At 37.3% G+C, this 72089-nt stretch overlaps 1 protein-coding gene across 1 annotated transcript; it reads right to left on the bottom strand.

Moving 5' to 3' along the window:
* Positions 1-13565: 13565 nt before the first annotated feature.
* Positions 13566-62052, bottom strand: LOC131154103 (phosphoenolpyruvate carboxylase 4). The gene is made up of 20 exons (XM_058106620.1): positions 61814-62052; positions 61232-61395; positions 54440-54554; positions 54203-54280; positions 54033-54101; positions 53866-53944; positions 53713-53789; positions 53510-53605; positions 44784-44925; positions 43728-43859; positions 23569-23642; positions 23159-23440; positions 19221-19346; positions 19030-19131; positions 18813-18959; positions 17509-17607; positions 17264-17352; positions 16291-16417; positions 16000-16206; positions 13566-14674 (listed from the first exon to the last, which is right to left on the bottom strand). The coding sequence occupies exons 1-20, from the start codon at positions 61967-61969 to the stop codon at positions 13853-13855; spliced, it is 3183 nt and encodes a 1060-aa protein (XP_057962603.1). The 5' UTR covers positions 61970-62052; the 3' UTR covers positions 13566-13852.
* Between the last annotated feature and the right edge of the window lie 10037 nt (positions 62053-72089).

The following is a 72089-nucleotide window of genomic DNA, read 5'->3' as shown; positions in this document are numbered from 1 at the left end:
TATCATTACATGGTTTGTGGTAAGATGGTGGATATACTTGGAATATGACAAAGGTCAACTTAGGATCATCATTTGGGCCTTTCAAGCTAACCCTTTCCATCATAGACCCCTAGTAGCCAACTTTGGGCCAATAAACACATGTAGCTTTTTCTTTTCATATGCCCACATCATCCATGCCTCTCCACATTGGAGTATAGCTTATACACTGATTTTTCTACCTTTTTTTAAATTTCCAAGTGTATACTAAGTGTGGAATTTGCATTTTCTTTCTTTTGTGTTGGGATTCAAAAAAAATGGAAGAAGAAGCAAAAGAATTATTATTTGATGATCTGAAAAGTTGGGTAGCAATGGCAAGAATACCAAAGTGGTGTGTGTTTGTTAATCAAATTGTTGGAAAAAAAAAAAAAAGAAGAGGAAGAAGAACAAAAAGCATTATTATTCGATGATCTAAAAGTTGGAGAGTACATCAAGTGAGAAGTGTGGTCTACTGAGATATTTAATAAGATTCCCTTTGTATATACTTGGAAGTTTTTGAATCCTTTTCATTTTTTTATTTTTTATTTTTCATATAGCCCTGAACCCAACCCACGTTACAACCTTTTGTGTTGACCGTTCTAATCCTAAGTAAGCTTTTGGAAAGAGTGGTGAAAGTTTCATTTGTTAGTGTTCTTATCATAAGATCAATGTTTTCTTGTTGCTTGTACAAAATTGCCTAATTCCCCATGAGAGTGTGTGCACGCCCCTTGTCAACTCCATAGAGACAATCCTCACATTAAACACTTTTATACGCATGAGTTATGAAGTTGAACCTTTCACTTGAGATGTTCTTGATGTCGCATGTGTCAGGATTTCTAGTTAGATGGATATAGTTTGGAACACACACGCACTCTGTGGATTGCTTTAGGTGGATTTCTTGTGATAGGGTTATTGAATTCCTAAGATTGTTTTGATATGTGAATCTGGAAAATGTGAATTAATGGGCTATTTTATTATTTTCTTAGTCTCTTTCATCTCTTTTGCATGGATATTGCTAGGGACTAGCAATAAGCAAGTTGAGGGGTTTGATGAGTGTACAAAAGTGCTCTCTAAAATATCATTGGACTAAAATGCTAAAATATGAATAGAAATCATTGGAATTAATGTGTATTCTTGAATTGAGTTTCTATTTACTTTGGGATACTCCTAAGAAAATTTGTATGCTTAATTTCAGAGTTTATAAAAGAGCAAGTCAAAGCCCAGTCAAATTCAAAGGAGGACTCTCATGGGCTTTGAGAGCAATTTGGATCAAGAAAAAAAAAATCACAAAAGGAAATTGCAAGAAGTCCAAGTTTGAAATTCGCTAGGAGACAGCCTAGACATATTTCTGTATTTTAATCACAACTCTCTCACCTAATATCGGATTGGCATGATTCAAGTGGTGTTGGAAATCTTTACGGAGATAGTATTTCTCTACTTCGGACGTTTACTCGGTCAAAATTGGGCCGGAATCCAAATCCGGAAACCAAAGGATATTTTCCAGCATTTTTTTATATTATTCCATTTTTAGGGTTCTGTGGAGGGACAAATGTAACAACCTGCTTATTTTACCCAAAAAAAAAATTGTAATAATAATATCCAATATAATAATCCTTGCAAATCATAATCATCCCAATTAATCATAACCCACATAGACCCATGGGTACCAGGGGTATACCTAAAACGTAAAATCGTATACATATCAAATTACCAATCAACACAATACCAGAGTTTACTACAACCGTCATATGAATACACACAACCCAAAATACCCAAAAAGAGTCCTAAGGTCGTCACCAAAAAATATGTCTAACCCTAGCAAAAGACTTACCCTTCAAATAGGGTAGATTAGCTGATCCTAACGCTGAGGAGCTCTATCCGCTCTTCTATCTGGGGCTCCTAAAATGTTTATATAGCTGGGGAGAGACACATCTCAGTAAGGGAAATAAACTAATATCAGTGTGTGGCAGCATGAGTATTTTCATGTTATACATATAATAGTACATAAATCATACTTGATAAAACTATATGTATCGTAACTGGGAAAAACATATTTAATCATGACATGGTATAACATACTAAATTTTTATGCATATAAATCATCTCATATAACTGTACATGGAAAATACCCTAGATTGATAACTGGCTAGTGTCATGTCTTACCCCCACATGACTGGGTTGTGCAGCCCGAAGGCGGGACCTAGCAATGGTTGGCCGACCACGCTAGATCAACATAAGTCTATAAGTACGATGGGTCTGCCCCTCCTGGTCTAGACACCAGAGGGACGCCTGCGCTACAATAAACCACATCAACTACCGATCTCCCACTACCCCTTACGGCAAGCAGTAGCACTAACATAAACATGATCGTGATCATATAGCTACGGTATCGTGCTTCGTGAAAGCCTAAATCAAACAAACCAGGTTCTAATAACATATAATATATTTCCAAATAATGATACATGGTTATTTCATAATAATATATGTCATGTTAATATCTTCATAAAACTTTGCATAACATATCATATAAAATTTACGGCTCTTATGCCGGCATTTTGTATCTTGTAAATCACGGCCCTTACGCCAGTAATAACATATCATAAAAACCTTTGGCCCTTACGCTGGTATATCATATAGAATCCTCGGCCCTTACGTTGGCATATCATATCAAATCCTTAGTTTGAAAAATTCCTGTATCATTTTAAAATTTTTCTAAAAGCAGTGATAACATACTTATTTTGTAAACATAATATTACATCATCATAATTTCCATGGTAAATATTACTCATGCCACACAAAAGAGATATTAATCTTATTTATGATATATTATACATGAAATTCATATTTCTGATTAATAGCATTAGTTCCAACATAATTCTACAATATACATATTTATATGAAATTAAATGCTATAAAATAATAAATACATTTTCATGAAATCCTGACCTAGTTTATCCCCTTACTTGAATTCTGAAGAGCCCCTAAAATGATCAGTCCTGCACCTGCAAGGTTCCCTGTTCAACAGCATGTAAACAACATCGCCCCGAACAAAATTTCAGTATTTCTTCAAGTGCTACCTATTCTACAATTGTAGGAAAGCCTAATACTCAACATAAAGCCTTGCCCTGAATTTGGGATGGAGTCCGAGTTAGCCCCACCAACGATCTACTCCAACAGACTTGGAGAGAACTTTCGCAAGAGTAATGTGGCGGCTTTGGATCATTGATCTGGTGAAGAATGGACCCAAAATCTTAGAGAGAAGGTTGAGGGGACGAACAAGAGAGAGAGAGAGTGAGAGTGAGAATGAGAGTGAGAGAGAGAGAGAGAGAGAGAGAGAGAGAGGGAGGTTCCTCGCTTAATTTCTGCAGAGAAAATCAAGTTTAGGCCTTTTATAAACCTACACTCGTCGACGAGCCACGTCACTTCGTTAACGAGGCCACGAAGGAAGTTCATCGACGGATGCTTATTCCTCGTCAACGAAATTCAGAGCTGAAAATGGCCCCCTGATAACTTCTTGTCGACAAGACGCGTGTCCTCGTCAATGATCCCATCAAGCGTGTTCATCAACAAATGCGACGAGACCCCTGTTGAATTCCAAATTCAATTTATTTCTCTCTCCTTCTATTATTTAATTAATATAATTCACCGAATCTCTACAACATATATAACCTAAACTTTGTGTGAGGAAGGGGGGAGACTAGAGACTTGAAGGTTTTCTCTAAAATTTATGTCTTTCATCTTAGTATGGGGAACTAAATTATCAAGTAGGACTAGGGATGAACTTGCACACTAGATGGTATTTTCAATTTATTTTAAATTTATGTATTTAATTTTCAATTACTAAACGCCTTTATTTTATCATTCTTAATCCATTGTTGATGTTTTCTTCTCTGAATAATCATAGAATTTATTCTATTTATGGATTTAGTCATGCTTTTTCTATTGAATGGATTAGTTCTTTGATTATGTTTGGATCAATTATTAATCTATATTGATTTACTTCTTTGCTGCAATATCGCTCCCTGAGTATATTGTCGTCGTTGGATTTTCTCAATAGGGATAATAATTTACGTATTCTAAAAGTGGAGAATGATTTTTCAAAGGGTTACATTTGGTTTAATTTTGGTTTATAAATCTATACCTTCCAATTGGTAATTTTGGGAATAGAGTCCCCAATTGAGTTATTCAATGAATTAAGAATAATTAAAATACCGAATTTGTGCAAGGGATTCCCAACGCTTTACTATTCGCCAAATTTGGGTACTTTTTCTGTTGGTCACTTTGCTTCACTTTAATTTTCATTTAAAATTAATCTTTGTTCACTATTAATCATTTAATATTTTTCTTTAGTTTCTTTGTTCCTTCTGTTATTCTTTTAATTTGTCTCTCTGTGGAATCAACACCCCAAAGTTGTGCTACAACTACCACGTTATTCTTTGGGCATAATCAACCATCCTCAAGACTCCTCAAATAGACTCCTCAAATAGATGCATCAATCGTACTCACACCTCCTATAGCCAATACGGATCATGTATGAGTCAAACGATTTGTACCACAGCCTCGAAGACTACTTCAGCCCGTAAAGTAACGTCTTCAGTTTACAAGCCAAGTGCTCATGTCCTGGTTGGAAAAACCCTTCTCGATGTGTCATGTAAATCAATTCGTCCAAATCACCATGGAGAAATGTTGTCTTTGCGTTCATCTACTCCAAATGCATGTCATAATGTGCCACCAACCCTAACACTACCTTAATGGAAGTGTGTCTGACCACAAGGAAGAAGATTTCATCATAATGAACTCCTTTCCTCTACGAGTATCCCTTTGCTACCAACCGAGCCTTGAACTTCTCTCTTCTTTTTTTTCCAAAACTGCTTCTTTCTTCCTGTACACCCACTTGCATCCTATCGCCCTCTTCAGTACTGGAACCTTCACTAACTCCCACATCTGGTTCTTATGCAAAGATTTCATTCCCTCCACTATTGCACCCATCCATCTACTTTTCTCTTGACTGTGCACCGCCTCTTGAAAAGTAGTAGGATCCTTGCTAGTGGTAATGAGAGCATAAGACACCAGATCGTCAAATCCGTACCTAGGAGGTGGCCTGACAATGCATATGGGTATGTCTACAGCTATACTGTGATGTTGCTAGTCTCCTAAGCTAGAGCTCCCTGCATTTTGAACATCATCATCTCTGCCCTAAGTCTCCAACTCCACCCGCATCGCCTGCTGATCTCTTGAGCTAGAACTCCCTACATTTTTTCCCTAAGTCTCCAGCTCTACCTATACCATTTGCTCGTTGCTGTTGCAGTTTTCTAGCACTTATTCTCTTCTTCTTCCTAAGTACGCTGCAACTTGGCTTTCTCATCGAAAACCACGTCTCTACAAATCACCACTTAGTTTGCCGCCGGATCCCACAACTTGAAACCTTTCACCCCTTTCTGATATCCTAGGAAGATGCAACATCTAAACTTCGCCTGAAACTTTGATCTCTCCTCACAAGGAATGTGCACATAGGCCGAACACCCAAATACTCTCAACCTAGAGTAGTCTGCCTTGTTACCCATCCACACCTCCTCAGCAACTTTCTTATATTGTGATGTTTTTGGTGATCTATTAACTAAGAAACAAGCCATACTCACCACCTCAGCCTAGAAATTCTTAGCAAGCCCAGCATTCAACTTAAGATACCGAGCCCTTTTAGCTAGGGTTCAATTCATCCTTTTCACCACACCATTTTATTGTGGTGTCTTGCAAACTGTAAAATGTTTCCTTATGCCATGCTGCTCGCACAACTCTCTGTGCCATTGTATGACCTGAGGCACTTAATCTTTCTCCCGATCTAGTTTTCCACCTCAACTTTTCACAATTTAAACTTAGCAAGTGTCTCTGACTTCTATCGCATGAAACACACTCAGACCCTTCATGAGTAATCATCAATGAAACTCACAAAGTACATATGTCCTCCTCATGATGCTACTTTCACTGACCCCCAAACATCCAATTGAATGTAGTCGAGTATACCCTCCGTCTTATGCGTCATTGCCATGAGATGAACCCTATTCTGGTTCCTAAGCACATAGTACTTGTAGAAATCCATCTTGCATGATTTGAGATCCTTAAATAGATTTCTCTTGTGAAGCTCCTTCATTCCACTCTCACCCATATGCCCTAATCGCATATGCCACAAAACAGTACTGTTCGACTCAGACTCTGTAGTTACAGCTCCACCTACAACTATAGTACCTAGCAATGTATGATATTCCCTGGTACTTTCAACCCCTTCATCATAGTCAGAACACCCTTGCTCACCTTCATTACCTAACTTTCAGACTTGTAACTAAACCCATTAGAGTCTAAAGTGTCCAATGAAATCAAATTCTTTCTCAACTCTGGTATGTGCCTAACATCACATAACGTCCTCACCACATCATCGTACATCTTGATTTTGGTGTTCCTCATTCCTATTAGAACAGAACTAGAATTCACCCATCTGTAAGTGGTCAACCAATCTTTTTTGGGCATCATATGATAAGAGCACGCAAAATTTAAGATCCAAGAATCCGATGAATCGGATGAAATCGAGAGCATATCACCATCACCGCTCCCAGAGTCTTCTTCTTCCACTATATTCACTGTGTTTGATGAACCTCTTTTTTTTCAGCATTCCCTTTCTTCTTATCCGGACAATCCAATTTTATATGCCCCTTTTTCTTACACTTAAAAAATCGTACATCTTTCCTCTTCCTAGAATTGGACTAAGCATTATTGTTATTTGGTTTACCCCGAAACTTGCTTCTCCCACGATCCTAATTACCTTTCACCACAAGCCCTTCACCTTGAGAATTCTCGTCGCTGACCTTCTTCCTATGATGGAAACTCAACAGGGTACTCATGATATCCTCCAACTCCAAAGTCTCTTTCCCCCATGTCAGAGTCATAACCAGATTCTCACACATAGGATACGTAGGTAAGGAATTCAACAACATCAACACTTTGTCTTCATTCTCGAACTTCACATCAACCCACTTCAAATCGCTGATGTTCTAATTGAATACATTAATGTGTTGATTCAAATCCAACCCTCTGGCACCTTAAGTCCATAGAGTTTTTGCTTAAGATACAACTTGTTCATCAATGACTTGGACATGTATCGGCTCTCCAGTTTCAACCAAACTACTGCCAGAGATTCCTCATCCATGACGATATATCAAGTCATCAGCCAGATAAAGTCTGATAATAGCCACAGCATTCTCTTCCAACTCCTTCCAACACAAGTCATCCATGCCTTTCGGTTGTTTTTCGTATAGTGTCTTCACCATACCTTGTTGCACCAACAAGTCCCTACCCTCCTTTACCAAAGTCTGAAATTTCCCATTCCATTGAACTTGACAATATCAAACTTTTCAGAAGAAATCCCAGCCATTGCAACCTAGCTCTTATACCAATTTGTTGTGCGAAGTATACACCAATGCGCAACGAAAACACAAATTGAATCGGAACGTGTAACGCAACAATCAACGATGAACAACATGTAAATAAACAATCACAAAGGGAATAAAGGAAAGCAATAAACCACATGACACAAAGAATATACATGGTTCGGAAATGTGCCCATGTCCATGGGAGCAAGTGCCTGATTTTTACTATCATTCGTCAAAAGGTACAATCAAGGGTTACAAATATTGTTTATATATTAACCCTATATGTACAGAAGGCTTAGAAACTATCTAAAATACTCATGTAGTAATTCCTGGAGGAAAATCCTCCAAATCCCCCAATTTACTGTCAATCAATATTTTCGACAATTTTACCACAACCGTCGATGGTTTAATACTGAGGCTAAATCTATAGACTAAAATCATCGACAGTTTCAGGGAAACCGTTGATGACTATCTCCCAAGTGTAAACCGTTGATCATATCGTCAGCCAAATAGTCTATAGTTTCTTCCTAGTTCCTACAGCCTACTTCCTTGTTCTTTGCTTCGCCAGGCTTTCCCGGTGCATGTGTTCCATTCAATATGACCCACATATCCAACATTCTTAAATCGCACCTTATTCCACATTTTCTTTTTTTAAAAAATTAATATTTATTTATTTATTTTAAGGCGTTAATAAAGACCACTAGATTCAGTTTAGGGATAATTCATGATTAATTAGATACTGTTTGTAGAATGGGTATGCAGGAGGTGCTAGTACCTTCCTCTTACATAACTAAACTCCTGATCCCAACTCTTGTAATGCAAACCAAAACTGCTGGTTCATTGGCTTAGGATTAGTCTACAAACCAATCAATATGTAGTAAATAGGTGAGCTGATCGCACCTAAGTAAATAATAGATTAGTGGCGACCCCATCAAACTTATAATATTATTATCCCTCACCATTCCGAGTCATTCTCCAAGACGTTGCAACAATTGGTTTTGAGCTTTTTACGTAAAAAAAAAAAAAGAAATTACTAGATTTTATGATTTTCAATTATTTTGGCAAAATGTTGTGAAAAACTTTTATATCCAAAAATAGTTATTTTTTAAGATTAAATCATTCATTTTATACTCGCTTTTTAACTAAACTAAAATAAAATGATCATAGGAATTTGAATATAATTAAAAAATATATACATAAATTTCAATATATATATATATATATATATATATATAAGCTAATTACAAAATATTTTTACTATTTTTGAGTTGTCATGTAGAATAAGATTGTTATTGTAAAGTAAAATTAGAAATATTGCAATTAAATAAAATAATTATAATAATTTTATTTTTATTATAGTATTTTTAAATTTTTTTTAAATTTTTAATTTTATTATTTTAATCATATTTTGTTGGCCCTAGAGTCATGTCTAGAGGAGGGTGTAAAACCTAGGATGTAGTCCCAAGAGAGGGGATGAATTGGATTATTTAAAATTCCTTAGAGTCATTTTAAGAGTTCTTGACTTTTTACAATCTTTTAAAGATTTCTTTTATTCTTGTTGATTAGGCAATCCACACAAGCACTAACTTCTTCTATTCAATCCTCAACCATAACATACACAACCAATTAATTAACTGTTCAAGGCAAACAAACACTATACAAGTAATTAATATTAGCTTTGCAATATTTAGCAGCCCTGTATATGAATGTGCAAGTCCTGTAGTTGGCCTTTGAACTGAAGATTAAAATAGCATCCAATCCCTTTTCCAAAATCAGAATTTAAATAAACCTTCAGCTAATAGGTTTTGGGTTGTTTAACCAATCAACATACTCTCTTACGGTTTCCGCAAAAGAATGAGTAACCAATGTACTCCCTTTCGATTTCCGCAAGCCCAACAACAAATTAGGTTTTGGTTTATTTAACTTCCAATATGTGTTGTTTCTATGATTGAAATAATTACAACATCCACGCAGTTTATAGTTTGCTGGAATTTAAAGAGAGTAAAGGAAAGAAAATGACACCGCTACTATTACGAGGTTCAGCTTACCCCAGCCTACGTCCTCACCTTAGGTCAACCACCTAAGGATTTATCTATACCTTGTTCCTTCTGGGTGGAACAAAAACCTTTACAACAACCAACCTCTTTTTCAGGAAAAGAAACCTCTCCAAGCAACAACCTATGCTTGGTCCAACGATCCAACAATACCTTAAACCGTCGAAGATCAAGTAGAAATGAATGGATATCTGCGTACAAAAACACTCTCAAACATAGAGCAAGTTGTACAAGTTAAATCTCTAACATACTTCAAAACCAAAACTAAATAGAAAATATGAAGCTCAAGGTTTAGAAGTCACTAATGGTTCTTTCTTAAAGATGTAGATGCAACTCGTAACCAAACCCTTATTTTGAATCCAACAATTTTGTAGAGTTTCCCCCCAGCAAAGGTGTGAGCAAGAATAAGTTTTAGGAGAGTTTTAGCATAGAAATCGTGTATTGCTTAAAATATTCTTTTCATTAAGCAATGGAAGTATTTATAGACCTTTTTAAGGAAAAGTTTCCTTCTTTAGCATGGAACATTTAGGTAACTTTCCAAAAAATATTAAATTATAGAATCAATTTTGAAAATCCTCTCATAAGTTTGAAATTCAAAAATTCCTCGCAAAGTCAGTCGGCTGATCCACTCGACTGGGTCATTTTTTGCACTAGCTAGTTGGCTGGACAAGCAGCAGACACCATTCTGTTTCTTAAAAAATAATTTTGATAAATTGTTAGTCAGCTGACTGAACCACATTCAAAATAGTCAGTCGGATTGGCATAGTCAGTCGGATGGGCATTGTCAGTCAGCTGGGCGTCTTCAGTTCATTTAGTTAGTTGGCTGGATAGTTAACTTTGCTGAAGGTTTCCTGTCAGTCAGCTAACTGAACACATTCAAAAATGGTCAGTCGGCTAGGTACTTTTAGTTCATCGATTCAGTCGGCTAGGCAGTTCTCTCTTTTCAAATATTTTCTATTCTTGATTTCTTTAAAATCTAGTTTACTTGAAAAACTTAATTAGAACTTTTCAAAAACATTTTCAGGAGTTTTTCAAATGTTGATCTCTAAGTCTTTGTATCTTAAGGAGTTTCACATATCTAAATAGTGATGACTTGGAGTACTTACAAATATCCTTCTAAACATGATCTCCTTAATCACTAAGTCTTGCAGCCTCTTGAGGTTCAGTCTTTACTTCAAGATTTGTTTGGCCTTTAAGCTCTTCATTTGTTGTTCATTGCTTTAATATACTAAGAAACTTTCACATGATTGACATTGATCTCCAGCTTACTTCCATGATTAACCGTGAGTGGTTTTTTACTTAGACCTGAAATAAAGTCACTCAACAACACATGTTAAACCATCTTTCATTTTGTTATCATCAAAACAAGATTGAAAAGCCCAGTTAGGCCAACAGGGTGAATAGACTTTTTTGCATATTTTAGCTTTTCTCTACAAAATAACAATCTTGGCAAGATACAAATGATTATATCACAATATATAGAACATAAACCATGCACAAGATATAAATTAAAGAGTATAGGGAAGAAAAGCTTGATAAATTATATTAACGTAGTCTAGCCCCTTACTTGCGTCCAGGCCTTAAGACACACTCAAGGATTCTTAATCCACTATCACAATCTCCTTCATCGACAAAGAAGTCTTTACACCACAAGGGAACCAATCCCCTTACGCTCACCCAGAGCCTTTCAGTAAGGTTCGCCAAGAACCCTTGCAATTCGGTTCACCAAGAACCTTCATGTGGGAACAAATTTTTTTTGCTCACACCGAGCCCAAACAAAAGAACCAATCTCATTAACACTTGGTTCACAAAGAACCCTAATAAGATGAATATGAATTACAACAACAATGCTCCTTAAATGAGCTGATATTTGATACAATGAAAACCTCACACAACTCTCTCAGTAATGAATCACAACAAGACTGAAGAACAAGAGAGATGTCTTGGAAATAATATGTAAATACTAAATCAATGTTTAAACAAGTCTTTGGACTTGTATTTATAGGTAAATTAAACTACTAGTCGTTTTATGGTTGTTCGCTTTATAAAATAATTAAATACTTTGAACTAGTCATTTATAGTATTTGGGTTTAGAATCCCGATACAAACTGTCGATGGACCCAAACCGTTGATGGTTTCCCCCCAACTTGTCGATGATTTCCCCCAAACCATCAATGGTTTGCTCAAACCATGGACGGTTTCATTCAGGCCAAATTTCATTTAACTCTCTACCCGAAACCATCGATGCACCTAGGCCAAATCGTCGACGATTTGCCCTATTTCTTTATTAACTTGATTTTTAGGTACATAAATGAGATTTTAACCCAACTGGGAGCAAGTCTATAAAAGATTACCACACTAAGATGATTTAAAATTTGTCCCATATAAAAATATATTTTGAGTATAGGATATTTTTATCAAACTCTTTGTTGTCTTTGAAAACCATGAGTATTAAACTTATGATTTAGTGAAATCCTATATACTCTTATGAACTAGTATGCACAAGCAATTTGCTCAAACACTCCTATCTCAAACACTCCCCATTACATTATGACTTTACATTTGCTTTATTGGATATGCTTGAGTTCTTCTAAGTGTTTGTCCACTTTGATCTTTCCTACTTGAATGCCCACTCGATCTTTGCTTATGAGAGTCGCTTGATCTTTGCACTAAAACCTGTATCTGTGTGATTTCGTCACTTATACCTATCACAACTTAGTATGCAAAGATTAGTTTAACTTAAAATCACTAATGGGTTGTTATCATCAAAATACGACAATTAGGATCATATAGTCACTCAGGCTAATATATTTTTATAATATTATTTGATTTAAATACAAAAATAAGAATTTTTTTAACTAAATTTTTAATTTGTTATAACTTTACAAATATGAGTCAAATAGGTCGTTGATTTTGATTTTTAGTTTCTGTTTTTTATTTGTTTTTCATTTTGGCTTGTAGTTTTGTAATTTTTGACAGTGATACCAAATAGCCACTCACTTTTTCATGTTTGTTATGAAGGAAATTAAGATATATATATATCTGTGTGTGTGTGTGTATTTAATAAATTAATAAAATAAAATTTTTGATTTTACACGATTAGCATTTTATTTTTTAAATTTTTTTATATATTACTTTTGATGGGAAAATAATATATATATTCAATTTAACATGATTTAACATTTGCTTTTATAAAAAAAATTATTATTATACTATAAGAATTTTGATTTTTTTTCATAATATTTTGGCATAGAAAGAAAATACAATAAAAAGTAATTTTTTTTACTTCTCTTTTTTCCAAAAAATAAAAAAAAATCGATCTAAATGTAGACTCAATATTCATAGAACTTTGAGAAATTATTGAAACATTAAGATAAACGCCTCTTGATAAAACCTCTTTCGTCTTTATGGATTGAAGGCCAAGCCTAAGGCAAAATAATGGGGTGAATATGAAATCTCCAATTCTCATACTCTGACCACAAGGGTGTCAAAAGCTCAGAAGGTTTGTCGTTAGTCAAAAATAAAAATAATAATAAAGGAGGAGGTTTCCAAGGGAAAGGGAATCTCATGGGATTAGGAAATGAAATATGCTATATAGACGAGGTAATCTTGGATTTTCAAAAATACAACCGACACTTTGTTGATTCATGCTGCATTGGGAATCAGAAACTCGCACATTTAAATTGGAATAAACCATAAACCAATCATAAGAACGAAGCTGATGATGATTCCGCAAACCAAGCATCATAATATATAGCTGGGGTTGCAAAAGAAAAAGAACAGTTCTAGATACACACCATTTCTACAGCCTGTATCAAAGGAATTTGCCAGTCAGGGACGAGCAAAAGATAGTGCCTCCGAATGATTATATGCTTGGTGGTTAGGAGGACAACCCATGAACAAGAAAATACGAATCCATTTTTTCAAAAAAATAATTTCCAGCAGCATAACTTGAAATGGCAGAAGTCTAATCCCATTTTCAGTCGGTTAATCATTACCTTCGTGCCAAACACCACGACTCAAAATTCAAAAGCACGCACATTTTCTGTTGACAGCACTACCTAAGAATCAGCCATTGTACAACGTAAACTTATCCCATTAAAGATCATGCCAAGAATTCATGAACAGAGAAACATCATTACAATAACCCAAATGTTTCCACCATGGCAGTGACCGAAATCCCACTCAGTATATGTCATCGGTAGTATGTTTATCAACAAAACCTGATACTAAATACAGGCAGCACTAACCTATAATTGACCATCAAATGGTGGCCTCTTTAAAGAACCTATAAGGAAAAAAAAATGCAACTTGTAGTTCGATGAGTTGTTCCTCTTAATCAACCTCCAAATATTTTTTCACTTAACCAGTGTTCCTCATCCCAGCAGCTATTCCATTTATGCTGATAAGCAAAGCATCTCTAAGTTTATGATTATCATCATCGCGTCTCAACCTCCGCAGTATTTCCACCTGCAACATGTTAATTGGATTGAGATACGGGAGCCTGCTCTCAATCAGTCTTCTCAGGCTTCGATTGTTTGCTGATAATTTCTCATGTCCACTAACCACCAATACATATTTCTCAGTTGTCAAGAGCTCCCTTCTTAGTTCTGCACCAAGCTCTCGCCTACTCTCTGAGACGAGCACTTCATCGTAATGCTTGGCTATGGGGATGTCTGCCTTACCCAAAACCATCTCTATGAGATCAATGGTAGACTGAAAGAAAGGCCACTCTTTATACATTGCTTGCAAGTCTTCCTTATGTCCCTCACAAACACCCTTCAAACCTGCTCCCACTCCAAGCCAAGCTGGAAGAACAAATCTGGTTTGGGTCCATGCAAAAACCCATGGAATTGCCCGAAGATGTCCAATTCCAGTTGAGCTCTTTCTTCTAGTGGGGCGACTTCCAATATTGAGGAAGCCAAGCTCAGCCTGTGGGGTAGCTTCATGGAAGTAGGCAAGAAATTCTGGGTTTTCATAGACAGTGCTGCGGTAATTGTTGCAACTGATTTTCGAGATCTCCTCCATCAGATTACGCCATTTTTCTTCTCTAGGAGGTAGTGGAGGGCGTAGGGTTGCAAGCAGCACAGCTGTTGTATATATTTCTAGCTGCCTAATTGCTGTCTGTGGCAGCCCGAACTTGGCCTGCACCATCTCTCCTTGCTCAGTTGACCGGAGGGTACCCTGGTGATCCAAAAATGAAAATCCATGGTCATTATAAAATGCTAGCTAAAAAAGATCATTGCCAACCATGTTACAAACGGCTATTTAGCTGTTACGCAAAGGCCCCTCTTAGCAAAAAACCTTATACCAACAAATACCAAAACTCATGTATAACATTTTTTTGTTTTGGAAAAAATTGCTCAAGCCTAAGGAACTTACAAACATCATATAAACTAATTAACTCAAAAAGAACTGTAAAGGAGACATGGGGATTTTTTTTTGAAATTTGTGATATTTGGTTCTATATTCAAAAGTACTTACATTTTCATGTTTTTAATTAATTGAATAGATGGGCAATTTATTGAATTTTTTTATTATTGGTCTATTTTATTTTATTTTTGACACTAATTGCATTTAGTTATGTTATAGAAGTATTAGAACCTTCAATACTTGCACAAAATTATTTACTTCTATTCTATTGATAATCTAGGGGATTGGTAATTCTTTATTTTTTTTCCTTTTTACATTAACTTTTTGTATGACAAACTAATATATAATTATTTGCTATTCTATTTTCTTTTTTGATGGATAACTACTTATGGTCCATTAAAAAAAAATTAGTAGGTACAAGACATGTCACAAATAGACTTTTCCACCACATGCACATGGAAAATATATATATATATAAATCATAATCTTTCTTAAGCTTGCAAAATGCAATTTTGTCCAAAAATTTAATAATCATATACATCCTATGCACATGATGTTAATCCATAAGATATAATGGTTTTCGTTAGTAGAAGGGGTCTTTTTCTACTAAATAGATAGTTTAGGAGTTTTAGTTTGAAGTATGCTGCAGTTGCCCATAACAAAAAAGCAAGGGTATAAACTTTGGGGTAGCTTAAACTTAAAGTCACCTGGAATGAATGGATGGTAGAGGACAAAGAAAACTTAAAAACCTAATAATGAACATTGTTTGGCTTAAATGTCCAGTCTTCAACAACTTAGGAAACAGAAATGAATTCATTGAAGTTGACAAAGGTGATGTGAGATCAAAACTTAAATTATACGGTCGTGAAAAATCTTATTTTGCACACAATTTCCAGTCCAAAGATCATGGGCCATACAATTTTTCATCAAAGAAAAATAAACTGACCTGCGTACCTTTAAAGTAGCCAAGGGATGAGAAGTTTACAAGAAAAAATTATCAGAAAAATGAGGATAGACTACAAATTGTTATTTTTTTCATTCACAAAGACAATCAAGATATCCCTAACTGTGATATTGATGATAAAACACATGAACTTGTTCAAAGTATCGAGAATAGAAAGAAATAGGTAACTCACCATCACAGAACCAGGTGGCTGGGACTGAATGGCGAGATATGTAGGACCACCACCACGACCAATACTCCCTCCACGTCCATGGAATAGAGTAACCTTAATGCCATACTCATTGCATGCAGCTACAACATCCTCTTGGGCTTTGTATAGTTCCCAAGCAGCAGTAAAGCGGCCCGCATCCTTACCAGAGTCGGAATATCCAACCATAACCTGTCCATAGTACTCCATAAGCTCCACAAGCCTCACAAAATCCATAATAAATTGATATAGAAATGCATTTTTCCCAATAAATACCTCTTGGTGCCCATTATGGTTCTTTATGACATGCTCTCGGTACCAATCAATTGATAATAATTTTCTGATTACTGCACCAGCTCCCCTCAAATCCTTCACTGTTTCAAACAAGGGAACCACTCGCAGCCTATTCCAAGAGAAATGTAAATCTAGTGAGAATGCAAGCAACTTAAACATGTGTGGGTTTCATGGTCATCCAAAATTTTAACTCAGATATACCATGAAAAAGATCAACTTTATACAGTGCTTCATTCGATAAATTTGACAGATTATTGTGGCACAAAATGATAGATTCCAAGTTGAGTGAGTTCTTTATCACAACAAATTGCTTTCCAATAGACAGTCATTATTATCCAGAGCACAAAGAGGTGGAAGCATTAATCACCATGCAATCCCAATCAACCATTTAATGCACAAAAACAGACGGTACAAACCAACAATTGAATGCAATGCAGCAGTAATCATAAAAAAAAATTACAGTGCAGTCATTAAAAGAAATTGAGTGCTGTTAGGGTACCATAGAGAAATTAAATGTGACATTTTTCTATTAATAACATTTGAGTGCATACCTTCATCCTTGAGAACAGAGCCTCTGACCATTTTGTCTTTCATAGAATTTGAAGAAATAGGGCCATTAAACAATACAAGAATGCACAATTGGATACACAAATTTGTGCATTCATGTATGAATGTTTATTTGGATGGACTAAATGAAAATCACCAAAAAATCATAATAAAAATAAACATGGCATAATCCCCTTGTCTGAAATAATGATCAAAATATATCACACACACTCTACAAGTCACACCCATTTCAAATGCTATGAAAATCAAAATTATTCATTTTGATTTCCAGTTTTGGGAAAATGGATTGATTTGTTTTTCCATGTTTCATCACTATTCCACAGAAAAAAAATTAAACAGTTAGCGTTGACCGTGATAGAGTCATATGTAGAGAAGGGAGCACAATTACGTTCCACCAGGACATGGCCTGCCTAGTTCCCCACTGACAGCAAGTCGAGCATCTTTCTGTAAAAGCTCCACAGCAAGGACATCACTTGCCTGCCGATTAGCAAGGAAAGGGCAATGTTATCATTGAGACACACTAGTAGATAAAACATATCAGCTGCCCTAAAAAATACAACCGCACAAACTAAACTTTTAATAGCACAGGTTTAGTAAGAAAATATGTAAGTCTATATTTATGAAAAATCATACATTTGAGGCCATAGAAATCACATATGCTCCAAGTGAATCACTCCCCAGCTCAGCAGCAACACGAAAAGTGTCCAATACTTCTTTAACATCAGGCGCAACCTAAAATATGCCCAGTTAAGGAGAGACAAAAATTCAGTGAACAGATTAAGAGAACAAATTAAATTCATAATATGTCAACCACCGTTTGTCACACTATTTAGTCAAGCATTTCCAGGATAAACTAGGGTATTTTCACTCTAAAAATTCATAAAAATGCAGCTAAACAGCTCATCTATTCACTGCTCAATGTATAAAATATTTTCTTAATAATTAGTAGATAGCATAGCTATATTAGCACTCGTAAAAAAATTCCCTAAAACCTCATATCAAAGTAAAATCTATATGACCACCATTCCCACAACCACCAAGCCTATGTCCTACTTGATGAGGTCAGCCATATGAACCTTTTTCCAGCACTCTACATGATCCCCGGCAATATAGTTAGAGAGTTTGAGTATAGTCAAATCTTTAGTCACTACAACAGTCCAAATTATTCTAAGTCTCTCATAGCATCCACAAAATTACCAAGGAAAGATTATGAAGCATCAAAAGCGGGTGTAACATTAAATTACCAGAGAAATCAGAGAAGAATGCCCAAGCATCACTGCGCAATTTTAACACAATGTGAAAGGAGACCATACAGTGGATTTACACATAATTATTTTGGGCCAAGAGAGAGAGAGAGATTGCAATGAATTGCAACTCATCTTCCATGGATAATAAATTGTATATTCTTATTCTTATGTAACAGTAGCCTATGTTTTTCACACACATCGCTCACGCGAAACTTCAAAGGAAAATATATATACTAAACCATCTTCCAAAAGAAGTATTATTAAGGTGAGACAGAAACAACACGAAGGTGTGAGATAAAAAAGATATTCAGTGAGGAAAGGCATATGCTTCAAGGTCTGCAGCACAAATATTGGAAACTTTTCAATTTAATTATGTTTTCTCTATAAGAGAGAGAGAGAGAGAGAGAGAGAGAGAGAGAGAGTACATATGTGCAAATAAAATAGAGAGAAACATGGCATCGCTTAATTTGCAGTGAAATAACATGTAAAACCTCAAAATGCAAAAATTAATATCGATCTTATAAGAAAGTTGTAAAAGTATCAATTCCAATATTCTACCACCACTATCATAAAGTTCATTTCAAAAAGGGGCAAATTAAATAAATGGTCCTTTAGTGTAAAAAATTTACAGAGCTGAATTCCCAAATTGAGGGTGAGTTATATGCAGTCAAATGACTCAAAGCACCTCACCTCTATAGTTGGAGGAACTAGAGGCCTCTTTCCCTTGAGTTCTCTTGTAAGAAATTCTAATCTCTTCTCTTCATCCCACTCACTGTAAATGCCCATATCCAAGTATCTAGTGATGGCATCCAGTGCTTCGGCATGTCTACAGGACTCCTGGTACATTGCAAAAGTAGTCAGAATAAATCATCTGAGCAAGTTGCAGCTTATTAAAAGCAAACTATACCTGACGCAAGTCAAGCTTCATCAATACCATCCCAAAGGTGGCTACTCTTCGGATCAGGTCAGCTAGCCGACCATCAGCTAGAACTCCAGATCCACATGATTGCTGCAAGCATTTGAAACTCGTATATCAGAACAAACGAAATCAACATGAGAACTTACATGTGAGAGATGGGATTGAAGATAAATAAATACCAGAGATTCATAGCATAAAAGCAGTGGTTCCAGAAGCTCATCCGATGTTTCATAATAATCCCAAGGATCATGATCACAAGGAAGATCCTCAAGAAGGAGCTCTAGTCGTCTTCTTGTCTTCATAAGCTGAAAGTGACAGGATACAAACAGACATGTACTCTTTCATAATGATTATACAGTTCTACTAATTCAAACAGAAGCTTTCTCCAGTGTAGAAGCACTAACAGCTACAACCGCAAAGCCAAGGAAATTAAGGCATTGGAAATGAATTCCAATATTCACAAAGTGGCAACTAAATCACGTTTTAAAAAATTAAATGTATCCTAGCACACTTCAGATCCTGTTCCCAGTACAGAGTGGCTACTATCTAAATACCATTGTACATTTGCAGATAAGGCCACAATAGTGAGCCCTTGTTCTTGATGCTTCACTAACTTCTTATCTATTTGAATAAAGTTTAGATGCGTTACTAATTTATCACCTATTCATATTCTTCAGATATGATAAAGGTTTAAAAATGTCTTTCTCTGATCTCTGTTGCCCAATATTATGCTCAAATATAGCGTTGGCACCAAAATACGTATATATATATATACCAAAGACAACAGTCCATAATTGCTATAGCTTCCTAGTTCCTATACATGGGCTAGTCAATGGAAGGCCTTACTAAGAAAGGATGAACTTCAATAGTTGGCAATGAGTGGATGCTGGGCTGCTAAAACCTTTCTTGGAAGACAATGCTGTAGTTGCCAAAAGGAGCGTAGGCAGAAACAAAGCTCCTAGCCTCCTAGTCCAGACAGTTCTACAATGGATTTCTTTCTGGAGAACAGGGAGCTTGTGAAAGCAGATGCAATGAAGATTTTTGAGTTACATGAAGTGGGAAGAGATCGTCAAAAGCTGAAGTTCTAGCATTGCAGTATTTATTCCTAGGAAGAGTGGAGTTAAAAACATCGAAAATTCCAGACCCAATGGGTACAGTGGAAGCATCAATAGACTTATTTCTAAAGCATTAGCTCAAAGGTTGAAGACAGTCGTTGACCAAGTTGTGGGGCCATATCAGAACACTCATGCTGGAGGGAAGACATACCCTGGATGCTGTCCTGATCATTAATGACATTGTGGATCATAACATTAAAGAGCAGAGATCAGGACCAACACATAAACTACGCATGAAGAAGGCTTAAAGTAAACATGGTCTTAATCCAACTAAGTGGGAAGTTAGATGGAGTGTTTGTGCTATTCATGGCAGTCCTTGGAATTTGTCTTCACGTATCACGCTTACTTTTTTCCTCTTACTTGCTACAAGGTTGGTATATTGTAACACTATTCACTTCCAAAAGGATCCCCCGGTTGGTGACACTTCATTATGTCTTGGCTCCTTGTCCTTTTAGACTATTCTTCTCATGATATTCTTGACTGCTTCTTTCTACTCATTGTAGGGTGATTCTCTTTCATGGGATTTCTATTTCTTTGAGAATCTTAATGAAAGAGAAGTTGATGAGGTTGCCAATTTAATGACAAATCTTGATTCCTTTCCTCCCTATTTGAGGTATGATACCTGTGTTTGGTTTGGGGACAGCTTGTCTTCTAAATCTTTACTATTGTATTTATCGAAATCACCTACCCCCTTCCCTTGTCCAACTGGAGAATGCAATTTGAACGGCCAAGGTTCCTTCTAAGATTAAGAAATTTAACTGGAGTTTGGTTCTTAATAGGATCAATACTAAATTACCAATGACTTATTGTAGGTGAGGAGACCTAACAAAACCTTTAGTACATGTGCCTAGCTTTTAACAAGACTAGTGAGCACCTACTCCTTCATTGGCAGAAAGCTAGTCAGCTTTCGAGCAAGTTCTTTTCCTTGTCTAATGAGGCTCGAGTGGCAAGGCAATCAATGCCTTTATGTCGAAGTTTTTGGGTTAGTAAATGCAGAAAAGGGAGAATTTTGTGGGATATACCTTGTATTCTATACTTTGAATCATGTGGATAGAAAGGAACAACAGGATTTTCAAAGATCAAGTAACACCTATCTGTCATGAGATAGAATTATCTTCTCAGGCACTTATTCCAGGATGTTTTGCGGTTGGCTGACTTGCAAGGGTATTGAGGGGCTTCCCTCCTGCTATGGTTATTTTACTTGCATTTTTTGGAGAAAATCTTGTTCTATGGCTACTGTAACGTTCCTTTCCTTCTAAATGAAATTTCATTTTTCCCAATTTCAACAAGATATGGAGAAGGGTTATGATCACTTTTATCCATATTTCTTGATCTACATATTGAAAAGGATGAGTTTTCACAAGATGCTGTGGAAAAGGATAGAAGGATGCATCTCAGCTCCATTGTTCTCTGTCTTCATACACAAGTGCCCTCTAGTTAGTCATCTCTTAGAGGAGGAGAACCCATATCTCTTTTGCTTATTTTGGTTAAGTCCGTCCTCAGTAAATAGTACCATAGAAAGTATTGGGAAGAAACTTGCTAGGTGGAAGAGAAACTACCTTACCAGGGGGAAGATTGATGCTCACTGGAAGTGTCTCAAATAATTTTCTTGTGTACTTCGCATATCTCTCATACCCTAGCTTGGAGCAAGGAAAGAATGTAAACAAGATGCTCATGTGAGGAAGAAGTTCAAATATTGCTCGTTTTAGTGGTGAGTGACAAGACAAACTCTAAATTAGGAGGGTTATCAAATCATTAATTTGTTTCAATAAATCCATCCTTGCTAAGGTGGAAAGAAACCATTTTTTTGCAGAATGGTGGTACCTATAAAATTTGGTCTGGACTGTACATGTCAATAACAAAGAACGATAAAGAACCACAATGTGGAACGTGCAAGTGGATTAGAAGACGGTAGAACAAGTTTTTTATGCATGCGCATTTAGAGGTGAAGAAAGCAAGGCTATTCATTTCTAGCATGAGACGTGATGTGGGAGAGTTCTCTTTGAACGAACATTTACTCAACTTGAAGAATGCCTACCCCCTCCTTTGGTTAAATAGAAATGAAGGGAGAAGGAAAAAAAAAAAAAAAAACTCAGTCATAGGATATGAGTGAAGAAAAGAAAGTGATTCCTCTGCACTCATGGCTCGATGTAAGAGAAAGTATAGAGAAACCGAGGGTAGAAGAAAACGAAAGCCAACTATTAGTTAGAATAGTAACCCACATGACCATTTCTAAAAATTGTTTGTGTGTTTCAGTTTTCTTGAGTAGTTTCTGCCCATTTTTCTCCAAATCTATCTAATTTAGGAAGGAAAATATGGCCCTTCTTACTCCCTTTGTTCTCTCCACTTCCCTGCACTTCTTTTCTCTTCTCTCCGCTTTATGCCAACCAAATGAGAAAAAAGTGCAGAGAAAACTATTTCTTTTTTCTTCTCTTCTCTCCACTTCTTCCCAGCCAATCAAACTTTTAGTCAGGCCTACTACTGAACAAAAAACAAAACAAAAAATACAAAACAAAACAAAAATGCAGAAGTTAGCTTCTTGAGCCAATCATGTAGTCACATATTACAAGATTTTAAATCCCAACTACGACCTCCTTATGGGAGATAACAGAGGAACTTTATAGTGAGACCCTACAGCTTGGAGCCACCATCACCATTAGGCTGTTATATGCAGCTGTTACACCATTTCATAGTCATTTCCTGAACTGCACCATTGTTCTTCCAATTATTAAATCATTACAAAATGTTGTAAATGTTTCTTCCAAAAAAAGTTTCTTAGAAATATTTTTCACAAGAACATAGCTTTTCAATAAAATAGAACCAACAAAAAGTCAAGACATCAACCAAGATGGACATGGGAAGGTTGCCCCTACTGTGTCGTGCTTTTCCAGGCAATGCTCTTGTTTGTCCAACAAAGCATACTTAAATTCATAACAGCAGATACACCATCTAATGGTATTAGATATTTATCAACATGGATGCTGCTTGATGAAAAGTTTTACCTTGTCTTTTACATTCCCAAGAAAAATTCTGTAAGGAGCGATTCCAGCACGTTGAGGCTGGCTTGGCTCCAGAAGCTTCTGGAAGCTGGACCTTCCTATCTTAGATTCTGCAAATAGTTTCCTCTGAGCAAGAAGTTGACTAGAGTTGAATGCAGGAGCCCTTGGGGCTGTAGCAGACTGAAAATTGCTGGAATTAGCTACACTTCCATTTGCAAAAGTGTTTCGCACATTTTGACTGGAATCCACGAATGAAGAATTTGAACTTGAAGAACTGTGACCATCCTAAGAATTGTCAAGAAAGCTACACAAATTATTTTCACATATTGCAAGTGGAAACAGAATTAAGAACCATCTAGATGATAAAAACAAATGCCAAAAAAAAATATTATCACTCCTAAAACTTCTTTCACCTGACGATTCAAAGGCATGTAATCAGTCCCAGGTAATTCTAGCTTTGGATATGGAGATTCTCCTTCACTGCAATCTGCATGAAAATATAAATTTGCCAAGGAAATGTCAATCATGCTTCATATTGCTCAGACATCACATAGCATGCTAAATCGAACAAACATTTAACCAAATCATAATCTGGAGTTGTGAAAATTTGACTAATTTGAGAGAAGACACTGCAGAAGACATATCTAACAAGAGCAACTGGGTGTTATTTGAGCTGTCTGAGGCTCTGAGTGGCTGTGCTTTAATTAGCAATAATGAACTTTTAGTTTAGAAATTCAATTCCAGGCTTTCCAGCCTTAAACAGAATCATACAATATCTAAAATGCTGCTAGAGCTAAGTTTGTCTTTTTTTTATTAGAAAATAATAATGACATTTTGAAATGTCAAGAGTTCCAAATAGTAAAAAAGAGCACTATAGTCTCAGAATTTAGCAAACATCACCAAGCATTATTCAAAGGTCATCAGTGGTGGAGAGAAATGTGGATAGTAGCATAAGTTCACCAAGAGAAAATCAGCCCAGACCCTGGCAAAGGAAATTACAACAACAACCAAGCTCTAGTCCCACTAGGTGGGGTGTCCTACATGAATCCTCTTCCATTATTCCATACAATCTAAGGCAATAAGCTACAACGCTGGAGTGCTGTCAAATCCCAACTCACCAGCTCAGTCCAACTTATTCTAGGTCTACCCCTTGCCCTCCTACTATGACTAACATTAAGTAGCCTGCTCCGCATCACTAAAGCATTTTTTGTCCTATATTGCAAGTACATCACTAGCCAATAAAATTGAAGGCGAGAAGGGGAAAATAAATAAATAAATAAACTTAACATCAATTTTACATCCCATCATTGCTTCCCTTTGTAAACGTGAATGGAGGTACCCTTCTCACTAGTCAACCTAAGCAGGAGATTCCACTTGACCTCTCCTCTTCTCCCACTCGAGCAGTCCTCTCCTTGTCTTTTCACCGTAAGCCCAACTTCACATCCCCTCTACTTCTTTCTCCTGCTCAACCCTTCTTCTTCTTCTCTCTTCCTCAGCCCTCTTCGTTGTTGTTTGTCACGTACTTGGCAGTCTTTTCCGACAGTTTCCTCGGCTTTTCTCTCTGTTTTTTTGGTGTGCGCAAGCTTCCTCCAGTTTGAAGCTGCCCTCTATTTGTTGGCTATAAGGCCATATCCACTCAAAGGATTGGCTATGGTTTTCTTCTCTTGTGGACCTTACACTCTCTCGAAGGATTGGCTCTGTTTGTTTGTTGACTGCCTCTGATGAGATGTCGATGGATGTGAAACGTAATGTGGTGGTCAAAAAGAAAGTCCTTCAACCTGGTCATTTAATGGGGAAGTTCTGACTTCCTTAGAATCACTAAATACCTCAGGGTAAGAAGGATCTCCATCTTCTGAGAGATGGAGGAGTTCAGATGGCTCCTTGAATCTTGGGAGGACTTCTGGCCTTTGAAAAAATATATACCCCAGGCAACTTCATGGTTTCGTATAACAAGGAACAAAGACAAAACCCTTACTTTGCAGTTGAACTCAACAAATTTGGGAACTACCTCACCCTTATGGAGATCAACAGCGATGGTTGGAGAATCCTTGCATTTTTGTAGGGGTATGAATCTAAGGGCTGGATGAGGATCACCTCCTCTGCAACCGAGCAGGGCTGCTGACTTTTCCTCTCACCACGAAAGGTATAACATCTTCAGTCATTTAGCAGTTGTAGAAGAAGCCCACGGCTTCCCCAATGGAAATGAACCCATTCCTTAAGCAATCAGCTCTCTTGTGCCCTTGTCCTCATTATGGCAAGCCTTTGATTCTATTGCTGAGTGGTGACTTGACACCCAACTCACAGGTGGTGGTGAAGACAAGTGGTCTTGTACGCTCCTTCACAAAATGTTGTGGGGGAGAAGTAAAGTGCTGCAGATGGTTTATTTGATTTCCCTAAGCAGATTAAAGGCAAGCCCAAAACTTTTGACTTATTTGAGGATTCCGGAGTGGGTCTTAACTTGAGCTTTGGATATACAAATACAGGGATTTTTTTCGGCCTAGCAATCTCAATAGACAACTCGAAGCCCCAACCTAGCTCTTTTTCTCCCTTTAAGCTTCATGACGGTCCTTCTGAAGCTGCTAAAAAAATAGTCCACTTTGGGAAGGTTGTCCCCCTTCAAAATCACTCCTTACAGGCAGCTGCAACTCAAGAGGAGGCAGTTCTTGAGCAGGAACCCCCTAAATCTCAAAAACTGATGCTAAAAGATTAGCCCTTGTTCCAGCCCCAACCATTGGATATGATCATATGATACTTTGTGCGTCAATTCCAAGTTTTAGGATTTGATTGATAAGTCCAACTTCGATAATTTGAATGATTTGGATTCAAAAAACACTCACTTCAAAACTCAAGCAACAATTTGTATTCTTCGGAAGTTGAAATTGGTAAGCAAAACCATAGGTGTGTACTTCGTATGTCTTGAAGGCAAAGCCTTGCAATTGTTTAAGGATATTGAAAGAAATAGAAGAGTGGAGATGGGAAGTAATCTCAAAAAACCATCAGGCGGAATCAAAAATTTGGTGTCTAAAGCACTTGGAATGCACAGTGAACTATGGGAAAATGGTAGGATGCTCAAAAATGACGGAATTACGCAGCAGCCAAATCCCTTGTGCTAAATCATGTAAAGTAAAATCACTTCCTAGAATGGGAGGGGTCTTAGCAAAAACCCAAGAGTGTAATTAAGTCCTTTCTTAAGGATTGGAGGGGCGATGTGGTGTTCTTGCAAGAAACTAAGGTGGAAACAAGGAGCAGCTCTTGATTAGAGACCCTTGGGGACACAATGCTTGTGACTGGATATCCCTTGGAGTAGTAGGGCACCTCAAGGGTCATTCTTGTCTTGCTGGAGCCTAGTGTCATGGAATTGCTGGACCACTCCATTAATTTCTTCTCAGTCTGCTATTTGTTCAAAAACATGAATGATAACTTTCAGTGGATTTTCAAAGGGTTTACAGCCTAGGTGAAGTATCCTCCAGATCTCTTTTTTGGAATGAGCTCTTCGAGATTATGTGTAGATGGATGCTACTTGGATTATTGAAGGTGATTTCAACATGATTGTTTATCTAGACGAAAGAAGTGAGGACAGCCATTAGACCAGTTGCATGAGAGAATTCCATGACTTTATCAACTTGAATGCCCTCATTGATCTCCCTCTCATTGGTGGCAATTTCACTTGGTCCAACTCTAGGCAGCCACCTTCCTTTTTCAAGGATCAGTAGGTTCCTAAGTTCGCTTGACTTGGAACTTCACTTTCCTTGTGTGATTCAGAGTCTACTTCCTAGGCCCATCTCAGATAACTTCATCATCACCCTTGGAACTTGGGGAGTCAAATGGAGGTCAACCCCCTTTCGCTTTAAGAATATGTGGTTAAAGCATGACGGTTTCGGGGAGTTAGTAAAAACTTGGTGGTCCTCTATTCAGGTCACGGGGAAGGCCAATTTTGTGCTTGTCTCAAAATTGAAAGGATTAAAAGAAAATTTAGAGATATGGAACAGAAATAACTTTGGAATTGTCCAAGCAATAAAGATAATCATCCTTAACAGCAACAAAAAACTTGATGAGAGCAGGAGATAATCCAGGGTATTGATGATGAACGGAGGGCCAAAAGAGCTATGTTTAAGAAGGAATAGAACGAGGATATTAATCTTGAAAAAATATCTTTGAGGCAGAAATCCAGAGCTTTAAGGCTCAAGAAGGGGGACCATAATACAAAATTCTTTCACAGGATAGCAATCGCTCATCGTAGAGGTAACACCTTATCTAGCATTAAAATTGAGGGAATCACGTTGACTAGGGAAAAGGATTTTTAAAAAGGTACTTGTGATTTAATAAAGACCTTTACACTGAACCTAAGATTCGGAAACCTACGGTGGATAGCATCAATTTTAAATCTCTCAATTCCTACACCGTGGGGTGGCTTAAGAAACCCTTTGATGAAGCAAAAATCCTCCAAGCTATTAAAAATTACAACAAGGATAAAGTGTCTAGACTAGATGGTTTCTCCTTGGATTTCTTTTAAGCTAACTGGAGCCTTCTCAAGCACAACATTTTAAACGTGTTCAAGTAGTCTCATAGATCAAGAAAATTCATCAATTACATCAATACCACCTTTGTCACTCTTGTTCAAAAGAAAGTTGGGGCTGTTAACATCAAGGATTTCCGCCCAATTAGCTTGGTGGGAAACATTTATAAAATCACTGCCAAAGTCCTAGCCGATAGATTCAAGAAAGCAATATTGGAAGTCATTGGTCAATATCAGCATGCTTTTGTGGCTAGAAAATAGATTTTGGATGTCGCACTTGTTGCTAATGAGGTGATGGATGTCCATCTAAAGGAGGGAAAGGGGGAGTACCGTGCAAATTGGATATGGAGAAAGCATTTGATAATGTCAACTAGAACTTCCTTCTTTATCTCCTCAGGAAAATGGGCTTTTGGGAGCTTTGGTGTAGTTGGATTACTCAATGCATCAAAACTACAAGCTTCTCTATGCTCTTAAGTGGCTGCCCTTCTAATTTCTTCCACTCCTCAAGAGGCTTGAGACAAGGAGATCCCTTGTCACATTTTCCATTTATTTTGGTTATGGAGGTTCTTAGCTTCATATTGATGAAACCTATAGAAGAAGGGATCTTTTGAGGTCTCAAGGTGAGCAGAAAAGGAAGGCTTACAAAAGTTTCTCATCTCCTTTTCGCAAATGATACTATCAATTTTACAAAGATGATCCCCTTCATAACCTCAACCTTCGATGCATTTTGTTAGGGTTTGAGGCTATCTCAAGCTTGAATTTGAACCTTGGTAAAAGTGAACTTATTCCAATTAGAGAGAACATGAAGGGGACCTTCCTTGCTGGTCTTCTGTGTTGCAAGACGGTATCCTTTCCCATTAATCACCTTGGTCTCCCCTCGAAGCCAAATTCAAAGACAAAGGAGTCTAGGACCCCATTATTGAGAAGTTTGGCAGGAGATTGGCAAGATGGAAAAGAAATTTCTTATTAAAAAGGAGGCAGACTCACCCTAATCACTTTGATGAATCTTACAGTTTATTTCATGTCCCTTCTTCCCTTACCGGCCTCAGTTGCTAGGAGATTGGAGGGAATTCAAAGAATATTTCTTTAGGGAAGCTTAGGGGAGGAGTTTAAATATCATCTTGTTTGATGGGAACTATTTAAACAACCCATATGTTTCGGATATTTGGGACTAAAATCCCTCCTCAGTTTCAATAAATCCCTCCTCGAGAAGTGGTTATGGAGGTTCATGAAGGAGAAAGACCATTTTTGGTGGGATATTATTGTTCCTAAATATGCGCTTGAGCATAATGGTTGGACAACACACAACAATAGGGAACCCCATGGAGTGGGAGTTTCGAAATTCATTAGGAAAGATGGGAGAACTTTTCCAATTTGTGTGATTTCAAATGGGAAATGTGGACAATGTTTACTTCTAGCATGATGTGTGGCATGGGAACAGTAATCTTAGAGCTGCCTTTCTTTCCATCTACAGCTTGACTTGTGACAGAAATGCCCTTTTTAGTCATCATCTCCAAATCATTGATTGGGGAATTTTTTAGAAATTCCTTTTACTAAGAATGTAGCAAATTGGGAACTTTATGGCTTATGCATTCTCTGACTGTTACCATGGTTTTAAATTGCGGTAGCGGGTAGCGTAACGTAATGGTAGCGGGTGTAATGGGAAGTGGGAGTAGCGGATGTTACATAACGGAAAGCGATTGTAACGGCTGTGAATTTTTTTCAAGCACACACAACCTTGTGCATATAAGCATACTTGCATGTTTTAAGCTTTTAACCCTTTTTAGAAAGATGTATATTTTGGATCCTTGAGTTCGACTAAGTTATTTGGCAAGGGCAACAAGTTTACATTTGTTTTAAACCACCATTGATAGAAAAATTACATAAGTGTGCGTATTTATACTTCTCATTGTTCTTATCTATGATAAATTCTTATGTGTGCTAAATTAATTAATAAAACAAAATAGAGTATACAATCCATTAATCTATTAGACACATAAGACATACGAATAATACAAATATAAAATAACTAGAAAAGAAGAAGGTCAAAGTTGAAAAATATAAAACATAAATATCAAATTACTAATATCATCAAAATAAAATATTTTCCTAACAAGTTAATATTTTCAAATTGTTAATTAATGCATCTCTTGTTAGTATTTAAAGAAATAGTAAAATTTGTGTCATTGTCATTCTCATTCTCATTATAATCTTTTCCCCCTCTCGCTATATGGTATATTGAGGATGATTTATGAAAGAGAGGGAAAAAGTGAGAAGAAAAAGTAAAAAATAAAATATTTTTTTTTGCATAACAATCCTGTAGCGGTTACGTAACAGCCGTAGCAGCCTTTACGTAACGGTCACGGTCCGTAACAACCGCTATAGCCGTGATTTTTCTTCTCACCAATTTCGTGGTGTGTAACGGTATCGGTAACCCAAAAAACCGTTACATAACGCCGTTACGTAACGGTTGTGGCCATTTTTAAAACCATGACTGTTACAGTAATCCCTAAAATTTCCTTTACCAAAATATCTCCAACAAACCCAAATGGGCTTTGGACAAAAATGGTGTTTCATTGTCAAATCTTTCTACAAGAAGCTCTCCTTGATAGGAACAAATTGAAACAACTCCCCTTGGATTCATATTTGGAGGACATTAGCCCCATCAAAGGTTATCTTTTTTTGTTTCTGAGTCCACACATGGAAATATTTTAACCCTCAACAATCTGAAAAAAGGGGGCTTATAGTCACAAATAAGGCATTTTCTTTGTATGACTAATGCAGGATTGGTCAACCACATTCTTCTCCACTGCCCCTGGTCAAGGAACTTGTGGAATATGGTTCTTTCCTTGACTGGATATCAAAGGATTACTACAAATCCCATAGGAGGGGAGATTGGGCTTGGAAAGGCATTAGAGCCACCAAGGAGAAGCAAAAGACTTTGAATCTCATCCCTCTCGCCATATTCTGGTGTGCTCAGAAAGAAAGAAATAAGAGAGCCTTCAAAGATACAACTACTCCACTTCAGATGTGCAAAGAGCAATGGATTGTTGTTGTTTGCGGTAGGCTTAGTGGGCAAATCGCTAATGATCTTAATGTAATGATTGTAATCCTTGATGTTTTGCAACACTCTATAGAGTGGTTGATTTTTGTACCACAAAATGGCATCCCCTTGATGCCTTGCTAATATAAATTTCTCTTTGCTAATAAAAAAAATAAGTTTATAAGATCTAGTCAATTAAGTAACTAAAGGGGAATTAGCATAAAATGTTCCAAATGCAAAACACAAAAGCATCACAAATATTAAGGGAGTCTGATCTCGAATTATGAATTATAATACTTATAGAACAAGCATCTAATATCATAGAAAGAAGATCGCTAAGGAGGTTGTGCCTTTGATGAACTTTGATCTCCAATAATGAATTATAATACTTATAGAACAAGCATCTAATATCATAGAAAGAAGATCGTTAAGGAGGTTGTGCCTTTGATGAACTTTTGGCAATTTATCATCATTTCAATGAAGAGAAATCATATGAAAAAAGAACAAAAACTTTCACAATGATCAGCATTGTACACAATAAGGGGACATTATCAGAGTCGTAAACCTAGAAGAAGGAATAACTCTCGGGGGAAACCTGGTAAAGATGAATGTGCCTTTTTTCATGAGAAAGGACATTGGAAGAAATATTGCCCTAAATTGCAACAAAAGAATAAGGGCAAAACACATTCTAATGCCAATATAGCAAAGGGTGATGGAAGTGAGTCAGATTTTTCTATTGTTGGAACATCTTCGACACATAACTGTGGTGAGTAGATCTTAGATTCTGGTTGTTCCCATCACATGTGCCCGCGCAATAGAGAATAGTTTTCTAATTTTGAAAAATTAGATGGTGGGGTTGTTTTTATGGGAAATGATAATACCTGTAAAACTACTGGAATAGGTTCAATGCAGTTGAAATGTCAAGATGAAACTGTTAAAACCTTAACTGATGTTAGATATGTTCCAAGCCTAAAGAAAAATCTGATCTCATTGGGTGCCTTAAAATCTAAAGGGTTCACTATTACTTTGAAAGATGGAACCTTAAAGGCTAAATCAAGTGCTCTTATGGTGATGAAAGGTACTAGGAAAAATAACTTGTATTATTTTCAAGGTAGTACAGTTATTGGCTCAGCAGCTATTGTTTCTGAGAAAGATGCAGGTTTAGATACAACTAGGTTACGGCATATGTGATTGGCACATGCAAGTGAAAAATCTTTGCAACAATTGGTTAAGCAAAGTTTATTGAAAGATGCAAAGGTAGGTAAGCTTGAGTTTTGTGAACATTGTATTCTAGGAAAGCAGGCAAAAGTGAAATTTTGCATTGCAACCCACCGGACTGAAGGTATTTTAGACTACATCCACACAGATGTATGGGGGCCTACCAAAACTGCTTCATTGGGTGGTATGCATTATTTTGACACTTTTGTTGATGATTTTTCCAGAGGAGTTTGGGTGTATGTTGTGAAGAATAAAAATGAAAAGTGTGATATTTTCCTCAAGTGGAAAAAATTGGTAGAAACTCAAACTGGCAGAAAGATCAAACGGCTCAGATCATATAATGGTGGTGAATACACGAGTGATCCGTTTGTGAAGGTATGTCAAGATGAACGTATTACTCGACACTTTACAGTTAAAAATACACCACAACAGAATGGGGTGGCAGAGCGCATGAATCGGACTTTGTTGGAGAAAGTTCGATGTATGTTGTCTAATGCTGGGTTGGACAAAAGGTTTTGGACTGAGGCTATTAGGTATGCGTGTCATCTTATCAACCGCCTACCATCATCTGCTATTGGGGGAAAAATACCCTATGAGGTATGGTCTAGAGAACCTGCTAATGATTATGATTCTTTACATGTATTTGGTACTATTGCTTATTATTATGTTAAAGAATCTAAGTTGGATCCTAGAGCCAAGAAAGCAATATTCTTAGGGATTAGTGCAAGAGTCAAAGGATACTGTCTTTGGTGTCTAAAGACGAAAAAAATTATTCTAAGCAGAGATGTGACTTTTGATGAACTTGCGATGATATAGAAAACAATACGTAAGAAGACATTAGTTGAAGAAAAGACCAGCAATACTCAACAACAGGTGGAGGTTGGTATAATTTTTGGAAACTCAGTGAGAAATGAGGCTGCACGATGTAACTGTACAGTTAGAGTAGGGAACAATGTATAAGAAGAGGAGGTTTCAATCCGAGAATCTTCACAGCAACAAGAATCAATTGTTTCTCAAAAGTCAAGAAGAGAAATTCAAAAACCTGCTCGGTATACTGACATGGTGGCATATGCGCTTCCAGTTGTAAATGATAATGTTCCTTGCACTTTCAAAGAAGGAATGAGGAACTCTAAATCAGACAAATGGAAAAAAAAAAATGAAGAATGAATAAATGCACTCTCTTCATAAGAATCAAACTTGGGAGCTAGCCCAGCTGCTCAAGGGTAAAAAAGCAATTGGTTGCAAATGGATTTATGTAAAGAAAGAATGATTTCCATATGCAAATGATGTTCGCTTCAAAGCTAGATTGGTAGCTAAGGGCTACACACAGAAGGAAGGTATTGATTATAATAAGGTATTTTCTCCAGTTGTTAACATTCTTCCATTCGAATTTTGTTGGCTTTGGTAGCACAATTTGATCTTGAACTAGTTCAGCTTGATGTAAAGACTGCATTTTTACATGGTGATTTGGAAGAGGAAATCTATATGACTAAGTTAGATGGATTTAAGGTTGCTGAAAAAGAAAATTGGGTATGCAAACTAGGAAAATCGTTGTATGGTTTAAAACAGCCTCCAAGACAGTGGTACAAACAATTTCATCAGTTTATGATTGGTCACAGGTACATTAAAAATAAACATGATCATTGTGTTTATTTTCGCGTACTACAAAATGGATCTTTGATATATTTACTCTTGTATGTTGATGATATGTTAATAGCTTCAAAGAACAGGGAAGAAATCAACGAATTGAAAAGTCAGTTAAATCAAGAGTTTGAGATGAAAGATCATGGTGAAGCAAAGAAAATACTTGGCATGGAGATATGTAGAGACAGAATGAGAGGAAGAGTAAGTTTGACTCAGAAATAGTATTTGAAGAAGGCAGTACAAAGTTTTGGAATGTCTGAGTAGTCAAAACCAATTAGCACTCTGCTTACTCCTTACTTCAAACTTAGTGCATCTTTATCTCCTAATTCAGATGAGGAATGTAAGTATATGTCACAAGTTCCTTGTGCAAGTGCAGTTGGTAGTCAGATGTATGCAATGGTTTGTACAAGACCTTATATTTCATAAGTTGTTAGTATGGCGAGCAGGTATATGCATGATCCGGGTAAAGGACATTGGCAAGCTGTGAAATGGATTTTACGATACATTATGAATACTATTAATGCTGGTATAGTATTTGAGAAAAATAATATTATTTATCAATGTGTTGTTGGATATGTGGATTCTGATTTTTCAAGTGATTAGGATAAACGTCAATCAACTACTAGACATGTATTTACATTTACTAATGGTCCAGTGAGTTGGAGGTCTACCTCACAATCTACTATTGTTTTCTCTACAAAAGAAGCAGAGTACATTGCAGCTTCAGAGGCTGTTAAGGAAGCTATTTGGTTGCAAGGTTTACTTGAAAATTTGGGAGTTGTTCAGAAGCACATTACTATGTTCTGTGATGACCAAAGTGCTATTCATTTGGCGAAAAATCAAGTCTACCATGCACGAACGAAGCACATCGACGTTCATTTTCATTTTACGCGGGCTATAATTGATGAAAGCAAAAAATTAATTCTTCATAAGATTGCTACAGTTAAGAATCCCGCAGATATGTTGACCAAGATTGTGACAACAATCAAGTTCAAACATTGTTTGGACTTGATCAATATCCTGCAAGTTTGAGTATTTTTGGAAGGCACTAAAAATGTGGAACTCCAGAGTGTTGGCGGCTAAAAATTTGTTGAATTTATCGTTAAGGTGGAGATTTGTTGGTTTTTGTCCCACATTGGTAGGAAATGTTTATTGAACTTTAGGTTGAAGCTATATAAAGAGCTTCCCTCACCATTTGTAATCACACCTCAAATTTGTAGAGTTAAAAATAGTATTTGTACTCTAGGGTATTTCTAATTACTATTGGTAATTTGAAATTTGCCCAAGTTGTAATTTTTCTAGAAATAGTGGATTGATCGTCGGCGCCCGATGTCACGGTCCGCCTTTTTCACACCGTTGTGAAGGGCCGTGCGGCGCTAGCTAAAGCACTCTTGCTTAACTAGCCAGCCTTTTGTTTACCAACATTCATCCACAGAACACTTTCATTAACATTCAATCAGATAGCAGCGGAAATTATAATCAATTCATGAAAGCCGTGGCAACCAAGCAGTAAATATTGAAGCAAACGTAATTCATTAACAAATCCTCCGTTGACATGTTGTACTTAGCGAGGGAGGCAAGTAGGCTAAGCACGTTGACAATTGCTAGTGAGTTTTACAATGATTGATGAACACTCACCCTCCCCTAAAGAGCTTTCTGGGCCATTCTCACTCTGGCACTAGGAAACATCAATGTGACCGAGGAGTCATACTGCCTTATTTGGCTTACAATGAAGTAAATACTGGAAAATAACCCTACACTAGTATTTACATGATGGAAACCCATCCCAAACACACGAGATAAGCGGTCACAGGCAAGCATAATGCCCTGAACAAGCTTAGCTCGTGACATTCTCCCCCACTTATGCGGTCGACGTCCCCGTAGACTTTGACGCTAGGTACACTTCAACTTCATCTACGAACGGTTGCATGTCTTCCGCCGAAACCCAGCTAATTTCTTCGTCACCAAGGCCTTTCCACTTTACTAAGAATTCCTGCCGCTTCTTCCTTGAGGATTTGAACTCTCTGTCTGCAAGGATTTCTTCAACTTCACGTCTGTCAGGTTGCCCTGTATTGATTTCTGCTCTGGCTGACTGATTTCTGCTTAGATCGTCAGTGTCGGCGTTGTACGGCTTGAGGCAGCTGACGTGAAACACAGGATGCACTTTCATCCAAGTCGGAGGGTTGATTTTGTAGGAGACCTTCCCGACTTTGGCCAAGATGGGGACTGGTCCTTCATATTTGCGAAGTAGTCTCCTATCTCGTCCTCGTAGTGACCTGACTTGTTCAGGATTGAGCTTAACAAGCACCAAGTCACCTACGTTGAAGTGCTGGGTTCTTCTCCCCTGATCTGCCCACTTCTTCATCCGCTTAGTAGCTTTCTCGAGGTAGGCTCGGGCAATCTCAGCATTTCGTTTCCATTCTTTGGTAAAGACGTACGCCCTGGGACTCTTTCCTCTGTACGGCTCATCCACTGTGTGAGGTAACAGTGGCTGCTGGCCTGTAACAAGCTCAAAAGGACTCTTGTTGGTTGTGGAGCACTTTTGGGCATTGAAACAGAACTGAGCCACATCGAGTAGCTGCACCCAATTCTTCTGGTTGGCGTTGACAAAGTGGCGCAAGTACTCTTCAAGTAGCCCATTGAATCTCTCCGTCTGTCCATCTGTCTGTGGGTGATAACTCGAAGAGATTTCTAGTTGTGAACCGAGGATTCTGAAAAGTTCTGTCCAGAAGTTGCCAGTGAATCTTGAGTCTCGGTCACTAACAATGTCGTGGGGAACACCCCAATATTTCACAATGTTCTTAAAAAATAACTGTGCTGTCTCCTCGGCCGAACAGTACTTCGGTGCGGCTATGAATGTACCATACTTCGAAAACCTGTCTATAATAACAAGTATAGACCCTGCGTCTCCCACTCTTGGCAGGTTGGTGATGAAGTCCAATGAGACACTTTCCCACGGTTTGGACGGTACTGGTAAGGGCTCCAACAGCCCAGCCGTTTTCCTCCACTCAACCTTGTCTTGTTGGCAAGTGAGACAAGTTCGGGTATAATCAACCACATCATCAAGCATGTGCGGCCAATAGTACCCCCGCTTTAGTAAGGCCAAAGTGCGCTGCCATCCTGGATGTCCGGCCCACATGGTATCATGACATTCCTTCAGCAATGTCTTTCTCAGATCACCTGCTCGTGGCACAAAGAGCCGGTTACCATGGGTTATCAGCAATCCATCTTCCATCCAAAACTGTCGTGCCTTCCCTTCTTCGGTAAGTTTCATTAAGTTCTGCGCAACTGGATCTTTGGCTAAGTTCTCTTTGATGCGCTCCCGCATCGTTGTGGTAACAGTGCTTGAAGTCAGATGCGTTACCATTTGTAAGGCCGCCAGTTCGGCCTTCCTACTCAGTGCATCCGCGACTTGGTTCAATCGCCCCGCCTTGTGCTCAAATGAGAAATCAAATTCTGCCAAGAATTCTTGCCATCGGCCTTGCTTGGGTGTCAACTTTGGCTGTGTGAAGAAATGGCTAACACCTGAATTATCAGTTTTCACCACAAACCTTGCCCCAAGTAAGTAATGCCTCCACACACGGAGACAATGTATCACCGCTAACATCTCCTTCTCTTGAGCTGTGTACTTCCGCTCCGCTTCACTAAGCTTACGGCTTTCATACGCAACAGGGTGTCCCTCCTGTACCAAGACTCCTCCAAGGGCGAAGTCTGATGCATCTGTCTGTACCTCGAAGGGTTTCATGACATCCGGAAGAGCCAGAACCGGATCTCTCATCATGGCATCCTTCAAGTCATCAAAGGCTCCCTAGCACTTCTCTGTCCAGTTCCACCCATGACCCTTCTTTAGTAGTTCTGTCATAGGGGCCGTTCTTCGTGAATACCCCTCTACGAACTTCCTGTAGTAGTTGGCAAGGCCAAGAAAGGAACGCAACTCTTTCACTGTTGTTGGGATCTTCCATTCTTGAATTGCCCTTACCTTCTCCATATCCATTCTGATATGACCTTGGTCAATCACATAACCAAGGAATTTTATGCTTTTCTGAGCGAAAGAGCACTTCTCCTTCTTCACATATAGACTGTTTCCCTTCAGCCTATCGAACACCTTCCGCAGATGCTCTTTATGTTCCTCCAGAGTGGAACTGTAGACAACGATATCATCCAGGTACACCACGACAAACTTGTCAAGGTATTCACGGAAAACCTGGTTCATCAAGGTGCAGAATGTTGCAGGTGCATTCGTTAACCCAAACGGCATCACCAAAAATTCATATGCCCCATACCGTGTCACACAAGTAGTCTTCGGCTCATCCCCATCAGCAATTCTCACCTGATAGTAACCTGACCTCAAGTCAAGTTTAGTGAAGTACTTGGCATGACTCAACTGATCCAATAAATCAGCAATCAACGGAATAGGATACTTGTTGCGCACTGTCACCTTGTTGAGCGCGCGGTAGTCTACACACATTCACAGGCTCCCATCGTGTTTCTTCTGAAATAGCACCGGTGCTCCAAATGGTGCTTTGGAAGGGCGAACATATCCCGCTTCCAATAATTCATCAAGTTGCTTCCTCAATTCTGCCAACTCTAGAGGCGCCATCCGATATGGCCCTTTTGCAGGTGGTTTCACCCCTGGAAACAACTCGATCTCATGCTCCACACCCCGTAGTGGAGGTAGTTCGTGAGGTAACTTATCTGGCATCACCTCCTTGTACTCATCCAACACCGCTTGGATAGTTGTAGGCACCAGCTCTTTGCCTACTTCGTTATCTACCACCATCGTGGCTAGATATGTCTGCTCTCCCTTCCTCAGACCTTTCTTGAGTTGCATGGCTGAAAGGAACTTCCCATCATCTCCTTTCGTTGCAATAGCTTGCACCATGCACGGGTGATCTCCCATCAGGCATAGGGAACCAGCCAAAGGCATCATCACTGCCTTCGTTCCCCTTAGGAACTCCATTCCCAAAATGACTGGAAAGTCATCCAATGGCACTGCTGTAAAATTCACATGACCTTCCCACTGCCCAAGCTTCACAGTAACTTGCTTGGCTACTCCCAGAGTAGGCTGGGCTACAGAATTAACTGCTTTCATGCGTCCTGTATCCTTCTCTAAGGATAAGTTGAGTCTCCAAGCTTCTGGTTGCGAAACAAAGTTATGGGTAGCCCCGGTATCCACCATAGCGCGGGTGCTCTTCCCATTGATTCTCAAGTCCACAAACATTAGCCCTCTGGCTCGTGTAACCTTTGGTACTTTCGCCTGCTTTTCCAATGCGCTCACCTGCCGCATTGCACCCATCCTCGGGGTCTCATCTTCTTCCCCGTCGTCTTCCCCTGCCTGTTCGGCAATGGAAGCCTGTAAAGCATTAAGTGATGCCTTGTGAGGGCACTCAAAGACTCTATGAGGACCTCGACACAAGAAACACTCAAGTTTACCCTTTCCCTTGGGTGTGTTGAACTCTCGAGACGACGAAGCTTCCTTTGAGGTTGATGCTTTATAGTCGGCTCCCCCATTCTTGGGTTTGCCTTTCTTGAAAGACTTTCCATTGTTTCCCTCTCCGCCAAATCCTTTGGACAAAGTGGTTTTCTCCCCAGCATAGTCAGTCAAGCGTTCGGCAGCAGCTTGTGCGGTAGGCAAGTCTTGAACTCTTTGTCTATGAAGTTCAGTCCTTGCCCACGGTTTCATCCCCTCAAGAAAATAGAACAACTTGTCCTTCTTCGACATATCTCGAATATCCAACATTAAAGCCGAGAATTGTTTCACATATTCGCTGATCGACCCCGTATGCTTGAGATCTCTCAGTTTTCTCCTTGCATTATACTCAACATTTTCAGGAAAAAATTGGGCCTTGAGCTCTCTCTTCAAGTCTGCCCAACTATCAATCACACAGCTTCCATTTTCAATTTCTCTGTACTTGGTACGCCACCACAGTTTGGCATCACCAACCAAGTACATGGTCGCAGTATCCACCTTTGCCTGTTCTGAGGCCATCCTCACAACGCGAAAGTACTGCTCCACATCAAACAAGAAGTTCTCTAACTCCTTGGCATCTCGGGCACCCCCATACGTCCTGGGTTCTGGCACCTTGGTTTTGCTAACTCCCGGAGTGTTGGAGTTCCCCATAGCAAGAACCATCACATTTACCTTTGCATCCAGATCTGCCATCCGGGCCTGCAAAGTTTCCACAGTGTGGTGAAAGTCCTCTGACATTTCACTTGTCAAACTTGCTTGATGTTGCTGTGATCCCATCACCTCATCAACAAGTCCCCTCAGTTGGGCCATCTCGTTGGCCATATTGTTGGTTGTCTCTTCAACCTGTGCTTCCAGTGCACCAAGTCTCTCAGCAGTGTTTGGTGCCATGGTCAACTACCAAAGCTTCCCAAATCCAATAACGAAGGCAATCGAATTCACGTAGCAACTCAACCTTGGGCTCTCACCAAGTGTCACCGACTTGGCTCTGATACCAAATGTCACGGTCCGCCTTTTTCACACCGTTGTGAAGGGCCGTGCGGCGCTAGCTAAAGCACTCTTGCTTAACTAGCCAGCCTTTTGTTTACCAACATTCATCCACGGAACACTTTCATTAACATTCAATCAGATAGCAGCGGAAATTATAATCAATTCATGAAAGCCGTGGCAACCAAGCAGTAAATATTGAAGCAAACGTAATTCATTAACAAATCCTCCGTTAACATGTTGTACTTAGCGAGGGAGGCAAGTAGGCTAAGCACGTTGACAATTGCTAGTGAGTTTTACAATGATTGATGAACACTCACCCTCCCCTAAAGAGCTTTCTGGGCCATTCTCACTCTGGCACTAGGAAACATCAATGTGACCGAGGAGTCATACTGCCTTATTTGGCTTACAATGAAGTAAATACTGGAAAATAACCCTACACTAGTATTTACATGATGGAAACCCATCCCAAACACACGAGATAAGCGGTCACAGGCAAGCATAATGCCCTGAACAAGCTTAGCTCGTGACACCCGAGGACGTAGATAATTCTGTACTGAACCTCGTAAATTCATGTGTTGTTCTTTAGTACTGTCTTTTATTATTAGTTTCTGCATTGCTTTTGTTTTGATTATATATTCAATAGCAATAGTTGTAGTATTGGTGTTTGGCACAGTGGGGTGCCCGGCACAACACCTATCTCATTCTCTAGAACCTTCTTCCCCCTCTACTTCCTAGAAATTATTCTTTCTTTTTAGGAAGTTCTTTCCTTCACTCTTCCAAGAAATTTCCCTCTTCTTAAAAATTTCTCCCTCTCCCTCTCTCTAGAAAGAGAGATCACTAGAAATCCCTCCTTTCCAGAATTCTCTCTTCCTTTATTTCTAGAAAATTCAAGGCATCCTGCTATAGGAACTCTCTAGAATTTTGTGAGTTTCTATATGAGGATCTCCAGGCTTCCTTGTCGGTGTGAGCAAGGAATAAGTACCAATCCAACTGTGGGTGTAAGATTAATGTGTGTGCATTTTGTATTAGTGAGATATACCTAAGTGTATGTGAGTATTTTGTTGCAAGTCCAAGTGTAAGGTGCTGGGCACCTAATCTGTTTCTATAAATTAATAAGAGTTAATAATTTGTTGCAGTTCCCCACCTCCAATTCCCTCATGCATGGTGGGGAATCTTCCTTTGTTCAAGAAGAAATCCTTAGGGCCTGTTTATTTGTAGAAAGTAGTTTTAATTTTCCATTTTAGTTTTTCAAAAAATTACACAAAAATTAGCTAATTTTTCATTTTTACAACATTTGTATGAAATAAATGAACAATAAATAATTTTGGCACTATTTTCTCGTGAAAATAGTTTTATTTTTCATTTCCAATTTTACAAATAATTACAAAAATGCCATCCCGGTTTTCCAATTTTCCAAATTTATATAGAAAAGTTGGAAAAAAAAATATTTTATTATTTTTCTAGATTTCTAACTTTTACTTTGCTCATGGGAATGTGGAAGTTTTGGACTTTAATTTGTGTGGGTTATGCATAATGTTTCTTCTAAATCCATACAAATCCAAATTCAAGCCCCCAATCCATGATCTCAAATATTACCTTATAAAATATTTGGAGAAGTGGAGAACAAGTTGTCTTTTTTGTAATTATTTTGAAATCTAGAAAAAAAAAATAAAAATAAAAATAAATATTTGCACATTTAAACAAACTGTCTATTTTCTACCTTTTTAATACGAATCTTGAAAAATTAAAAGATAAACTAAAATTTTTATAATTCTTTGAAAAACTAAAAAATGGAAAACAAAAATTGTTTTCCACAACTAAACAGGCTCTTAGGTTTCCCCATTGTTTATAAATTTGAGAAGCAACAGGAACATTGGAAGAGCAATTTTTTTTCAAAGAGGGGAAGGCTTATCCTCATTAAGAGCTCCTTATCTAACCTACCAACAACAAATATTCGATAAGGATTCATATCATAGTGATTTGACAAATTTTACGTTGGCTGTCAGCTACCTAACGCAACCCTCCTCCCTTTACCCGGGCTTGGGATCGGCTGTGTGTGAAAATTAGGACATTAAGTGCATCTCTGGCAAAGTTCCTTATCTAACCTACCAGTGTACTAAATTTCTCTATTTCCCATTCCTTGTTCAATAGCTAGGAGGTTGGAAGGAATTCAAAGAAGGTTTCTTTGAGGTAATGTAGAGAAAGCCTTAAATACCATTTAGTGTATTGGGATATTATTAAGCAACCAAATCCTCAAGGAAGGTTGGGGTTTATTTATTTGATTTCCTTCAATAAAGCCCTTGTTGAGAAATGGAATGGTGTTTCTTGGAGGAAAATGAGCACCTATGGCGGAAAATTATTGAAATCAAATATGGGCTTGATAGGAACAAAAGGACCACTAGAGAGATTAAGAGTATTGTATGGAATGGAGGAATATTAAATTTGGGGAGATAGATGATGTTAGGGTCAACTGTTAAGTTCTATTTTCCTGGATGTGTTTTTGGTGCCTTTGAAAGAACAGAGGCAGGGTTACGCTTAAAATTTTACTGTAAGAAGATTTTCTGGGCAGAGGGAGAGAGGAAACCACTGCACTATCCTTGGAGGATAATTTCGATTACTATTAGCCCAAGAAAATTGTCTTTCTTGGGTTGGGAAGTAATCTGGGAGAGGGTTTTAGCTTCTGGGGATCTTCAGAAAAGAGGTTGGACTTTAGTTAACAGACGCAACCTCTGCAAAGAGTAGCTGAAAACTGTTTATCAGAATTTATTTCTTCACTTCAGGTGGACAAGGATGCCTGCAGGATTAGGCTTTGAGCATGATGAGGCAAAAATGGGTTTCCGCTGAGTCTGTTCATCAGGAATTATCAGGGCCTGGTCAGGCCTTAAAAATAACAAAAATAGAGGAAAAAATATACCAATCTGATTTCTTTCCACTTCTTGGAATGTTCTTAAGGAAAGGAATATGAGACTTTCCAAGGATATAGAGTTAATGTGTAGGAATTTTATAAATAGTTGGATGAATTGTTTATACTACGGGTACGGGGCTGACAGAAATAAGTTTGTAGAAGAATAACAATTTTGTTTACTCTTTGTGCTGTAAGTGGTTCTATGTAATAACACTGAAAGATAAATTAAGGAAATGAACATATTCGCGATAAGTTAGGTGTAGCTCCTATAGAAGATAAGATAAGAGAGGGATAACTCAAATGGTTTGGACACTTGCAAGGTAGGCCACATAATACGTCAGTGAGGAAGAGTGAGTTAGTTACTAAGGGGGGGCAATAGAAGGGATAGGAGTGGGACTTAAGGCTTGGTTTTGATGTTTTTATTGAAGTGATTCTATGTACATGGGCTGGCACTGCCTTTGCGGACCATTGAATTATACTTGTTCATTTATCAAATAAAAAGACTACTAAACCCATGCTTATATGAAAAAAAACAACTAATATCACAAGGAAAGAAAATTCAGTAAGGAGGCTTATGCCTTTGACAAACTTTGGCAGTTTATCATTAATTCAACCAAGGGTACAAGCTTGATGAGAGAGAATCACATGCAAAATAAAGAAATAAAGAGAAAAGAACACTTCTTAGCATCATGCAAGCATCCTAAATATGAATGGTACGTAAAATTTTAATCCTGATCAATAGCTACACAAACATAAACCTAAAAATAGAAATTTAAACCATTTCTATACCTGTACATGAAGGAAGATCAGCTCCAGCAGGAAGTTGCGTTGGAAGTGCCGGAGCTAGTTGACTGTGAAGCTTCAACTGACTCCTGTTCAGTGGTTGGCTCCAATTTTCATGTCGATCCTCAGATGATGTTTCTAGAAAATAAATAAATAAATAATAAAACCATTAAATTTAAGAGGCACATCCAGTTCAACAGGCAAAGAAAATTTTCAAGAGAAGAATTGGTGAAATCTTCCACAAGATATTAAAAGTAAGGGGCTGTTTGGTATCACTGTTAAAAATTAGGAAAACAAAAAACAGAAATGAAAACTAAGAACGAGAAACAAAAACTACAAACCAAAAACCATTGATTAATATTCATAAAACTAACGAAAATTAAAATTTTGATTAAAAAAATGCTCATTTTTGTCTCTAAATCAAATAAGAATTAAAAAATGTGCTTTAAATAATAAAAATACAAATTAAAAAATTATTATAATAAAATAAAAAAAACTTCAATTATTTTAATTGATTATTAAATTTCAAATTTCACTTCTTACATGAAGTTTAACCTGGAAAGAGGTAGAGAGGAGGGATTTAATAGCTCTTAAGCTAGAGGAGGAAAATACTCTCAATCGGGTGAATTGGCAGAAAAAGATTCACGTGGCCAACCCCACCTAGTGGGACTTAAAACTTATTGTTATTGTTGTTGTAATTATTACATAAAATTTTAAAAAAAGTAACTTATTTTTTAAATGGCTTTTTTCCCCAAATTCTTACAAATTTTACAGATCTTTTTTTTCTAGTTATATTTTAAGTTCAGTCATTTTATTTTAAAATTAATGTATAAAATCTATTATTCAGTTCAATTATTTTATTTTCTTTCATTATGCTTTCCATTCCAAAGCAGGCATCATGCAGGCTCCCTGCTAGTGTTTGTGCAATATCAGATATGGATGAATGCATCCAGGAAAGTGTTGACAGTCATCAATTAACAGGAGATAAAGACACAAAGAAATGAAAATTGTTATATACAACAGAATTCTGTTGGAGATTCAAAATAGCAGGACATCCCAAACCTTTTTCTAGAATCTCATGTGCCAGCCTGAACAACTTATCACTGCACTGGTTCATGGAAAGCTCAAATCTTAGGCTATCAACTTCTCGAATATAGAGATCAATAGCCATCCACCGAGACAAAAGAGAGACATCTCTTGTAACCTGAAACAAAAAAAACAATATAATTTGATGCCATGATGTATTAGAGTGAGACAAAGCTATGTGAAAATAAGACCAGTTCCAACAAGAAGTTGACCATTGTTTACAGCATAGTTAGGATGGGTAATAAACTAGCTTTTTCAGTTGAGTATCTCAGATTCTCAGTACATATTTTTCATGTGCAATGATCATTACAAATAATAAAGAAGAAGAAGATGTTGCGCATCTGGTACAACGACAACTACCTAGAGAGCTTTTGGTACCTCGGGATTTTTTTAAGGAAAATAATGATTGAATTTTTACACAATGACAGAACAATTCCTGCAGTGTGTGGTTAGGTTGAATGAGGTATTATTTGATCCAAATACAAAAATAAATAAAATAAATAAAACCCAAATAAAAAACTCAATTAATTTTAAGAAACTATTGCAAGTGTATATTTAGAATATCCACTGCAGGGGGATTTTCAAAGCATGTAAGTTGATTCTATTCTTTCTCCCATTGCAACAGAATACATGAGTAATGGAACATCAAATCAAGCAGGTCCACCAACGTTTCAAAATAGTGCTAGAGATTTAGTAATAGTAGTAGACTAGTAGTAGTAATAATAATAATAATATATAATACCCTTATGTAGAAGCTCTCATGGAGAATGATGAAAGTAATAGGGTTTAGATGTGTTAAGGCTTGATATACATTGTTGGCCCACAACCTAATAGCTTAACCTTTTAGGTAAAGTGGTATTATAACACGGTATCGAAGCTTGTTACCAAGAGGCCCTGGGCCTGTAATGGTTGTTATTTATCGCATGTTTATCTCTCCACGTGTCTCGGGCTGCACATAACTAAAGTGTTAACAAGATGCACCACAAACCTTTGAGATAGGATTATCGATACAACAACAAACAAGCCTCAAGTCCCATTAATTGGGGTCACATGAATCCTTATCCACCAATTCACCCGATCGAGAGCATTTTCCTCTGTTAGCTTTAGAGCTATTAAATCCTTCCTATAAGCGGAAGCCTTGAATTACATTGAATTAATTTTTTCTTATGTACATCTCAATCTTATATAATACAATCACCTATTCTAAACAAGGAAAAAATCCCCTCACCGAATAATATCAAATCCCCCACATTTACCCACTTTCCTAATTTGTTTATTATTTACAATGATACTTGGGATTTTAACACTCCCCCTCAAGTTTGATCATAAATATTAATCATCTCCAACTTGCTAAGAAATCATCAAAGTTCTGTCGTCCCAACCCTTTAGAGAAGATATCTACAGTTTGTTCCTTGGTAGGTACATAGGTCATACAGATAATTCCTTCTTCAATTTTCTCTTTAAAGTGTCTGTCTACTTTCACATGCTTAGTCCTATCATGTTGAACTGGATTGAGAGAGAAGCTGATAACTGTTATTGTCACAATAGAGTTTGATAGGAAATTTCACTGGGACCTGTAATTCTTCCAAGAGTTTCCGTAACCACAGTCTTTCACATATCCCTTGAGCAACTACCCTGAATTCAGCTTCAACGCTACTACGAGCCACTACATTCTGTTTTTTGCTTCTCCAAGTTACCAGATTTCCCCAGACGAATGCGCAATAACCTGTGGTGGACCTTCTATCTTCCACTGATCCTGCCCAATTTGCATCTGTAAAGATCTCTACTTCCTTGCTTTCACATTTCTTGAAGAAGAGGCCTCTTCCCGGGGATCCCTTGAGATATCGAAGGATCTTGTACACGGCATCTAAGTGGGCTTCTCTTGGTGAATGCGTGTGTTGGCTTGCTACACTGATTGCAAATGCAATATCTGGTCTAGTATGTGATAGGTAGATTAGCTTACCAACCAATCTCTGATACCTTTCCTTTTCAACTAGTATTCTACAGTCTTCAACCCTCTTTATTGCTTCAATCGAAGTTTCGCTGGGTTTGCATCCAAGCATGTCAGCTTCAATTAGGAGATTAGTAACATACTTTCGCTGAGAAACACTAATTCCCTTTCTCATTCTCGCAACTTCCATGCCCAAAAAATACCGCATTTGTCCCAAGTCTTCAACTTCAAATTCAGCAGCCAGAACTTTCTTCAATCTCTCCATCTCTACTGTATCATCACCAATAAGTATTAGAATTGTTCTCTTACCTCTTTCAGACTGTTGGAAGAACAGGGTGTGATCTGATTGCCTTTGTCGATAACCTTGATTCTTTATTACTTTTGCAAATCTGTTGAACCATGCTCTAGGAGATTGTTTGAGTCCATACAAGGACTTCTTCAGTTTACACACTCTGTTTTCTTCACCTTTCCCACTGAATCATTGTGGTATAGTCATGTATACTTCTTCTTCTAACTTGTCATTTAAAAATGCATTCTTAATATCAAGTTGTTGTAGTGGCCAATCTAAGTTGGCTGCCAAGGACAAGCGGACCCGAACTATATTTAAGTTTGCCACCGGTGCAAATGTCTCCGTATAGTCAATGTCGTAAGTCTGTAAATCCTTTTGCAACAAGTCTGGCTTTATATCTTTCAACTGTCCCATCAGATTTATATTTCACTGTGAAGACCCATTTACAACCCACTGGCTTCTTCCCTCTTGGAAAATTTATCAACTCCCAAGTTCCATTTTTTTCTAGGACCCACATTTCCTCCATGACAGCTCTCTCCATTTAGGTATTTCCAGAGCTTCTTGAATGTTCTTTGGAATTCTCATCCTGTCAAGGTTAGAGACAAAAGCACGATATCCTGTAGACAAACTTTTATAAGACCTGAATTTAGACCAAGGGTATTGAGTACATGACCTGGTTTGTTTTCTGATTGCAATAGGTAAATTGATATCATTAGGTACAGGATTATCAGAAGAAAGCTCAATTACCAGATCAGGATTGGGCGTGGACTCATGGTTATTCGGAGCCATCATCAGTTCAAACGCTCTTGGTGCCTCAGATATGAGATTCTCCCTGTTCTTTGTGTTTGGCTTTCTTGAGTAAACAAGTATGTCTGCGTTGTTTTGCTTTCCTGTATCTCCCCCTGAGGTTAAGTGTTTTGTTGTGTTTGGTAGGTCAGGAAATGATGCAATGGAAGGCTCGATAAATGGATCAGGGAATGAAGCAATGGGAGATTCAATAGGTGGTACAGTTTCAGATGACGCGGATTCAGTAGTAAAGAAGTCAAAGAACCGATCTTCACTCCATTTCTCCCCCTGAAGAGAGGGCTTTGGGAAATAAGGAGTGGTTTCAAAGAAAGTAACATCAAGACTAACAAACAGCCTTTGTGAGACCGGATCATAGCATTTGTAACCTTTCTGGGTAGGGGAATAACCAAGGAAGACACATTTAACGGCACGGGGATCCAATTTATCCCAGTGGTGTGCATGAACATGATCAATAGTAGTACAACCAAAGATTTTCAATGGGAGACTGGAGGGGAGTCGAGAGGTAGGAAAGTGTTCCTGGAATTTCTAAAGAGGGGTGGCAAAGGAAAATACTCAACTCGGCATTCGATTAATGAGATGTGTAGTTGTTAAGATGACATCTCCCCAAAAATAGTTTTTCATGTTAGTAGTGAACATTAATGCCCGAGCTACTTCAAGTATATGTCTATTTTTTCGTTCAGCAACCCCATTTTGTTGAGGGGTATCCACACAAGAACTCTAATGAACAATCCCATTTTCTTGAAGATAAGTTCCCAGAATAGTATTAAAATATTTCGTACCATTATCAATACGTAAAATTTGAATATGAGTCTGGAACTGTGTATGAATCATGGAATGAAAACTGATGAAAATGGAGCAGACTTCAGTTTTGTCTTTCAGCAAGTAAACCCAACAAAGACGTGTACGGTCATCAATAAAAGTAATGAACCATTTTGTATTGGTGCGATTGAGGGAATGTGAGGGACCCCACAAATCACTGTGAATCGTAGTAAATGGGCGAGATAGGTTGTATATGGATGATGGGAAAGAAGTACGGTGGTGTTTTGCAAGCTCACAAACTTCACATTGAAACTCGAAGAAATTTTATTTGAACAAATAGAAGGAAACAAACGTTTTAAATATTGGAAATTGGGATGACCCATCCTTGAATGCCATAACAAAAGTTCACTATCTCTAGAAATAGATGCAAAATCACAAATTGCAGTATTACATAGTTCACTCAAGCTTGCCTCCTCAAAGTAGTAGAGTCCCTTGTATGCCTTAGTAGTGCCAATCATCTTCCCCGATGACAAGTCTTGAAAAACACAATGAGATGAAACAAATTTAGCAGAACAATTTGAGTCTTTTGTTAACTAGCTGATGGATAACAAGTTGCAAGATAACTTGGGAACATGTAGGACAGATTTTAAAGTTACAGAGTCAGATATGCAAATACTTCCTCTACCGGCAACTGGTGAGAGGAAGTCATCTGCAATTTTTACTCTCAAATTCCCAACATATGGTGAGTAGGATGAAAACAATTGATAAGAACCAGTCATATGATCATATGCGCCCGAGTCAATTATCCATGGAGATTTGTAACAGGATTTAGTATTTAAGGCTGACAAATAATTACGTCGGTGAGCCAAGTAACCAGAGGAAGACTGACTCGATGTTTGAATTGACAAAATCATTTTATATAGCTAATCTAACTGCTCAGGACTGAATGCACTACTTGGGGAGGTATTATTGGTTTTTTCTCCTTGTAATTTTTCAAATGACCCGTCAGTGCTCGCCTGGTTACCCACGATTTTTTTAATATTGTCTCGGCTTCCAATCTGCCGGTTTTCCATGAATCTCCCAACAGGTATCTTTGAATGGCCTGTTTTGCGGCAATGTTCACATCATTACTTACCTTTTTGTGGTCATTGACTGGATCCCCCTGGGCCTTTTGATACAAAGGCGCCGAGACATCAGGCCCATTAGTGTTCCCATTTGAATTTGGGGCGGATACGGATAGGTCCAGCCCGACCCGATCACTTTGGGGCCTCAGCATCACACGCCTCCTACTCTCCTCCCTCCTAACTTCTGCGAAGACCTCTCGGGTTGAAGGAAGAGGTCGCCGGCCAAGGATGCGTCCCCTCACGTCGTCCAGATCTCGGTTGAGGCCGACAAGAAACTCGAAGACCCTTACGTTTTCGAGCCTCCTTCGGTATCGTGTGTTGTCGCCGGAGCACTCCCACTCCTCGTTGACGCGCTCAAATCGAGCTCCTGGCAAAGATGAGTCATCTCCATGAAATACTCCGTGACTTCCCTATCACCTTGCCTCATTTGCCACAACCGAGATTTGATGTCAAAGATTTGTGAATAGCTCTCAACATCGAAGTAGGTTTCGCGAACGGTGTCCCAAACATCCTTCGTTTTGGGTAAGAACAAGTATATTTTACCAATCGCTGGCTTCATCGAGTTAACAAGCCAAGCCGTGACCACGGAGTTTTCGAATCTCTATGTTTGCAAGGCGACAGCATCAGTAGGGTCGGGTTTCCTCCTTTCTCCAGTAAGGTAACCTAGTTTCCCTTTTCCTTCAATCACCAACTTTATGGATTGAGCCCATTCTCGAAAGTTTTTCCCGTTCAATTTCTCCATTGAGAGTGGAAAGGATGTATTGTCCAGCCCATTCAAACCCCCAGCGGACGTAATATCGGAATCCTTGTCGAATTTTCCAAATGAGGTTGCCCCTTTGCTAGTGCTGCTGGCCATTGTTAGCTAAGGTTAAGAAACCCTAACTCTGATACCATGTAAGCAAAAGCCTTGAATTACATTGAATTAATTTTTTCATATGTACATCCCAATCTTATATAATACAATCACCTATTCGAAACAAAAAACAATCCCCTTACCAAATAATATCAAATCCCCCACATTTACCCACTTTCCTAATTCGTTTATTATTTACAATGATACTTGGGATTTTAACACTTCCTCACTACCCCATTCCATGTTATTTTAGGTCTATCCCTACCCCTTTCAAGATAAGCAAAAAACTATGACACCCACAATCTTGATGATTATCAGGTAATTTCTAACATGGTGCAGATATTACACATTAATTTACCAACTGTTAAGAGATTGTGAATCTTATTCAATACCACACGATCAAATGGCAATGGCCTTAGGCTTTGTCGGGCTGAGAGTTTATTAAAAAGAAAAGGAAGAAGAAGAAAGAAGTAAATTAGAATTCTAGGTGAGACATTTCAATAGCGAGAGCTAATTTTGAGTGCAAAGTTGGTAGATCCCAACAACTAATCTTGGGCTGTGCCTTGGTGCTTCTTTTAAATTGAAAGCAATGTGAGATAGCATGGTGGAGAGTTTTGAAAGTTCTAGTTGGCAAGGGCAATTGTCAAAGAGTGGAAGATTTTAAAAAAAAGAACTTTGCTAGCCTCTCGATTTATTTTACATCCTTGTTTCCAATTACAAGTTTAATGGCAAGAGGACTTAAGAAAATCCAGATGGACTTATGGGACAGCTCTGAAGTTGAAAGAAAACATCATATAATTAAGTGGGAAGCTGTCTGCTCTTCAATCAAATTACGGGCCTTGGGGGCCTTGAGACAGTTACAGCCCTTCAACCAGGTTTTGCTTGGAAAATGGTTATGGAATATGGAGATTCATGTTGGAAAATCATGTCCTGTGGAAATTGGGTGACTACTGAGAAATTTGATCTAGAAGAGTGGGGATGGTTCTTTAAGCAAGTGCACATCTCTCTTGATGTGGGTATTTGGAAAGAAATAGAGCCAAGGAGTATTTTTCCAAGTCTGTTGGCTTTTTATGCTGGGTAATAATAGGTTCAGATTATGGTAGAATGTTTGATATGGAGATGATGCCATCAAAGATGTTTTCTATCAATTATATAGTAAATCAAGAAACAGCCTTTGATATCAAATACAGCACTTCAAGGGGAAATGGGCAAGGAAGCTCCACCTAAAAATAGAGGTATAGAATGAGGAATGAGGTGGAGAGCCAGTCAAACTCTCCATTTTTAAAAATATCCCTTTTTAAAAAATGGATGTGTCTCCCCTCTCAAAAAGGGACCAAGGTCTTAGCATGCACTTCTGGAAAGAATCATGACCCTTGACTACCTTTTTACTTGTGTAAAGAAGAAGCAGAATCTGTGCAGGATTTATTCATCAGTTGCAGGTGGATCAGGCAGCTGTAGGAATGTGCAGTGGGCGAGCTGGGAACTAAATGGATTACTGCAAGCTTCAATTGAGTGTAAGGTGTGGATTGCATGCACAAAATGATAAGGTGTAAAGGAGGTATGTATAGCTGATCCCCCAAACCATTTTTGATTGTTTCGACTTTCGAGGAGAAGAAGAAGATGGGCTTCTGGGAGTAAAGAACTGTCAGTCAGTAGAGTTAACGAAATCGGATTAATACATCATATTTTCTTTATCAATGGGCAGCACCTTGTTAATTGTCAAGCTGTCAGTGATCCTATTGATTCTTTTCACTAGTAATTTTCAAGTCCCTTCCTTCCTGCATTTCCCTGTTCTTTCTCTTTGGATTGGCACCCCCTTGGTGCCAGCAATGATTTCCATCAAATACAAAATTAACTAGAATGTGGAAGATACTATCAGATGGTTGAGTGGGAAGTGGAAGTCTCCAAGATTTTCAGTCAAAAATTTGTACACCCTTATTACAGATGAAAGGGAAAATCTCTTTTCCTGGGAAAGCCATCAGGAAATCTAAGGCCTTAAAACTGGAAAACAAGGTGGCATTTTTAAAGTTATTTGAAATGAAAAATGGAAACTGTTTTCCACAGATAAACAGACCCTAAAGCTCCCAAGAAAGTAGCTGTCTTTGCATGGGAAGCTTCTTGGGACACTATCCTTGGAGAGATCTCTGAAAGAGATAAGGTGCTCTTGTTAATCAGTGCTTCGTGTGCATAGGATATGAAGAAAGCACAAATCAGCTTGAGAAATTTGGAGTATGATCTGGAACTGGTTTAACATATCATGAGTAGTGCCATGGTCAGTAAGTTCTCTGCTGCCCTGCTGGGAGCTTAGAGTGGGGGATTAAAGCTTTATTAGAAGGCATGGAAGCTAATGCCACTGTGCATTCCGGAGCATTTGAAAGGAGATGAATAGAAGGGCTTTTGAAGGGAAGTAGCAATCAGCAAAGAACTTGAAGAACAGACTCATATACAATTTGATTTTTTTGAGTTGTGGACAATCACACCAGATTTCAATTCACAGTTTGAAATTTTTTTATTCCAACTCTCTATAATTTTGTTTCTTAGGCTGCCCTTGGGTTGGCACCTGCTTGGTTCCCTTTGTGAATTAAAGCTCTTTTTCAAATTAACAGTTGCTACTTTGATCATTCTTCTTTTTATGTTCAAAAGCAAAGCAGGACATGCACACACTGCTGGCTAATAAGCATTTATCAAAACATATACAATTCACCAAAGCATTAGACATGCCACCTGCTTTTTAAAACAAAGGAAAGTACTCTCCATGGGTGCAGTTTGCTACCACATGGACCTTTTACACGATTAAACCATAGATTTTTCACCAAAACAAATTATTTCCTCTAGTTAACGTGTTAGAATCTCCATAATACAAGGGAGATTTTATTTTGTATAACTATACAACTAATAAATAGACCTGAAAAGCCTTACCTCCGCAGTTACGTTTGGATTTCCATCTCTATCACCTCCCATCCAAGACCCAAACTTAATCGGAGTACATGTCAATGGAAGTGGCTTTCCAGTGTGCTATAAGAACAAATGCAGAAAAAAATAAATTGCATGATGATGAGAAATTATCAAAATACATATTGAATACAATTAAAGAATCACATATCCAAAGGTCGAAGAAAAACCTTCTTTAAAGCAGTGCTAACACGACGTAAATAATGAGGTACAGCTCTCCAAAGGGACTGCTCCACAATGTTTAAGCCTGGCAAAATCAATAAACGGTTCTCAAAGGATGAAAGCATGAAATTTCTGCTAAAACTAAAATATAAGTTCTTTACCAGCCCTAGCTTCATCTACTGGTGTAGGTTTGTGACGCCTAAGCTCATCCGTCTGCCATATAGACGTCATCTCTCTCACCTATGAAATCCAAAATGAGTTATGGATCTTTTAAAGCATGATAAATAAACAAATAATTTTTTCCTCATCATTGCAAAACACAAATTACCAGATCCTCAATCACCATGTCTCGATCTTCATAGCCAAGATCAGGCCGGTCATTATAATCTAAAAGATGCTGCAAGAAATCGATAAATTCACAATCAGGAAAAAACAGGACACTTAAAAAAAATTAAATACATACAAATTAATTCAAATATGATCAAATTATTAACTTACAGCAATTCTAATATGTTTGTACTGTAAGGTGCGCCGATTAATCTGAGTGGGATGTGCAGTAAGAACAATCTCAACCTCCTGCAGCAACAAGAAATCAACATAAAAAGCATAAAAAAAAATACATTTTCATTTCAGAAAATCAGGCTAGAGTCATATGATTCAAATTTTTTTCTTCTAAAAATATTTTTCCCTATGATTTTTTGACAACCAGAGAGAGGGTCAGCAACAAAAAGAGACCTGTTTGCAAACAGTTTCATAAAGCTCATCAGGGTGAACTCCACCTTGCAACAGCTGATTAAAAATGTCATCACAAGATTTTGATAAATGTGCAACATTACGTGCCTTGCGTAACCTGCATGATGGAATATTCATCTATTATTTTAAATTTAATAAATTTCCAAATTTTAAAAGAGGAAGATAATTATGTTGTCAGAACAAGCTGTATTGTTTTTATTCCAATTCTGCATGCATGTGGTCTCCTCACAAGTTATTCATAGAGCTGTTAGAGCATTAACATTGTGGAGCACAGTCAGCTAAAGAAAGGGGGACAAAGAGCACTCCTTTCAATTAATAATGTCCACCTCATGATTTCAAAAATTTTCAACAAATATGCTGCATTCTGTGCCTTAAAAACCTGCATGAAACAATATTTGTCTACAAGATAGGCATATAGAAAAAATTGAGCTAACCCCTCCCAATCACACCAAATTGAAGATTTCTACTATGCATTAAAAAGTTGAGATGTTTAAAATTTTCCCAAGCATATCAGAAAACAATTAACTAAATCCAATTTCGTCATATCCTGTTAGCTGAATTCAAATTCTATTCAACTCTGCGTAAATTAACATTATGTACATCCCAATCTTATAATACAATCACCTATTCTAATAAGGAAATAATCCCCCTACAGAATAATATATAATCTCCTACATTTACACACTTTCCTAATTTACCCATTATACACAAAGATACTCAGGATTTTAACACTCCCCCTCAAGTTGGATAATAGATATTAATCATCTCCAACTTGCTAATGAGATCATCAAAGTTCTGTCGTGCCAACCCTTTCATAAAGATATCTGCAGTTGGTTCCTTGGTAGGTACATAGGTCATACAGATAGTTAATTCTTCAACTTTCTTTTTGATAAAATGTCGGTCCACTTCTACATGTTTAGTCCTATCATGTTAAACTGGATTGAGAGAGACACCGATGGCTGCTTTGTTGTCACAATAGAATTTGATAGGAAATTTCACCGGGACCTATAGTTCATCCAAGAGTTTTCGTAACCATAGTCATTCACATAATCCTTGAGCAACTGCTCTGAACTCAGCTTCGGCACTACTACGAGCCACTACATTTTGTTTTCTGCTTCTCCAAGTTACCAAATTTCCCTAGAAAAATGTGCAATAACCGGTGGTGGACCTTTTATCTTCCACTGATCCTGCCCAATCTGCATCTGTAAAGATCTCTACTTCCTTGCTTTCACATTTCTTGAAGAAGAGACCTTTGCCCAAGGAGTCCTTGAGATATCGAAGGATCTTGTATACAGCATCTAAATGAGCTTCTTTTGGTGAATGCATGTGTTGACTTACCACACTAACTGCAAATGCAATATCTAGTCTGGTATGTGATAAGTAGATTAGCTTACCAACCAATCTCTGATACCTCTCCTTTTCAACAGATATTCCACAGTCTTCGACCCTCTTTACTGCTTCAATCGGGGCTTCACTAGGTTTGCATCCTAGCATGCCAGTTTCAATTAGGAGATCAGTGATATACTTTCGCTAAGAGACACTAATACCCTTTTTCGTTCGAGCAACTTCCATGCCCAAGAAGTACCGCATTTGTCCCAAGTCTTTAACTTCAAATTCAGTAGCTAGAACTTTATTCAATCTTTCCATCTCTACTGTATCATCCCCAATTAAAATTATATCGTCAACATACACTATTAGAATTGTTCGCTCACCTCTTTCAGACTGTTGGAAGAATAGGGTGTGATCAGATTGTCCTTGTCGATATCCTTGGTTCTTTATTACTTTTGCAAATCTGTTGAACCATGCCCTGGGAGATTGCTTGAGTCCATACAAAGACTTCTTGAGTTTACACACTTTGTTTTCTTCACCTTTCTTGCTAAAGTCTGGTGGTATTGTCATGTAGACTTCTTCTTCTAACTCACCATTTAGAAATGCATTCTTAATGTCAAGTTGTTGTAGTGGCCAATCTAAGTTGACTGCCAAGGATAGGAGAACCCAAATTGTATTCAAGTTTGCCACCGGTGCAAATGTCTCTGTATAGTCAATGCCATAAGTCTGTGTGAATCCTTTTGCAACGAGTCGGGCTTTATATCGTTCAACTGTTTCATCAGATTTATATTTCACTGTGAAGACCCATTTACAACCAACTGGCTTCTTCCCTTTCGGCAAATTCATTACATCCCAAGTCTCATTTTTCTCCAGAGCCCACATTTCCTCCATGACAGCCTCCCTCCATTTAGGTATTTCTAGAGCTTCCTGAATATTCTTTGGAATTCTCATGTCAAGGTTAGAGACAAAGACACGATATCCTGTAGACAAGCTTTTATAAGACATATATTTAGACCAGGGATATTGAGTACATGACCTGGTTTTTTTTTTACTGCAATAGGTAAATTGATGTCATCAGGTACAGGATTATCAAAAGAGAGCTCATAAGACCCATGGTTGTTCGGAGCCATCACCGGTTCCAACACTCTTGGTGCCTCAGGTATGAGATTCTCCGTGTTCTTTGTGTTTGGCTTTCTTGAGTAAACTAGTATGTCTGTGTTGTTTTGCTTCCCTGCATCTCCCCCTGAGGTTAAGTGCTTTTTTGTGTTTGACAGGTCAGGAAGTGATGCAACAGGAGACTCAGTGGATGGGTCGGGAATGAAGTAATAGGAGACTCAATAGATGGCACAAAGTCAGTGGTAATAGGAGACTCGATAGACTCTGTGGTAAAGAAGTCAAAGAACCGATCTTCACTCCATTGCTCCCCCTGAAGAGAGGGCTTTGAGAAATAAGGAGTGGTTTCAAAGAATGTGACATCAAGGCTAACAAACATTCTCCTTGAGACAGGGTCCATAGCATTTGTAGCCTTTCTGGGTAGGGGAGTAACCAATGAAGACACATTTAACGGCACGAGGATCCAATTTATCGCGATGGTGAGCATGAATATAAACAAAAGTAGTACAGCCAAAGATTTTCAGCGGAATACTAGAGGGGAGTCGTGAGGTAGGAAAATGTTCTTGGAATTTCTAAAGAAGAGTGGCAAAGGAAAGTACTCGACTCGGCATTCGATTAATGAGATGTACAGCTGTTAAGATGGCATCTCCCCAAAAATAGTTTCTCATGCTTGTAGTAAACATCAATGCTCGAGCTACTTCAAGTATATGTCTGTTTTTTCTTTCAACAACCCCATTTTGTTGAGGGGTATCCACACAAGAACTCTAATGAACAATCCCATTTTCTTGAAGATAAGTTCCCAGAACATCATTAAAGTATTCCGCACCATTATCAGTACGTAAAATTTGAATGTGAGTCTGGAATTGTGTTTGAATCATGGAATGAAAACTAACAAAAATGGAACAGACTTCAGTTTTATTTTTCAACAAGTAAACCCAACAAAGGCGAGTATGGTCGTCAATAAAAGTAACAAACCATTTTGTATGGGTGCGATTGAGGGATCTTGAGGGGCCCCACAAATCACTGTGAATCATAGTAAATGGACGAGATGGTTTGTATATGGATGTTGGGAAAGAAGCATGCCGATGTTTTGCAAGCTCACACACTTCACATTGAAACTTAGGAGACATTTTATTTGAACAGATAGACGGAAATAAACGCTTTCAATATTGAAAATTTGGGTGACCCATCCTAGAATGCCATAACAAAAGTTCACTATCTCTAAAAATAGATGCAGAATCATAAATTACAGTATTACATTGTTCACTCAAGCTTGCCTCCTCAAAGTAGTAGAGTCCCTCATACGCTTTAGCAGTGCCAATCGTCTTCCCTGATGATAGGTCCTGAAAAACACAATGAGATGAAACAAATTCAGCAGAGCAATTGGAGTCTTTTGTTAACTGGCTAATGGATAACAAGTTGCAAGATAACTTGGGAACATGTAGGACAGATTTTAAGGTTACGGAGTCAGATATGCAAATACTTCCTTTACCGGCAACTAGTGAGAGTGAACCATTTGCAATTTTGACTCTCAAGTTTCCAGCATATGGTGAATAGGATGAAAACAATTGATAAGAACCAGTCATATGATCAGATGCACCCGAGTCAATTATCCATGATGATTTGTGACAGGATATAGTATTTAAGGCTGATAAATAATTACCTCGGTGAGCTGGAGAACCAGTGGAAGACTGACCCGATGTTTGAATGGAGGTAATCATTTTATATAGGTGATCCAACTGCTCAGGGCTGAATGCACTACTTGGATTGATATTATTGTTTTTTTCACCTTGTAATTTTTCAATTGAATTGTCAACGGTAGCCTGATACCCACGATTTTTTTTATAATGTCTCAGCTTCCAATCTGCAGGCTTTCCTTGAATCTCCCAGCAGGTTTCTTTTGAATGACCTGGCTTTCGAGTGTGCTCACACCATAATTTGCTTTTTTATGGTTTTTGTCCGTATCCTCCCAAGCCTTTTGAAATTAGAACCGAGACGTCCGACCCACCCGAATTTAGGGCTGGTATTTCAAACCCAACACGATCCGGCTATGGCTTCAGCATCACACGTCTTCGGCTCTCCTCCCTTCTCACTTCAGAGAACACCTCTTGGGTTGATGGCAGAGGTCGTCGGCCAAGACTTCGTCCCCGTACATCATCCAAATCTCGATTGAGGCCGGCCAAGAACTCGAAGACCTGTTTGTTTTCGAGTCGTTTTTTGTATCGTGCACTGTCGCCAGAGCATTCCCATTCTTCTTCGATGCTCAGGTCGAGCTCCTGCCAGAGATGGGTCATCTCCATGAAATACTTAGTAACGCCTCGCTCGCCTTGCCTCATTTGCCACAATCGGGTCTTGATTTCAAAAATCTGCGAGTAACCTTCGATGTCGGAATATGTCTCATGAACGGCGTCCCAGACGTCCTTCGCCGTTGGTAAGAACAAGTAGATTTTCCCGATTGAAAGCTGCATCGAGTTGACGAGCCAAGCAATGACCATGGAGTTTTCGGGCCTCCATTTTTGCAAGGCTACAACTTCAGTGGAGTTGGGTTTCCTCCGTTCGCCGGTAAGATAACCTAGCCTCCCTTTTTCTTCAATTACCAATTTTATGGATTGAGCCCACTTACGGAAATTTTTTCCGTTTAATTTTTCCACTGTGAGTGAAAAAGTTGTGTTGTCTAGCCCATTCGAACCTCCAACAAATGTGATCTCTGAATCACCGTCGATATTTTCAGCAGGGGTCAACCCTCTACTGTTGATGGTGCCGTTGGTGATGACACTGGTCATAGTTAGCTAAGGTTGAGAAACCCTAGCTCTGATACCATGTTAGCTGAATTCAAATTCTATTCAACTCTGCGTAAATTAACATTATGCACATCCCAATCTTATAATACAATCACCTATTCTAATAAGGAAATAATCCCCCTACAGAATAATATATAATCTCCTACATTTACACTCTTTCCTAATTTACCCATTATACACAAAGATACTCGGGATTTTAACATATCCAGAACCAGTCACAGACCAATTTACCCCCAAGTCTGATTCAATCATATCCAAAACCGGTCATAGACCAATTTATCCCCCAGAGGTTGTCAGTAGCTATTTTCAACTGACCAAAATAAACCCGAGCAATAAATGGGTTTGCTACATTAACAATTTTCAATCCCTCAATTAAGGCATTATTTCCTATTTTTCCATTATTATTTGTTTAAATTTTCATATTTGCTGCCTTTTTCAATAAACCAATTTATATATCCTTAAATGCTTGCTCAAATTTGATTGAACTTCCAACTAAGTCAAACTACTGGAAGGTTCAGCTCTAAATCAATTCTATTAAGTTCAGCAGAAGCCTTGATTTCTTCAGAGTTAAAACTTACAACTTCCATGATTCATGTCTTGTATGATATAGTCCGGCTTAACTTTGAAATCTCAGAAATATTAAATTTAAATTCTAAGTTCAGTCTAAACCAAGACTTAGAATGGACAGATTTGAAAACGGCATCATTCATAAGTCTCACTCTCTTTTTTTTTTTTTTGGTTAAATCAGGTGCTTGTACTGCAAACAAATAAATAAATAAATAATTGTGAGCTAGAATCATATCACAATTCTAAAAAAGAAATATTTTATGAGAGACAAAAATCTGCCAAATTATGGTCGGATATGTTAAGAATTTATGAAATTGAGTATGAAATACTATTATGTGCCCCAATTTACGAAACTTCCTTTAAATGGTCTTTTAAATAAGGGATTAAATAGGAAAAATGAGCCAACAAATTTTTTTTTTCCATTTGCAATACTAAGAAAAAGAATTCAACAGTCATTGATAACTCTCTTTGTTCCAAGTAGCATTACTAAATTTCTAATGCAAGAGATTTGCCAAATCAAATGATGCGAAACCAATTGCTTCACCTTCCAAAAAAAAAAATCATGAATATGAATTCTGTTTACCTGCCAAAATTTATTACAAAACATGATCAATGCAACGTTAATGTGATCAAATCAATCTAAATACAGAAGCCAATCTGACTAGTTTTAATTATGATTAACTGCAACATTTCGATTTGGAGCATGGAGCTCAGGTTATTAGAGCCCCACAATCATAAATTTTTCCATATCACCACCCTATGCATCCCCCACCACCTTATCAGAAATTTTCCCTAGTCTAGGGCAGTGAAGCAAGGAAAATAAAATGGACAGCAACCGGTACTGCCATTTAGGAATCATCCAAACAGTAAGCTGATCCATATTTATTCCAAAAAAAAATTAAATATGTACAAAATATGAATTGAACGAATGAAATAACTGGAAAGATATCAAGCTCCGCATTACCTGTGATGGTTCTCGGCAATACCCATCAAATTGAGATGATGGCTGAATGTTCGGGCAAGCGTCAAAGCTTCCTCCAAGGTCATCTTTGAGATTTCAGAGGCGAGCTGTTTCTCCAGCAGCTCCGCCGTCTGCTCAATCCCCGCCATCCTCATATTACAAGCACTCTGAACACACAAATGTCATTACAAGAAGTTTTCATATCCAAAAATTCTAAACCGCTCAGTACTGAGAAAATGCATGAATAGAACAGAAACAAGATTTCAAGCATATGGCCATAAAGAACAAATACTGAGGTTAAAGAAAAAGAAATAAAACAAAAAATAAACAAAAAATAAAAAATAAAAAAAAGCAACTCAAGAGCTAAATAGTAGCAAATTTCCATTTCTCCTCTTTTCCTCCATTCTTCTCAGCTGACAAACAAAGTCTTAAAAGATGACGAAAACTCAGAAACAAAAAACTGTAAAAGAATCAAGAAATCGCAACTAACGGAAGCAAAACAGCATAATTCACACAAATGCATAGCGGCTACCAGTTGCAGTAAAACAAGTTCTGAAAAGAAATCAAAAGCAGAGTACAAGAAACCTGGGAGAGGATTCGAGTCCTTTCAACTTTCTCCATGAATTGGCTGCCGACTTCCCGCTGCAAGACGTCGTTGAGAAGGCTGCCGAGTAACCTGCAGTCGTCGTCGAAGCTCTGGAAGGAGATTTCCTCCGCAATATCGTCGGTGGTGTCCGTCATTGTTGCAGAGAGAGAGAGAGAGAGAGAGAGAGAGAGAGAGGCGTTAATGGAGGAGTTGGGCAAGAGAGTAAGAGGATGTTGTGAAGAAGAAGAAGAAGAAGAGGGCAATGAATGTGGGGCCTGCAATGGCCGTGACAAGGAGGCAGTTGAGAAGCGACACGTGGAGGGTACGACAGAAACAGTGGAAAGCTCTTGGCAGGACTCTGGGAGAGACCGGTGAATCCGGCATTCTCTTTAAATGGCCTGAAAGATTGCCCCAATATTTATTTATTTATTTATTTATTTATTTATGAGTGTTATTCCGACTACATTATAATTTACATTTAAAAAGTATGAATTTTCAATTTTAAATTTTAAATTTTATTTTATTTTTCATCTGATTGAAATATAATATAATTTTGCACAAACTTTGTACAAATTTACACAAAAAATCTAAATTCAAACTCTCAAATACAAAATAAATATAATTTTATATTACATTTTATCTAAATTTAAATAAATTTAAAATTTATACATCAAATTTCATATATCGAATGCAAAGTTATATTTTTTTTGTATTATTAATTTCTTAAAATACAAATTCACCTTAATTCATCAGAATATGAAGTCAATCCAAACCGTATACAATTACACTTTTCCTTTTTATGATTTACTAAATGCCCAAAGAAAAGCATAATGGGAGAAATAATATTTTAATTTTATGATGGGAAATTGAGAAGACTTTTTACACAAATATGCGATGCCTATTTTATTCATTTTCCATTCAGTAGGAGTAGTGGTGTCACCAAAAGTGAAATAGAGTTTTTGGAATCTTGACAATCAACACAACAACCCCATTTAGATTAATCCCATGTTGGTAATTTTTTGTATTAGTAAAAAGTATCATTCCCATTTATGTTTTGTACGTTTAAAATAAATGAAATTGGTCAATTATAAAATCTTAATGTGAGCATTTTTCAAAGGCGAATAATTAATGATTATTAATTTAATGTGACTTTTTCTCTTGGATAATTACTTCATATTAATGGTTTTTGTTTTGAAAATTTATAATAATAGTTTAAAGAGAAACATTTATAATACAATATATAAAATATTTATGTTAATAGATATTGAGAGGGATATTGGATGGATTTGAATAAATTTCAATTATAAACTTTTGGACAAAAGATACTGGTCTCCCTTGAAATTTCACTTTCCCTAAAGTTTCAAAAATTATAAAAACAAAAATTAAAAATGAAAACTAAAGATCGGGAATGAAAACTAAAAACTAAAAAGAGAAGCTAAAAACCAAAAAAAAAACGATTTGGTCAATATTTTTAAAATTAAAATATTTTTTTAAAACAAAAACATGTTAAATAATACAAATTAAAAACATAATAATAAAATAAAATTTGATATAATTATTTTACATAATTATTATATTTTAAAAGTTACTTTACAAGAACAATTTTATCGTATATGACAACTAGAAAGTAGTAAAAATTGTTTTTAAATAACTATAGTGATTTAGTTCAAAAAAGTTAATGGTGGATATCAAAACATTTTGGAAAATTTTGGTTTTTAATTTTTAAAAAATAATTAAAAATCGATAATGTAAATAAAAAAACTAGTAATATAAATAATAAATTTTCATAATTTATTTCTTTATAATAAATAAACAAAAATAAAAAATAAAAAACAAAAATGCTACAAATTATTAAATAAATCCTAAACTTATAGACTCTCGAAACAAAAAATAAGAAAATTTATTTCTCATTCTATAATCCTTGCCGCCTTTCAAACCCGAAATGGGTAATATAATATTTCAAATTGTAAGTGTGATCTCTCTTTTAAGTAACAGTAATAATCTCCTTTTCCATTATCACAAAATCAAATTCATGTGAATTACAGTTTCTCGCAGGCATCATGCCCCTCTTGGTAACTTTCTATCTACAAGATGTCACAATCAAATTTTTTTTAATGTGATTCATATAGGTACATTATTGTGTGCGGTCCTTCAACTTCTGCATGTGAAAATCTATCTGATGGATGACTCCCTTGACCCCGTTTCCTTTATGGGATGAGCATTGTTGAGGCTTCACATTTTTCTCCTGCAGTTTGTTTTTGTTTTCACGGTTAAAAGTAAATTAAGGCTGTGTTTGGAGTAGGAATTTTAAAATTTTAATTTAGATTTATATATATATATATATATATATATATATATTACATACATAAAACTGTCTTTTGTAAACTTTTTTTTTTTTTTTTTTTTTAAGAAGGGCGGTACCTCCATTTATTTATTGATAACCCCTTACTTTTGGCGGAGGAATACCGTGGTTACAAGACAATCAATGAGAGATAACAAAAGACAAATGTTAAAAATCTCCCAAAAAACAAACCCAACATCCAGCCAAAACCGGATTACAAGTCCAAACAAAACAAAACAAATCATGACCTACAAAACAAATTCACACAACATAACAAAACAAAAGAAGAACAGCAAAAAGCATGAGCAAAAACCAAAAGAAAATCAGCTAAACATACCTCATATAAGTCATACCCATCTTCTCCAATTTATACAAACCATTGCTAACTTTAGGGAGTTGACTACTATTTGTAAACAAACTATTCCTCCCCATAGCACATTGTCGAGTTAAGGCATCTGCTACTTTGTTCCCTTATCTATGCAAATGATTTATCGAAAAATCCACTCCCTCCAATAAACCAATAAGCTGCTCCCAAAAATCTCACAAATACCACAATGAGCACTTCCTAACTCTAATCCAATTAACTACAATATTCGAATCACATTCAATATCGATACAGGTATGACCCAACTGTTTGCAAATCTTTATTCCTTCCAACACAGCTCTCAATTCAGCTTCATTATTTGAACAAGAACCAAAATATTTTGTAAACTTATCTCTCTCAATCTCTCTCTTTTTTACACTATTTTCTTTCACATCGGGCAATCAACCTTTTCCACATACACAAATCTCCTTTCATATTTCAAAATGGAATCATAAAAAAATATTCAAAAAAAAAATCTCAAGAATTCTTGCTCCTACCAAATTCACGAAGATAAATCTTACTACTGTAAAAATAAGATTTCATCGTCTCTTAAACTGGCAACAGCTTCTTTTACATATAATGTTTTTCTATTTATATTTACGTTCCAAATTTATTTTGTTTATAATATCATATGCTACAATTTGTGTTCTCAAAATTTGTATTTTCTTGATCTGTATATATGTATTGATTTATGTATTTCCTTAGTTTACTTATCATAAACTACATATTAATGTGCAATCAATTTGGTGATTATTTCTTAATTTAGCACAAGTCTTGAGTTAAGTAATGTGTCATGTGAGTATACATGCAATAGGTGATTCCAAAAAAAATGAAGAACACAAGTATAGGTATATCACTTTTTGTATGCCTTTTTATAACCTCCTATTTGGAATTAGAATGAACCTTACTAAATAAGATTTTTCATATTGGTCAAAGTAATTGAAATGAAATTTATTTGGTGAAGTATAGTGTTTGTTAGAAAAAAATCACCTCTAAAATTAAACCTAATGTTGTAATAATGGATCGGATATAGGATGCATAGTGGAATAAAAATGCAACAAGCAGATCAAACTTAACCAGAAAACATAAAATAACAAACACAACAATAAGACGTATGTGATTCGGCAAAACCAACATCCACGGAAGCAATTGGCGTAAAAATTTCACTAAGAAATTTGAGAATACACAATACACTTCACAAATATCTCTCTCGTATCTCACAATACCCTCAGACAGGGATAAATCGGCTTCCTTCAGAGGTTTCTCCCAAATTACCCAACCACCCCAACGTTCAAATTCAAAATTTGAACTTCTTCTCGTTGCCCAAGCGTACTCGTCGACGAGAACAAGAGATTTGTCGACGAGTCAAAGAAGCTCACTCATCGACGAGTCTGTCCTCTCGTCGATGAGTCTTTAACTCTCTCATATTTTTAAGCTCTCGGTATCTACTCGTCAACGAGCACAGGGCACTTGTCGACGAGTTTTCTGCTACCAGCACAAGAAAACTTCTCTCACATGTTTTCCTTCCTTTGTTTGTGATCCCACTAAGTATAAGAGTAACACACAAATATAACAATCTCCACCTTAGCGATTATATGTCCCTTAGGAGAACCCAAAAACATGATTGATTGCTCCACCTTGAACTTGAAACGCTCGATTGCAACCGTCTTCCTTCTAGTACTAAGAGACATGCACCAAGTCCAAACAATGTCGCTTGAACTTCCCAATGGCAGCTTTTGCTTCTACCATCAGCCCCAATATAGTTGTAGATTCAATACCCAAAGACTTCGCCCTTGGCTTCCAATAAGACTTTCCCACAACAGGAAACATAAAAACTGCTACAAGTCTTATATCACCAAAGCCCCCTGCATAGTCTTTAACAAAACTAACAATTGATGGTCCACTCTGTTGTCTACTAAAACACTTCATTAGACAATCATGGAGGACCTTTGACATATCTCGAGCATCACGGCCCGTCTTTGGGTACCGAATGGTAGACATTTCACAACGAGTCTCCGTAGAACCTCCTTGAGACGGCAAACAAAGTCTCCCTACGGTTCCGTCCACAAAGCCACCTTGAGATAACATCAATCTCTCTGTAGCTCTATCCATGCGAATCAGCAAACCAAGGCCCATTTGGGTCGTACCCAACACATTCATGTCAAAAAATTTCAACATAATTTCCAACTAATCAACCCCAGTCAAAGCCTTTCCAGCCAATAACATGTTATTCACACACAACATATACATCACTCCACAGCATCCTATCACCCTCTTGCAAACTGGAAGCCTCACCAACTCACATACCTAAGTAGTGGTCTAATAGTACATATGAGCCTACCATGATCCTACTGGTTTCCCTAGCTGAAAACTCCCTACAATATGAACTATATCATCTCTGTCCTGAATCTGTTGCTCCACTTGCATCATATGTCCATTCATACCATAATACTGTTGACCCGAAATAGAACTCCTGCATTTTTGCCCTGAGTCCCTAACTCCACCTGAATAACATAATTGTTGCTGCCGCAGTTTTCTGGCATTTGATTCTCTTCCTTTACTTGAGTACGCTGCCCCATGATTTTAACAACAAAATTTATAACCTTGATCACCCCTTTTTTTGCCACAGAATCACCTAACTTGCACCCACCTTTCTTATAACCCAGAAAGATGTACTGTCCAGATATAACACCAAGCCTAGATCCTCCATCGCTTGAATAGTACACCAGTGGACATCCATTCACAACTGAGTGGTCTACCGCAAAACCTGCCAACAATTCACTTGCAACTTTCCCATCTAACGATACTTTTAGCGATCAGTCACACGAGAAACGCGTCATACTCACTAACTTCACCAAGAAGTACCCTGCAAGCCCTGTATATGATCTACCCTGCTCACAAAACTCCTTGAACAAAACCAACGTACTTAGTTCCAATGGTTAACATGAGGATTTCTCTCATGGTCTTGTACTCCACCTCAACCACAACACCTCAACATTAGGCTTCTGCTACATAAAATAAACCAAGACTTTCCATGATACATTCACGAAAAATATATGTCTATCCTTTGATGTTATCATCATCGGTCCCTAAACATCTGAATACATGTAGTCATCCATATGCTTCAACTGCATATGCCACAAAGTATCTGATTCAGATTCAACAGTTGTAGCTTCACCTACAATTGTAACACCCCACAGTATATAGATATTTCCTGCTATCTTTTCTTCTTTCATCACTATCGAGTTGCCTTCGCACACCTTCATTTCTCCTTTTTCAGACTTGTAACAAAAACCATTACAGTCTAAAATACCCAATGAAATAACATTCTTTTCTAGACCCTCAACATGCCTTACTTCACATATGGTTCTTACAACACCATCATGCATTTTGATTTTGATATTTCCAATACCAAGTATTTTGCATGAAATATTATTTCTCATAAAAACACAACCAGTATTGACTGACCTATAGGTGTTAAACCATTTTCTATTTGTTGTCATATGATAAGAACATTTGGTATCTAGAATCCAAGAATTATCCGTGAGACACTTCGAACCTGATGAAATACATAGCATATCCCCATCACTGCACTCTGAATCTTCTTCCACTACATTTGCAGATTCTAACGGACCTTACTGATTTTCAAAATTCTCTTTCTTCCACTTTGGACATTCTAGTCTTATGTGCCCAATTTTACGCACTTAAAACATTTCACATCCTTCTTTCTTCCCTGTCTGCAACCGAGATTTACTTTGGGACTTACATCTCCCATATTCTTGATTACTTTTCACAACAAGTCCTTCACCATGTGAAGCTTCATCGCTAATTATTTTTCTTTGGTGAAAATCAAGCAATGCACTTGTTACCTTTTCCAAATTCAGGCTATCCTTGCCCCATGTAAAAGTTGTAAAAAAATTCTCATAAGTTTGAAACGTAGGTAGGGAATTTAATAGCATCAATGTTTTGTCTTCCTCCTCGAACTTTACATCAACACGTGCCAAATCACTCACAATTTGATTGAAAGTGTTTATATGTTGGTTCAAATCTGAACCATCAACCATCTTAAGTCAATACAACCTTTGCTTAAGAAAAATTTTATTCGACAAGGATTTAGACATATACCAGCTTTCTAACTTTTGTCACATAGCCGCTGGAGAATCCTCCTTCATCACATGATAGAGAACTTCATCGGCCAAACACAAGTGTATTGTAGAAACGACTTTTGCTTCCAATTCTCCCCATATTGCCTCATCCATTCCAACCAGTTGTGTTGCCTTTTTAAGTCTGATCCCTGTTTTGATACTAAGAAAGTACATGTATCTTTTGTGTGTGCCTAGTGTTTTGAACAAGTTTACAATTCAAAATGCACACATAGAAGAGAAAGATGGAAGCCTGAAAGCTCACATCAACTGACGTTTTCCACAAAAGACAAAAGAGCAAAGAAGAAGACATTTGTTTTGTAATTGTATTGCATTTAATTTTTTATCTTTGGTATGTAATAATGCATATATTTGCATGATATGTTTGAATGCTCAGTAATGACCATAGAGAGACTTTAGGGCTGACTTCGGTAGACCGAAATTAGGTTTTTTAGACTAAATTAAAGAGCCTTGACCTTAGATAGACCCTAGGTCCTTGCACGTAACTTTAAACTCAAATCAGGCCTTAAATGCATACTTTAAGTGTATTTGGTCGACTGATCCCAAACCTGCATAGAAGCTTCGGTCGACCGAACCTAACAAGGTTAACAGGTTGACTATTCGGTCGACCATTTTAAAATGAACTTGAACTGTATGGTCGACCAAACTGACACGTGGGTGATTCCTAATGCTTTGGTCAACCGAACCCTTAGTTAAAATCTGACCTGGTTGACCGAACCTCTGAATTTGGTTAACCGAACGTGCCCTGGTCGATTGAACCTCGGAGGGTTCAAAATTGCCTTAATACTGTCGACCAAAACATCAGTTCAAAAATGTCACAGTCAACCGAATTTAGTGATATGGTCGACTGAACCTCAAATATGGTCAACCGAAACTCTCGGGTTAGAATTTTTTAAAAACGCTTAACGTCATTAACTTTTAATTAAACTTTTCTAAAATACCGAGTGTATCCCCAACGGTCACAATTTTTGTAAAATTTATACATACCCCCTCAATTGCTTTGATTAGCAACTTTGATTAGTCCAAATTTTCTCTCTAATCCATTGTTAATCAAAGTTCTCCCAAAACATTTTTTATTGTTAAAATCATTCTTTTGGGGCCAAGTCTTTTATACAAATCTCTCAAACTCTCTTTCATGTATTTATTTCAAAATCATTTTTTAGGAGAGTATTTTATTTAGGACATTTTATTTGCTTTTACTCTCAACTAACTTTTTTCTTTAAAAAACACTTTTGAGAGTATTTGCTTAGGTTTTCTCAAGGTTATTTCTTTGATAAATAGTTTTGGTAGAAAATTATTTACAGTACAAATATTTTCTTGAATTTAAATTCTTAGATTCTCCAAATATTATTTATTTGCAAAAATATTTATAGGAGAACAATATTACTCATTTTTCATATATATTTTATTTGTGTAAAATTATTTAGATAAACATCTTTTACTTTACTGAGCTTAACTCATATCATATTAGAGTGCATGTATTTGAGCTTTTAATGTTATACATCTCTACTTGTTTTTAGAAGCATTTTTATATATACAAAAATGGTTTATTACATCGGTTGGGTTCAGCCTGGAATTGAATTGGGAAGTCTTAACCCTGTAAGTGAGACCGGTTCGGTTCAGCCCAGAAAATTGAACTGGGGAGACTCAGACTCGTAAGTGAGACCGGTTCGGTTCAACTCAAAAATTGAATTGGGGTTTTTCCTCTCCCCATAAGAAGAGGGTGTAAACGGCTTCTACTCCACCCATTTAAGTGAGCTGAGATAGTAGAATCCTTCGGGGGTATGCCCAAGGTAGGGCGTAAACAGGTTTGGCCGTACCTCGATAACAAATCTGTGTGTCACTCTCTCTCTATCTTATTTAAATTCCTATACTTTAATTTCAGCGTGTGTATGAATGTTTATTTGATATCATAATTATGTGCATACACACATTTGATTTAAATAAGATATACTGCACACATGTATGTTTTATTTATCGTTTTATTATTTTACATACACGCGTGCATATTGGACGAGATATGATTTGTGGTGAATCAGAGAAATGCTTAATTTAGTTAAAATGTTTTAAAACCCAATTAACCCCCCTCTTGGTATCACACCAATTCCAACAGGTTGAACGCCAAGTAGAGCCTTAGTCATTCCTTGTTGTACAAGTATATCCTTCACTCTCTTCTGCCACAAACCAAAGTTCCCAGTTCCATCAAATTTGATGAAGTCAAATCTTGCAGAAGATGATCTCGAAGCCATATCAACAATCGCTCTTGTACCACTTTGTTGTAATAATGGATCGGATATAGGATGCACAGCGGAATAAAAATGTAACAAACAGATCAAACTCCACCAGAAAACATGAAATAACAAACACAACAACAAGATGTATGTGGTTCAGCAAAGCCTACATCCACGGAAGCAAACGACACAAAATTTTCACTAAGAAATTTGAGAATACACAATACACTTCATAAAGATTTCTTTCATATCTCACAATACCCTCAGACAAGGATAAATCGACTTCCTTTGGAGGTCCCCCCCCCCCCAATTACCCGACCACCTCAACGTTCAAATTCAAAATTTGAATTTCTTCTCGTAGCTCAAGCGTACTCATCGACAATAATAGGGGATTCGTCGATGAGTCAAAGAAACCCACTCATCAACGAGTCTTTAACTCTGAGATTTTCAGACTCTCTGTATCTATTCGTCGACGAGCATAGGGCACTCGTCGACGAGTCTTCTACTGCCAGCACAAGAAGACTTCTCTCACATGTTTTCTTTTTTGTGTTTGTGATCCCACTAAGTATAAGAGCCACACACAAATATAACACTTAGGAATCAAAAAATCATATTTTCAATGTCTTTGTTGCACCCCAACTATTTAAAAAGTTTCTTATGTTACATTTTCTTCTACTAGCAATTTATAACCTCATATTTAGAATTGTTTTTGCAATGGATCTTTTTATTGGAGGTCTATAAAAAATTGAATTGAATTTTATCTGGTAGCTAGAATTTAGTGTTTGTTAGAAAAAAACTTCGGTGTTTTATTGTGTATGTTAGTTTGTTGATGCATCTATTTTTTTTTATTTTAGGTCAATACAAAAAGTAAAAGATATGGGCATAATCTAGGTATATTGTGTTTAGTCTTTTATTTTGATTATTTTTGCTTTATTTGTTATTTAAGATTTTATCTTTTTTTTTTTATGTATTCAATTTTTTCTTCTATTATCATGCTTATATAAATTTCAAGAAAAACAAATAGCTATCGGATAGGAATAACAACCACGACAAACTTAGTTTGCCCTCAACTGCTGCTAATTTGCTACTGTTAGCATAAGCATCAAAATTTACAATTTCTTGAAAATTTAAAATTTAGAAAAAATAAATAAATTTGAATTTAAATTGTTAAAAACA

This window comes from Malania oleifera, chromosome 4 (genome assembly GCF_029873635.1).
Source record: "Malania oleifera isolate guangnan ecotype guangnan chromosome 4, ASM2987363v1, whole genome shotgun sequence".
Taxonomy (NCBI): Eukaryota; Viridiplantae; Streptophyta; class Magnoliopsida; order Santalales; family Ximeniaceae; genus Malania; species Malania oleifera.
The sequence above is the reverse complement of the archived record's forward strand: the minus strand, read 5'-3'. Positions and strand labels throughout refer to the sequence as shown.

What these genes read in the sequence shown, in the direction of transcription:
- LOC131154103 (XM_058106620.1), bottom strand. Translation starts at nt 61,969, where the DNA reads ATGACGGACACCACCGACGATATTGCGGAGGAAATCTCCTTCCAGAGC. An exon ending in GGACTCGAATCCTCTCCCAG is followed by an intron (nt 61,396 to 61,813) that starts GTTTCTTGTACT and finishes TTGTGTGTTCAG; the next exon opens with AGTGCTTGTAATATGAGGAT. An exon ending in ATCCAAACGTAACTGCGGAG is followed by an intron (nt 44,926 to 53,509) that starts GTAAGGCTTTTC and finishes TTTTTGTTTCAG; the next exon opens with GTTACAAGAGATGTCTCTCT.